We start from the raw sequence: 72089 nt of genomic DNA, 5'->3' as shown, positions 1-72089 counted from the left end.
AGTATTGAAGGAAAATTATATCCCCAATTTACAACGTGCCATAGTGCGTGTTTGCACACGTCACCTCAGGCCCGCCCCCCCCCTTCACCACTGTGTAAACGCGCTCTGTGGCTGTTCTAAGTTGGGAGATTAAGTCCCCTTGAATCCTAAGGGTCCCTAGGGTCAAACTAGACCACTAGGTACCTCCAGTAAGCGCCACAGAGCTGCGTTGCAGAGAGGTGTAAAAAGGGGCTTGGCCTCAGATCACCTGTCTGCAGCGCAGCTCCCTGGTGCATACTGGAGATGCCTGTTGGGCTAGTTGGCCCTCAGGGACCCTCAGTATTGAAGAGGAATTAATTCCCCAACTTACAACTCGCCATGGGGCGCGTTTGCAGAGTGCTGCAAGGAGGGGGCGTGGCCTCCGGCACGATGCCAGTCTTTTATTTATTTTAATTTTTTAAGAAGGGGGGCTGTGTGGTTCCCCTTCTTATTCTAATTTATTGGCCCTGATGACCCCATCCCCCAGGGCCTGTCTCCTAATTATATTTTTTTGTCCCCAATCCCCAGGGCCGGCCACTGTTTTTTATTATTTTAAAAAAATGTATATTTATAGACACACCTAGGACATGCTGGACAAACCGTACGTACCTATCACCATGACGATTTGCGTGATATTCATTAAAAGGCGACTATGCATACAATGAATCCACGTGGAATGTATTTACACCACTAGTGAAGCTCTGACATGTCTGATGCCCTACCGTGCCTAATCCCGGTAGACACCCTTGTCGTTTATTTATACAAACATGGGTAGCTATTGATGGGCACATTTAATACACATGCACACCAAGCCATTCAAAGGGGATTCGACAAAAATTCGACCAAAACTATGCAAGAAACCCCCCTCACGGTTAATAAAACACACATCCACTGCCGGATGTGTAATACTTTTTATTTTACTCTCTGGAAAGGGGACGAACATCACTTGAGAGTCACAGCGCGCTCCTGGCAGAGCCCAATGCTGTGTTACACCCACCATTGCCTGCTGAGTGCCACACATCTCTGTGTTGTATTCCATTAGCTAGTGCATATGCTATGACACTCTCTAGCCCATGTGCACTGTAACACCACCCTGTGAATATGTCATGCAACACTTGTCTTCGCACGGGTTATATTGCCCCATCTAACGTGCCTTCCTCGATGCCTATGTTATAACGCACAGTGCTATGCCATACATATTACAATCTGGCATCCATATCAATGTCACAGTGCATATGCAAAGTTACACTCCCCAGCACATATTTTATATTACAACTTTAGAGACTAGATAGGTTACACAACACTGCCCTGTGCATATTACACTCCAAGGCGCATATCGCATAGCACGCGCTAGTGCCTGTGCTATCTCGCGCTCTCCAATGAATCTGTCATTGCGCACAATGTATTGCATATTATATTTCACGCCCGGTTCATCTTATATCACACTTTTTGGTGCATAGTTTATACCATACACTATATCTAGTTTTCATTTTCAATCGTGCTCTCAGGACTATGTTCTATATAATACTGTGTTCACCTACCCTTTTCACAGGCATTACATTTTGCGATAGGGGGTGGAGGGTCAGGGGGTGTTTCTGCCAAGTGAGCCCGGAGTCACAGTCACAAACGTCCTCTTCTTCCTGAATAAAAGTGAGATTATGCTGCATACTTGTTCATATTTTAAGTATTTCGCACAGACGCACATTTTAAAAACAATAAAGTTCCTAATACCCGCCTTCTCTGAACAGTTAGCTTGCTGCCCCATCCCCCTCCTCCCTATCCTCTGTTGTGTGAATCCATGGACTAGCCTCCTCCCTCCTGCCCTGCATGGTCTGATGTGCTGCCACTGCCCTCAATTTAGTATGATGTACCAGTCCACTCCTCCTGCCCTCCATTGCCTAATGCTATGCCCCATCATTGACCTCCTGCTTAAACTCTGTGCTTAGCTTGCTGCCCCTATTCTCCTTCCCCCTGCCCTCCGATGTCTTTGTGCATGCCCCTGCTCCATCCTTTTTGCCCACCATGTTCCATGGACCTGCCACTCCTATCTACTCTGAGTGTTCTGTTGAGCTGCCACTCCCCTCCCACCTGCCTAGCATTGTCAGATGACTGTAACCTGTCCCTGCCACCTCCACCCTGCCTGTCCACATGCCATGCCCCTATCCTCTTCCTCCTGTCCTACATGGTCCATTGTACTGCCACACCCTTCTGCCCTCCCTGGTCTGTTGTGCTGCAACTGCTCCTCCTGCCTGCCCCGTGCGGTCTGTTGTGAGGCCCCTTCCCCTGAACTTTCTTGTCTGTGCACAGGTCCTGACCCTCCCTTCTATCTTCCATCGTCCTTTGTGCATGCCCCTGCACCCTCCTTCTTGCCCATCATAGCCATTGTGCTGCCACTGACCCTCCCACTTGCCATGCATGGTCTTCTGTGCTGCCATGGACCCTCCCACCGTCCCTGTGTGGTCAGTTAGCTGCCCCTGAACCCCTCCCACCTTCCCTCCATGGTCTGTGTGTATGCCATCACAGTCTCACTGTTGCTCTTCATGGTGTGTCTTGCTTCTAGTGCCCATCCTGCCTGACCTCCATGGCTATCTTGCTGCTCCTGCCCTGCTCCCAGCCCTCTGTTTACATGTGCAGACCCCTTCTCCCTTCCTCCTGGCTTGTCTGTTCCATTGTAATGCCCCTGATCCGTCCCTCCTGCCCTTTATGGTCTGTTATGCTGCAGCTTTCTCTCCTGTCTGTCCATTATGGTCAGCTAGCTACCATTGCCTCTTGCCCCTCTGTTCTCTGTTGTCCATGTGCATGGTCCTGTCCCCTCCCTCTTGCTTTCTATGGATTGTTGTGCTGCACTCCCGTCCCGCATGCACTGTTTGGTGTATTGTGCTGCTGCAAACCCTGATGCCTGCCCTGCAGGGTCAGTTTGGTGAACCTCTCCATGTCCCTCCTATCCTCTGTTATACAAGTCCATGTCCCTACCCCATTTCCTTCCATGATCCAATGTACCATACTTGCGAACATTTTGAACTTGGTAAGAGGGAGATTTTGAAAAAAAACTGGGGTATTGATTTTCCCCTTTGAGTTACATTGAAAAAGAGATGATTGTAGACAGGAAACATATCAAATAAAGCCCATTTGAGCTTAAAAACATTGGACATTTCCGCGCTGAATCGGGTCTGTTGGCATGTATGGTTGTACTACCATTGCCTCTTCCTTCTGCCCACAATGGTCTATTACATTGCCACAGCCTCTCTTGCAAGTCCTGTATTGTTGGTTTGTTGCCCCTGCCCCCTTTCCACTGCCCTCCATAGTCTGTTGTGCTGCCACGGCCCTTCCTGCCTGCTCAGTGTGGTTAAATTGTTGCCTTTGCACCCTCCTACCTGCCTTCAATTTTCAGAGTCCGTGCCCCTGGCCTCTGCCTCTCAACAGTATCCTAATGAACAACTAGATTGCTAACATTCTATATTTATTACAAAAGTGTGGAACGCCTGACGTCATCTTGATGTAATCAAAACTGTAATACCTAGAGCATTTCCTTTAGAAATTACATATATGAGAGGGTCTTATTGGCATCAAAATTATGGTTAGTGCTCTAAAAGACTAAAATAAGGACATATTTTCTGAGTTTTCAAATAGCGACAAAGCACTTTTAAATTATTTGTTACCTTTATGTTTTTTTATCCAGTTGACCACTTGATTAAATGTTGCACTTAGGGGAGAGGATGTGGTGTTACTTCCAGAACTGCAGACTTTGCAACTGGGGAACCAGGTTGGAGTTTCTGCTTCAGCTCAACATTCTGTGATTCTGGTCAAATCACTTAATCTCTCCATGTCTACAACCAAAATGAATTTGTTCTTGTGTGATGTAACCAATGTTCATGTAAAGCTCTCCAATACCTGACAAGTCTGCACTATATAACACTGCAAAAACACAAAATAATAAGAGGCAGATTTACAAGCCCCCTGCGCCACTTTTGCGTCACTTTTCCCATGTTAAAAGTGACGCAAAAGTGGCGCAAGGGCCTTGTAAATATGCTTTACTTTGATTCCATCAAGAAGGCATTCAGATGTGTCACACATTTGGCATAAATTCAGAATGTTAGCACTCGTTTTGCTCATTAGATCACAGTAGTAAAGCTACTGCTCACCAGGGAAAACTGCTGCTGGTATTGAAAGTGCATGTTTCAGTCTGCATGTCAGAATTTTTTAATGAAATAGAAGAGGATTTGAGAAGTCACTCAAAATGTGCCCAAATTTTTCTTTCTGCAGCACTAATCATACTTTTTATGGAAAAATGAACCCCCTCATTGTGTTCCTTTTTAAATTAAATGTTTTAAGAGTTACCACTTTAATCCAAGCAAGATGGCTTCAGGTGTGCCATACGTTTATCATAAGTAGGACTGTTAGCGCTCTAGTTGTTCTTTGGAACACTCTGGGAAGCTGCAGTAGAACACAAAGGAATCAACTGACAGTCTCTGCCCTTGTTGGATGTACATGTTTTACTGAGAATGTCAGACTTCATTCTCACATGACTGAGAAAGATAATGTGAATTTACAGAAAATAATCTCTCAGTTTAGCTTATAGATCACCTTCCAAACCTCTGTGGGAAAAGCATGAGAAAAGGCTTTTTCACATGGTGAAATCACCTTAGAACATACCACAATTCCTAAAATGAGTATGGTACCATCAACAAATGATTTATAATGTAACTAAAGTCTTAAAACCTTCTATTAACTGCAATGCTTTTTAATGAGGTGCTATCATGTATATTGGTCCCAAGATGGCTGCCAACACTTCTTGGATGAAGTGCTGACAGCCAATCAGATCTCAGGATGAGATGTGTGGTTAGGCTCCGCCCACATATATATATGATTTTACTTTTGATTTTCTCAGGAACTACTGAACAGATTGACACCAGACCTGCAAAAGGCACATCCCTGACCTGAGGACTACCTATCTGCCAAATTTCAAGTAATTCTGTTCAGCCGTTCGGGCTGTACCTTGGACTAAAGGTCCATATGGAAAATTGCATGGGGAAAACGCGTTTTGGGACCCCCCTTTTTTCTCAGCCCCCGCTTGACGAATCCCCCCAAGACTTACAGGGTAGGAGTGGAGCGGAGCGCCCCACCATTTTGAAAATTTCACGAGGATTCGTCAACCGGCGCCAAAGTTATTCCAAATAGAATGTTGCGGATTTCCTATGGAAACATGGTCCTAACTATAACTATCTACTGGCGACCGCCAGTAGATAATGCTGTTTCATAAGCGGTTTCCACCACCGCTTCCCAGTTGCACCCGCTGCGAGGTTCAGCTGTCCCCAGGTGGAATACTGTGTTTTGGAGGTGCATATATACGCCAGTAGATAGTTATAGTTAGGACCGAGTTCCCATAGGAAATCTGAAAATTCTATTTTGAATAACTTTGGCGCCGGTTGACTTATCTTCGTGAAATTTTCAAAACTAATGGGGCGCTCCGCTCAGCTCCTACCCTGAAGGTCTCGGGGTGATTCGTCAAGCGGGGGCTGAGAAAAAAGGGGGGTCCCAAAACGCGTTTTCCCCATGCATTTTCCCATAGGACCTTTAGTCGAAGGTACAGCCCGAACGGCTGAACAGAATAACTTGAAATTTGGCAAAGAGGTAGTCCTCAGGTCAGGCATGTGCCTTTTGCTTAAATGGTGTAAATCCGTTCAGTAGTTCCTGAGAAAATCAAAAGTAAAATCACATATATATCTGGGCGGAGCCTAACCACACATCTCATCGTGAGATCTGATTGGCTGTCAGCACTTCATCCAAGAAGTGTTGGCAGCCATCTTGGGACCAATATACATGATAGCACCTCATTAAAAAGCATTGAAGTTAATAGAAGGTTTTAAGACTTTAGTTACATTATAAATCATTTGTTGATGGTACCATACTCATTTTAGGAATTGTGGTGTGTTCTAAGGTAATTTTACCATGTGAAAAAGCCTTCTGCTGTGATATCATAAACTATTTTCTCATGCTTTTTCTACAGAGGTTTGGAAGGTGATCTATAAGCTAACTGAGAGCATATTTTCTGTAAATTCACATTATCTTTCTCAGTCATGTGAGAATGAAGTCTGACATTCTCAGTAAAACATGCACATCCAACAAGGGCAGAGAGAGCCTGTCAGTTGATTCCTTTCTGTTCTACTGCAGCTTCCCAGAGTGTTCTAAAGAACAACTAGAGCGCTAACAGTCCTACTTATGACAAACGTATGGCACACCTGAAGCCATCTTGCTTGGAATAAAGTGGTAATTCTTAAAACATTTAATTTAAAAAGGAACAAAATGAGGGGGTTCATTTTGCCATAGAAAGTATGATTAGTGCTGCAGAAAGAAAAATTAGGGCACATTTTGAGTGACTTCTCAAATCCTCTTCTATTTCATTAAAAAATTCTGACATGCAGACTGAAACATGCACTTTCAATACCAGCAGCAGACTTCCCTGGTGAGCAGTAGCTTTACTACAGTGATCTAATAAGCAACTAGAGTGCTAACATTCTGAATTCATGGCAAATTTGTGACACATCTGAATCCCTTCTTGATTGAATCAAAGAAAAAACTGAAAGTATTTCCTACTGAGGAGACTGTAGTAAATGAGGAAATTAGGAAACCTCATAACAAATAAGTCTCCCAAAATGGCCACCAGAGACAAAAGAGCCCAAATGTAGCCTAAAATATCACCCAGATGTAGCCCAAGTATAGCCCAATGACACAATGTCCCAGAGTGTTCTAACGAACAACTAGAGCGCTAACAGTCTTACTTATGACAAAAGTATGGCACACCTGAAGCCATCTTGAATGGAATAAAGTGGTTACACTTAAAACATTTAATTTACAAAGGAACACAATGAGGTGATTCATTTTGCCATAGAAATTATGATTAGTGCTGCAGAAAGAAAAATTAGGGCACATTTTGACTTCTCAAATCCTCTTCTATGTCATAAAAAAATTCTGACATGCAGACTGAAACATGCACTTTGAATACCAGCAGCAGACTTCCCTGGTGAGCAGTAGCTTTACTACAGTGATCTAATGAGCAACTAGAGTGCTAACATTCAGAATTTATGGCAAATGTGTGACACATCTGAATGCCTTCTTGATGGAACCAAGTAAAAAACTGAAAGTATTTCCTACTGAGGAGACTGCAGTAAATGAGGAAATTAGGAAACTTCATAACAAATAAATCTCCCAAGATGGCCACCAGAAACAAAAGAGCCTAAATGTAGCCCAAATATCACCCAGATGTAGCCCAAGTATAGCCCAATGACAGAATGTCCCAGAGTGTTCTAACGAACAACTAGAGCGCTAACAGTCTTACTTATGACAAAAGTATGGCACACCTGAAGCCATCTTGATTGGAATAAAGTGGTAACACTTAAAACATTTAATTTACAAAGGAACAAATTAGGGGGTTCATTTTGCCATAGAAATTATGATTAGTTCTGCAGAAAGAAAAATTAGGGCACATTTTGACTTCTCAAATCCTCTTCTATTTCATAAACAAATTCTGACATGCAGACTGAAACATGCACTTTGAATACCAGCAGCAGACTTCCCTGGTGAGCAGTAGTTTTACTACTGTGATCTAATGAGCAACTAGAGTGCTAACATTCAGAATTTATGGCAGATGTGTGACACATCTGAATGCCTTCTTGATGGAACCAAAATAAAAAACTGAAAGTATTCCCTCTGAGGAGACTGCAGTAAATGAGGAAATTAGGAAACTTCATAACAAATAAATCTCCCAAGATGGCCACCAGAGACAAAAGAGCCCAAATGTAGCCCAAATATCACCCAGATGTAGCCCAAGTATAGCCTAGTGACAGAATGTCCCAGATTGTTCTTAAGAACAACTAGAGCGCTAACAGTCTTACTTATGACAAAAGTATGGCACACCTGAAGCCATCTTGATTGGACTAAACTGGTAACACTTAAAACATTTAATTTAAAAAGGAACACAATGAGGGGGTTCATTTTGCCATAGAAATTATGATTAGTGCTGAAGAAAGAAAAATTAGGGCACATTTTGAGTGACTTCTCAAATCCTCTTCTATTTCATTAAAAAATTCTGATATGCAGACTGAAACATGCATTTTTAATACCAGTAGCAGACTTCCGTGGTGAGCGGTAGCTTTACTACAGTGATCTAATGAGCAACTAGAGTGCTAACATTCAGAATTTATGGCAAATGTGTGACATATCTGAATACCTTCTTGATGGAATCAAAGTAAAAAACTGAAAGCATTTCCTACTGAGGAGACTGCAGTAAATGAGGAAATTAGGAAACTTCATAACAACTAAATCTCCCAAGATTGCCACCAGACACAAAAGAGCCTAAATGCAGCACAAATATCACCCAGATGTAGCCCACATGTAGCCCAATGACAGAAGTGTGCAAAACACTTATTTTTTGTGTATTTGCAGTTTTATATAGTGCAGACTTGTCAGGTATTGGAATGCCTTACATGAGCATTGGGTACATCACACAAAATCAAATTCATTTTGGTTGTAGACATGGGGAGATTAAGTTATTTGACCACAATCACAGAATGTTGAGCTGAAGCAGAAACTCCAACCTGGTTCCCCAGTTGCAAAGTCTGCAGCTCTGGAAGTAACACCACATCCTCTCGCCAAGGTGCAACATTTAATCAAGTGGTCAACTGGATAAAAAAAAATAAAGATTACAAATAATTTAAAAGTTCTTTGTCGCTATTTGAAAACTCAGAAAATATGTCCCCATTTTAGTTTTTTAGAGCACTAACCATAATTTTTATGCAAATAAGACCCTCTCATATATGTAATTTCTAAAGGAAATACTCTAGGTATTACAGTTTTGAATACATCAAGATGACGTCAGGCGTTCCACACTTTTGTAATAAATATAGAATGTTAGCAATCTAGTTGTTCATTGGGATACTGTTGAGAGGCAGAGGCCAGGGGCACGGACTCTGAAAATTGAAGGCAGGTAGGAGAGTGCAGAGGCAACAATTTGACCACACTGGGCAGGCAGAAAGGGCAGTCGCGGCACAACAGACTATGGAGGGCAGTGGAAAGGGGGGCAGGGGCAACAAACCAACAATACAGGACTGGCAAGAGAGGCTGTGGCAATATAATAGACCATTGTGGGCAGAAGGAAGAGACAGTGGTAGTACAACCATACATGCCAACAGACCCGTTTCAGCCAGGAAACGTCCAATGTTTTTAAGCTCAAATGGGCTTTATTTGATCTGTCTCCTGTCTACAATCTCCTCTTTTTCAATGTAACTCAAAGGGGAAAATCAATACCCCAGTTTTTTTTCAAAATCTCCCTCTTACCAAGTTCAAAATGTTCGCAAGTATGGTACATTGAATCATGGTAGGCAGGAGGAATTGGGGTAGGGACATGGACTCGGATAACAGAGGACAGGAGGGACATGGAGAGGTGCACCAAACTGACCCTACAGGGCAGACGTCAGGGTTTGCAGCAGCACAATACACCACACAGCGCATGCGGGACGGCAGTGCAGCACAATAATCCATAGAAAGCAATAGGGAGGGGACAGGACCATGCACATGGACAAAAGAGAACAGATGGGAAAGAGGCAATGGTAGCTAGCTGACCATAATGGACAGACAGGAGAGAAAGCTGCAGCATAACAGACCATAAAGGGCAGGAGGGATGGATCAGGGGCATCACAATGGAACAGACAAGCCAGGAGGGAGGAAATAGGGGGTCTGCACATGGAAACAGAGGGCTGGGGGCAAGGTGGCAGGGCAGGAGCAGCAAGATGACCATGGAGGTCAGGCAGGATGGGCACTAGAAACAAGACACACCATGGAGAGTGTGAGACCGGCCTCGTGGCATGGGCCCTCCCGACCAGCCAGCCACCCTGCAACCGCACCGATCCTCGATGTCACAGACTTCCGGCCGCCATGGCCCAACAACCCGATGGCCGGCCAAGGCCCCAGCAACACCCTAGACCCTACGACGCATGCCCGGCCGAGAGAGCGAGAAGCCCCCAAGCCAGACCAGGAGACGCCGTCCCTGTCACACCTCTGGTCTCCTCCCCAAGGAGGGTTTCGATCGGCCACCAGGCCCCCGGTGAGCGGGCGCCTCGCCTGCTGGGCGTCTGGAGTCCCTCCCAGACCAACCTTAACAGATCAAAGGGCCGAGCGACAGAAAATCCCGACACCCTGGCCCCAGGCACCAAGACCTCTCTCAGCGAGGACTCCGGACTTCAAAGAGGAGGGGGAGTATAACAAGGGGTGCTGAGGGGATGGGAGGCAGAGAAGACCTGGACCTACGAGAGCCCTGCTGACCTGGTCGCGGCTCCATCGATCCCTGAACCGAAGAATGCTACCCGAACTCTGAACCACCTGAGCCCTGCTGACGCTGTCGCGGCTCTCCGAACTCTGAACCATCTAAGCCCTGCTGACGCTGTCGCGGCTCCCCGAACTCTGAACCATCTGAGCCCTGCTGACGCTGTCGCGGCTCCCCGAACTCTGAACCATCCGAGCTCTGCTGACACTGTCGCGGCTCCCCAAACTCTGAACCATCTGAGCCCTGCTAACGCTGTCGCGGCTCCCCGACTCCGAAACCACCTGTGCCTGCTGAGTGACTCGCGGCACTCTCCTCAAGAAGAATCGGCAGAGATTGCCGAGAGAAACAACATCCCCTCAGCTCGAGGATTGAGAGCTGTGCGAAGGATACTCCGCAGAGACACTGAACTCAAAGACTGTCCCGCTACCCCCTTACCCCCATCAAGAGTCCGCCGCCGCTTGTGGCACTGATCTAATACCTGCATTTCGGATCATAAAGATCCCTTGAAACTATCGATAAAGTACACTGTCTTACAAAGAACTACTGTGCAAGCTCAGCGTGTACGATCCTAGGAACGAGACCCTTCCAGGAAGGGCCTCCACGCCCTTGCTCGGCCTAACTCTGGGAGAGGTGGGTCAAAGGGTGGTCCGGAACGTATTCCGAAGCCCCCCGGAGAATGCCTTTCCAACAGAGAGCAAGAATGAGACTATGGTGGCATACACACAGACCAAGGAGGGAAGGTGGGAGGGGGTCAGGGGCAGCTATCTGACCACACAGGGAAGGTGGTAGGGGCCATGGCAGCACAGAAGACCATGCATGGCAAGCGGGAGGGTTAGTGGCAGCACAATGGCTATGATGGGCAAGAAGGAGGGTGCAGGGGCATGCACAAAGGACCATGGAGGATAGAAGGGAGGGTCAGGACCTGGGCGCAGACAAGAGAGTTCAGGGGAAGGGGCCTCACAACAGACCGTGCAGGGCAGGCAGGAGGAGCAGTTGCAGCACAACAGATCAGGGAGGGCAGAAGGGTGTGGCAGTAAAATGGACCATGGAGGACAGGAGGAAGGGGATAGGGGCATGGCATGTGGACAGGCAGGGTGGAGGTGGCAGGGACAGGTTACAGTCATCTGACAATGCTATGCAGGTGGGAGGGGAATGGCAGCTCAACAGAACACTCAGAGTAGATAGGAGTGGCAGGTCCATGGAACATAGTGGGCAAAAAGGATGGAGCAGGGGCATGCACAAAGACATCGGAGGGCAGGGGGAAGGAGAATAGGGGCAGCAAGCTAAGCACAGAGGCTAAGCAGGAGGTCAATGATGAGCCATAGAATTGGGCAATGGAGGGCAGGAGGAGTGGACTGGTACATCATGCTAAATGGAGGGCAGTGGCAGCTCATCAGACCATGCATGGCAGGAGGGAGGAGGCTAGTCCATGGATTCAGACAACAGAGGATAGGGAGGAGGTGGATGGGGCAGCAAGCTAACTGTTCAGAGAAGGTGGGTATTAGGAACTTTATTGTTTTTTAAAATGTGTCTGTGCGAACTACTTAAAATATGAACAAGTATGCAGCATAAACTCACTTTTATTCAGGAAGAAGAGGACGTTTGTGACTGTGACTCCGGGCTCACTTGGCAGAAACACCCCCTGACCCTCCACCCCCATCGCAAAATGTAATGCCCGTGAAAAGGGTAGGTGGACGCAGTGTTATATAGAACATAGTCCTGAGAGCACGATTGAAAATGAAAACTAGATGTAGTATATGGTATAAACTATGCAACAAAAAGTGTGATATAAGATGAACCGGGGCGTGAAATATAATATACAATACATCGTGCGCAATGACAGATTCATTGGAGAGCGCGAGATAGCGCAGGCACTAGCGCGTGCTATGCGATATGCGCCTTGGAGTGTAATATGCACAGGGCAGTGTTGTGTAACATAACTAGTCTCTAAAGTTGTAATATAAAATATGTGCTGGGGAGTGTAACATTGCATATGCACTGTGACAAAGATATGGATCCCAGATTGTAATATGTATGGCATAGCGCTGTGCGTTATAACATACACATCGAAGAAGGCACGTTAGATGGGGCAATATAACCCATACGAAGGCAAGTGTGGCATGACATATTCACGGGGTGGTGTTACAGTGCACATGGGCTAGAGAGTGTCATAGCATAGCGCACTAGCTGGTGGAATACAACACAGAGGTGTGAGGCAATCGGCGGGCACTGGTGGGTGTACCACAGCATTGGGCTCAGCCAGGAGCACACTGTGACTCTCAAGTGAGGTTCGTCTCCTTTCCAGAGAGTAAAATAAAAAGTATTACACATCCGGCGGTGGATGTGTTTTTTATTAACCGTGAGGGGGGTTTCTTGCATAGTTTGGTCGAATTTTTGTCGAATCCCCTTTGAATGGCTTGGTGTGCGTGTATATTAAATGTGCCGTCAATAGCTACCCATGTTTGTATAAATAAACGACAAGGGTGTCTACTTGGAGAGTACCCACCGGCAGGGGTTCCGGGATTAGGCACGGTAGGGCGTCAGACACGTCAGAGCTTCACTAGCGGTGTAAATACATTCCATGTGGATTCATTCTATGCATAGTCGCCTTTTAATGAATATCACGCAAATCGTCATGGTGATAGGTACATACGGTTTGTCCAGCATGTCCTAGGTGTTTCTATAAATATATATATATTTTTAAAATAATAAAAAACAAAGGCCAGCCCCGGGGGATGGGGTCCCTGGAGCCATAAGTGGCCTGAGGAGGGGGGCAACGCAGCCCCCTCCTAAAGAATTTAAATTAAAAAAAGGCCATGACCCGGGGGTTGGGGTCCCCGGGGCTGATTAAGGCCTTGGGATGGCCAAATTTAGTTTTCTCAACAAAAAAAATTAGGGTGCAGGCCCTGGGGGATGGGGTCCCCAGGGCCAGTAAATTAGAAAAAGAAGGGGGGCCACACAGCCCTCCTCCTTAAAAAATAAAATAAATAAAAGACCGGCATCGAGCTGGAGGCCTCGCCCCCTCCTTGCAGCACTCTGCAAATGCGCCCCCTGGCCAGTTGTAAGTTGGGGAATTAATTCCCCTTCAAAACTAAGGGTCCCTGAGGGCCAACTAGCCCAACAGGTATCTCCAGTGTGCGCCAGGGAGCTGCGTTGCAGACAGGTGTTCTGAGGCCACGCCCCTTTTTACACCTCTATGCAATGCAGCTCTGTGGCGCTTACTGGAGGTACCTAGTGGGCTAGTTTGACCCTAGGGACCCTTAGGATTCAAGGGGACTTAATCTCTCAACTTAGAACGGCCACAGGGCGCGTTTACACAGTGGTGAAGGGAGGTGACGGGGCCTGAGGTGACGTGTGCAAACACGCCCTGTGGCGCGTTTTAAGTTGGGGAAATAATTCCCTTTCAATCCTGAGGGACCCTGGGGGCCAACTAGCCCACCAGGTGCTTCCAGTAAGTGCCACTGCTCTGCGTTGCAGAGAGGTGGTGCAGGCCGTGCCCCTTTTTACACCTCTCTGCAATGGCGCTTACTGGACGTACCTAGTGGGCTATTTTGCCCCTAGGGATCCTCAGGATTCAAGGGGACTTAATCTCCCAACTTAAAAAACGGCCACAGGGGGGCGTGGCTTGGCGCCGACAGCAATGGCCGCCTAAGAGAAAAGCTCCGCCGGAGCTGGGGCTCCAAACCCCATAACATCCGTAAAAATCCGTCTGGGAGGGATCGGAGCGGCGAGCCGCACGTCGGAGGGTGCACTGAACCGAAGAATCCCCGAAACAGCCGTTAGCTCTGAGCTGGGAGCCAGCGGGAGCCAGGAGGGTGCGGCGCTGGCGGCGCCTCTGAGTGAACGCGACCGGGAAGACTCTGAGTGGGCGCGAGAGTCGCGCGCTACCTCCACTGACGAAGACGAGAGGAGGCAGGGAGGACCGGGGCTGCCGCGCACTGCCAGGCGCAAATTCCGAGATTGAAAGCAAGGTGAGGGCTGGCCGGTGCCGCGTCGGAGGACTCCAGTGGCTGCCGAGGCTGCGGAGGACGCGGGAGACTGGCGAGGCCCGACAGATACAGAAGACCTCGCACGCGGTAAATAGCGGTGCGAGAGTCCTGCGTGGGGGCGGCTGATGCGGTCCAAATGCCAGTTTGGAAGCACGTTGGAGGAGGTGCGGAGCGCAACCGGGGCAGCGCGTAGCACATGATACAGCAGGTGGACTGTGGCGGGGTCCTGGGAGGCACGCGCTCACCTTGTGCTGATGTGGAGGTGCTGGAGGTGACACACCCCGGGAGCAAGAGAGGTGCCTAAGCAAACTGTGGAGCGGCGGGACTGTGGCGCAGGTTTTCACGATCCCCTGTATATATAACCTAAGGCCTGGACAGCAAGCAGCAACACAAAGGGAGCGGAGCCCTGGTGTGGCGGATGCGGTTCGCTCCGTGGGACGCGCACGTGGCGCACTTCTCGAATCTGTGCTGCAGCTGCCGGGAGTGCCCCCGCGGCGTCTGTGACTGATCCCTCAGAAGGAAGCCTCTCAGCTTGTTGGGGGACCTGGACATGTGCACGCTGCGGGTGCGGCCGCCTGGTGTCTGTGCCGGCTGGAACACACGTGCATGGGAGAGGAAGGGTTGCACTGCATCTGGTGGTCTGGACTGAGCACAGCCGAAACTAGGGAGAAAGTCCAGCCTGCTAAAGCACAACGGACTACGTGAGAGCTAAAGGGCAACCTGGTGGTCGGACTGCGGTAAAACTACACCCACTCGGGCTTGCACACCGGGACGGGTGGGGTCGCATCATTGGAGGCACGCGGGCGGCCGACACACCACAACTATGAGACCCAAAAATGGCTCCGCAGTTCAATCCAACAAGCTGGACAAATACGCCATTCCCAGACCGACTTCGCAGTCCGACGATGCGCAGGAGGACTGACAGGGGGAGAAGGAGCCGTCTCTGCTGTCCATAATGGCAGCCATTAAGGGGCTAGGAACCACCCTTGAAATAAAAATGGACAAACTGTCAATTGAAATGAATCTTATGAGAGCAGATATGAATAAAACAACAGAGCGAGTCAAAGAAACTGAAACATATGTTGCGGACCTCCAAACAACCACGAAACGCTTGGAGGAGAGACTAAATGCTCTGACTCACCAACACCGCCAAATGGCCATAAAGCTCGAGGATCAAGAAGGGAGGGCCTGCCGCAGTAACATCAGAGTGGTGGGAGTTCCGGAGGGACTGGAGGGGCCGAGTGTTGATCTCTTGATTCTCTTCCTGGAGAACCTCATCTTAAACCACCTCAAACCAAAAAGACTCTCCTCGCTCTTCGCGGTGGAAAGGGCACATAGGGCAGCAGTCCCTAAACCAAAGCTAGGGGCGGCTCCCAGAACGATCATTGCCAAGATCCTGAATTATAGAGACCGGGACGCCATTCTACAGGCTGCAAGGATCCAGGGGGACGTGCAGTACGAGAACGCAAATATCCGTTTTTTCCCAGACTTTACGCTTAAGGTTCAACAAGAGCGGTGGTCATTTGAAGGGGTGAAAGCAACTCTGCGACAGCGTGGGTTCAAATATATGATGTTCTTCCCGGCGAAGCTTAAAATTCTTGCGGAGGGGAAATCACTTTTTTTCACCAGCCCCCAGGAGGTACAGGACTGGCTGGAGGGGAAGTCAGACCAGAGAAAGACCTTAAGGGCCACCACAAGACGGATGGAGCCCGACAATCGAGAGGAAGTGCCTCCAGGGGAACATGCCGACCCGGGACTGCGTGCTGCGCGTACTTGGAGGTCGCGGTCCAACAGCCTGGGTCGGGCCACAACATAACAAGACTGGGAAAAATAGAACTTCCATACTCACGTCAGGAGAGGACTTCATCAAACTGTAATGTACAAGTAGAGATGTGCTATCCTAGGGGGCGGTAGAAATTGGGTTCACAGTTTTAAGTAGTGATCGCATAATTTTGTATTGCCCTTTGGGAACGCTGGGGAGGTGCCTATATACGCTCCTGACCTATTGCACATGGCGGTGGGTGGGGTGCGCCACTGACTAAAATTACCAGTGCTGGCCGGATGTGGGGGCGCTGCTCTTGATCCCGTGTTCTGCAGATATTTCAGTGCCATAGGGGGGGAACCTCGAGCGGCCGGGGTCGGCTACTGCTCACTTCCCCAGAACACAGTTGTTCACTCATTGGGGTATAGGCACTCTGCTGGTTGGGGATGTGGGTAGTTTTGAACCTACGTGGCAGGGTAGCAGGGAGGGGGGGTGGAACACTGGGGTTAGTACGATTGTTGTTTATAATTTGTGTGCTGTTGGTTGTGGGGAGGACGGGAGGAGGGGGGGTTATCGTTGGTCATGCGAACTTAAATTGTTAGTAACAGGGTCGGTCGGCATCGTATACGAATGGTCCATGAAGAACTGTTTTTACATGAGACATGCACTGGGATAAAAGTCTTAAAATTATGAGTTGGAACGTCAACGGGTTGGGGGATAAAATTAAAAAAAGTATTCTGCTGCAACACCTCAAAATACACACCCCGGACGCTGCATTACTACAAGAAACACACTTAATCGGTAATACATGTAAAGCGCTCAACAGGTGGGGCTACAAAATGGTGACACATGCAGGGTTCACGACGGGGTCCAGAGGAGTGGGGATCCTTTTGCGACACACCTTCCCCTTCGATGCTCAGCGAACTTGGGTGGATCCGCTGGGGCGCTTCGTAGCGGTCGCAGGGCGGTGGGAGGGACGCACACTCACACTAGTGGCGGCATACATTCCCCCGGCTTTACAAGCCCAATCTTATAAGGACCTTGGCGCCTTTCTCCTCGGACTACCTGAGGGACACCTCGTGATTGGGGGTGATTTTAACTCCATTGTATCAGGGGCGCTGGATAGGCACCCGCCACGAGATATAGGACCTGGGCAGCAGTGGCTCCCTGCCTTCCTTGACGCCTTTGGCCTTGTCGACCTCTGGAGGAGGCGACATCCCACTCGCAGAGAGTACACGTTCTTGTTGGGATCCCACCGTACCCTCTCTAGAATCGACTACATCCTATCTCCCGTACAGGCAGACGTGACCACGTCAGACATTAAGCACTTGCCGAGAGGGATCTCTGATCACTCCCCAATATGGGTCCACCTGACAATTGGGGACAAAAGAGTCGGAGGTATAGCACCAATACATCCCTGGTATCTAAAAGATCAAGAAACCAGAACCGCAATGGTGAAGGTAATTGAACAATACTTCCTCGACAACGAGGGCACGGTGGACTCCCCTACGACTTTGTGGGAGGCATTTAAGACGGTGCTCAGGGGGCAGGCCATCTCAGCAATGGCAGGCAGACGTAAAGAAAATGAGAAGCAGTTGTCTGAGGTCGAACGCGACATCGCTCGGCTGGAGGAGGGAGCTGGGCATGACCCTGACAACGACATCTCACATCAATTGCAAATAAAAGCGGCGGAGTATAAAGCAATCGCTACAGACGCTGCAAAAACCCTGGCACGTGACAGGGATGGACGGATCTATTACCAGGGCGACAAGGCGGGCAAGCTGATAGCCTGGTTAGATAAAAAAGAGAGGGCGCACCGAGTGGTGGCTGAACTAAAAAGCGCTTTGGGTGCCGTGCTCACTGAACCTCATGACATAGCTAGAGAACTCGCTGCACACTTTGAGAGGGTGTACCGGAGAGACTCTGAGTTCACGGAGAGCGACTCTTCAGATTTTTTGGCAGACATTAAGCTGCACACCCTCACTGATCAAGACCGTGAAAAACTGGAGGAGGACCTAACAACTGATGAATTAGCCAAGGCCATAGGAGATCTTAAGGTGGGCAAAGCGCTAGGGCCCAACGGCCTCCCAATTGAGCTGTACAAGCTCAAGCCAGATAAGATAGTGCCCCATTTGAAGGCCATGTATTATGACAGTAAGAGCATAGGTAAACTGCCAAGAGATCAGCGCATAGCGACACTGGTCACCATTCCCAAGCCAGGGAAACCGAGAGATGAATGTACATCGTACAGACCAATATCCCTCCTCAACGCAGAACCTAAGATACTGGCTAAATTGTTAGCAAATAGACTCCGGTTTATCATAACTAAGCTAATACACCCTGACCAATCGGGATTCATACCCCATCGAAATACGGCCCTTAATCTGCGGCGGCTACACGGAGTGTTGGGGCGTTGCCCCGGAATCCAGGAGGATGCAATAGTGGTCTCGTTTGACGCAACCATGGCCTTCGACACCCTTGAATGGGCATACCTCTTTTCGGTGCTAAAAAAGATGGGCTTTGGCCCCAAATTTATAGGGTGGGTACACCTTCTGTATGCTGAACCGCTAGCACAAGTGACGGTCAACAATAAAATGTCATTAAGTATTCACATTGGGCAGAGGCACCAGGCAGGGCTGCCCTCTGTCGCCGCTATTGTTCGCCCTCTCCCTCGAACCACTCGCGGCATGGATACGAAGTGATGTCTCTATCCGGGGACTTCGATGGACCGAGGGTTGGGAAGATAGGATTTCGCTGTACGCGGACGATATCCTCCTTTATCTTTCATCCCCTGTGCGTTCATTGAGAGTGGTGCTGGATATTTTCGCCAGTTTCGGACGAAATTCGGGTTTCCAAATTAACTGGAGCAAGTCGACGCTCTATGTTCTCCACGGAAACGCTCCCTCCATTCCTAGAAACTGCACGATACAGGTAGCGGCAGAAGGATTTAAATATCTTGGCATATTTATCACCGCGGATGCCAGGACTCGATATGAGTGAAATCTCGCTCCTCCCTTGCAGAGGCTTTGAAGGGATGTGGATGGCTGGAAGAAGTTGCCCCTGTCCATTCTTGGGAGAGCAGCGCTGTTTAAAATGATGGCATTGCCTAGATTCTTATATGCCCTCCAGAACTACCCAGACATGGTGCCTCATGCATTCTATAAGGAGGTTGAGTCCTTGCAGAGACATCTAATGTGGGATGGCAGACCACGCATAGCACTCGGTAGGCTCACGCTCGGATGGAATGATGGAGGTATTGCCCTACCAGACATCAGAAAGTACTATTGGGCAGCGCAGCTGGCTGCAATTAATCAATGCTAATACGGAAGTGGGGATGACCCAGCATACGGAATGGATAGGTGGTTACTGATTGGTGGTGACTTCACAAGAGCACTTTACTCTAGACCAGCGAGGTTCAAGCTCACAGGCCCCACTAAACACGCGGTACAGGTATGGCACGTGGCCAATAGAGCTCTGGGGTGGGCCAATAAACTTACGATGGCCACCCCCCTATGGGATTCAGAACAGTTAGGAACTTTGGGGCGAACTAAAGGGTTCGATAAATGGGACCTCATAGGTATTTCACACATAACGGACCTTTGGGGGCGGAATGGAGTGGAGACGTTCATTGCACTACAACAGACATATGACATTGCTGAATCAGAGCACTTTCGATACGCACAGATTAAGCACTCTTTACAGGCCAACATCTCAACTGGTACGGAGCTGCCTGAGGCATCTCCACTTGAGTACAGGTTACTGGATGGGCACTTACCAGAAAAATGCATATCCCTAACATATAAAAAGCTCATCCACCATACCCCTGATCCCCTTACTGCACTTAGAGAGAAATGGGTAAGGGATGGTCTGGAAATTGACGATGAGGAGTGGCAGGAAGCACTCTCCTCACCAAAAGAAGTTGCTATATCGGCAAAACTGAAACTGGTACAACTGAAGATTCTACACAGGGTTTGCCTTTCAGGGAAGCAACTAGTGCTCATGGGCAGAAGCGGGGACGGGTTGTGCAGGAGGGGATTTGGGATGGAGGGTGCGTTCCTGCACGTTTTCTGGGAGTGCCCACTAATTCAAGAATATTGGCAGAGAATCCTGAAATGTATGAGTACGGTTTGGGGGGGGTGGCCTTTGCGGCCGGAAGCCAAGAGATGCCTGTTGAACATTTGGGAGCCCACAGACTTAAATGTGAAAGGGAGGATCTGGGCCACACTCGGGCAGATGATCGCCAAGCGCAATATAGCGCAGTTATGGGGAGCCGCTGCGCCACCGACAATGAAGAAATGGAAAAAGGACATGGACTGGTGTATGGTGAGAGAGAAAACAGTCTATGTAGCACGGGGATGTCCTAAGAAATGGATAGTAATTTGGACTAAATGGAATGTATATCGGGGGGGGGGCTGTGCGAACGCCCATCTATCCCATCCCTCGATAAACACTGTACGGTGTAGAACTCACTGCATGTACTGTAGATACAAACGCTATAACGAAAGTAATATGCCGATGCCTGTAAAGAAAATCTTGTATGGAAATGTACGACACACATATCTGTATCGCATGACCACTGTGTTAAGTTTAATAAACAGAATTATAAAAAAAAAAAAAAACGGCCACAGGGCATGTTTACACATTGGGGAAGGAAGGGGACGGGGCCTGAGGTGACGTGTGCAAACACGCCCTATGGCGCGTTTTAAGTTGGGGAAATAATTCCCCTTCAATCCTGAGGGCCATTTGAGATGTCATCAGTAATGTCATCAGTGATGTCACTGACCATTTCATGAGTGATGTAATATGTGACGTCATCAGCAGTGCATTGCGGGGGCGCGAGTTATAGTTAGCTGAACTAACTATAACAGAGGAATTTCTATGGTTTGAACGAGTGAAATGTCCAGCTAACTATAACACCCCTGAAACCTATGTTTTTTTCTGTGAATTTCTAAGGTTTTTTAAATGCTAATTCCTAACTATAACGTGCCTGAAACCTATGGTTTTTTAAGTGAATTTCAAAGGTTTTTTAAATGCTATTTTCTAACTTTAACGTAACTGAAACCCATGGTTTTTTAAGTGAATTTCAAAGCTTTTTAAAATGCTAGTTTCTAACTATGCCTACAGAGGTAGGATATGTGAAGAAAGAAGAAAAAACACAGAGAAAGAAGAAAAAGAAATGCAGAAAGAAGCTACAGAAGACCTCAAAGACGAAGAAAGGTGCAGGAAGAAGGAAGACGTGCAGAAAGAACAAACAGAGGCTCAGAAAGAGTCTTTGTTCAAAGTCATCCTGTACCCTCAACTTTTTCAGATGGGTACTGGTGGTAACTGACTGACTAACCAGTCCTAGAGCCAGTGCTATGCTAAACACACTTAGAATACAGTTAAAACACCTACATACACTAGGGAACACTATGCGTTGGGGTACCCCTGTTATTAGCATGGCCTCCTCTGTAAGAAAATGGGCACGGCCTGGACCACGTCTCTGCAATGCAGCACAGTGGTACTTACTGGAAGCACCTGGTGGACTAGCTGGCCCCCATGGGCCCTCGGGATTAAAGGGGAATTATTTCCCCAACTTAAAACGCGCCATAGGGAGTGTTTGCACACGTCACCTCAGGCCCCGTCCCCTCCCTTCCCCACTGTGTAAACACGCCCTGTGGCCGTTTTAAGTTGGGAGATTAACTCCCCTTGAATCCTGAGGGTCCCTAGGCGCAAATTAGCCCACTAGGTATGTCCAGTAAGCACCATTGCAGAGAGGTGTAAAAAGGGACACAGCCTGTACCAGCTCTCTGCAACGCAGTGCAATGGCGCTTACTGGATGCACCTGGTGGGCTAGTTGGCCCCCAGGGTCCCTTAGGATTGAAGGAGAATTATTTCCCCAACTTAAAACGTGCCACAGGGCGTCTTTGCACACGTCACCTCAGGCCCCGTCCCCTCCCTTCACCACTGTGTAAACCCACCCTGTGGCCGTTCTAAGTTGAGAGATTAAGTCCCCTTGAATCCTAAGGGTCCCTAAGGTCAAACTAGCCCACTAGGCACCTCCAGTAAGTGCCACAGAGCTGTGTTCCATTCAGGTGTAAAAAGGGGCGTGGCCTCTGAACACCTGTCTGCAACGCAGCTCCCTGGCGCATACTGGAGATACTTATTGGGCTAGTTGGCCCTCAGGGACTCTCTTTATTAAAAGAGAGTTAATCTCCCACCTTAAAACGCGCCACAGGGTGCGTTTGCACAGTGGTGAAGGAAGGAGGCATGGCCTGAAGTGACATGTCTGCAAACACACCCTGTTGGTGTGGTTAAAGTTGGGGAATTAATTCCTCCTCAATCCTAAAGTGTCCCTGGGGGTCAACTAGCCCACCAGGTACCTCCAGTATGCGCCAGAGAGCTGCCTTGCAGAGAGGTGTTGAGAGGCCACACCCCTTTTTACAACACTCTGCAATGCAGCTCCGTGGTGCTTACTGGAGGTACCTGGTGGGCTAGTTGGCCCCCAGGGGCCCTCCAGATTGAAGAGGAATTAATTCCTGACCTTAAAATATGCCACAGGGTGTGTTTGCACACATATCACCTCAGGCCCCGCCCCCGCCCTTCACCACTGTGCAAACACACCCGCATCGCGTTTTAAGTTGAGGGATTACCCCTCTTGAACCCTGAGGGTCCCTGGGGTGCAACTACCCCACCAGCTACCTCCATTGAGCGCCACAGAGCTGCGTTGCAGAGAGGTGTAAAAAGGGGCGTGGCCTCAGAACACCTCTCTGCAACGCAGCCCCCTGGCGCATACTGGAGGTTCCTGGTGGGCTAGTTGGCCCCCAGGGACCCCCAGTATTCAAGGGGAATTCGTTCCCCATCCGCAAACGTGCCAGGGGGCGTGTTTGCAGAGTGCTGAAACAAGGGGGCGTGGCCTCCGGCGCAATGCCGCTTCTTCTTTTTTTTTCTTTTAAGAAGGGAGGCTGCGTAGTCCCCCTACTTTAACTCATTTTTTGGCCCTGGGGACCCCATCCCCCAAGGCCTGCCCCCTAATTTTTTTTTTTTAATTAAAATTTGGGAAGGGGTCCGCGTGGCCCCCCTTCCAAGGCCTTAATCAGCCCCGGAGCCCCCATCCCCCGGAGCATGGGCTTTTTATTTTTTTTATATTTTTTGGAGGGGGGCTGCGTTGCCCCCCTCCTCTGGCCACTAAAGGCCCCAGGGACCCCATCCCCCGGGGCCGGCCTTTCATATTTATTTATTTATATAAATATATATATATTTTGGGGTGGGCCACGTGGCCCCCCTCCCAGGCCACTAATAGCCCTGGGGCCCCATCCCCCGGGGCTGGCCCTCTCCGTTGGGGGCCGTGGGGGGATTGGTCCCAACAGCTCCCCGCCTCCTGCGGGAGCCGGCATTGATTTTCCACATGGGGAGCTGCTAACATGCAGCTCCCCGTGTGGAAAAGCAATTTGGTTAGAATTTTGAAAGAGAGAGCATGTTTCCCTGCTCTCTCATTCAAAATTCAAACCAAGTTTGCTATGGCAGAGCAGTAGCCACGAGGCTCCCGCCCTCCCATAGCAAACAGCAGTGTCCCGGGGATGGGCACCCTGGGACACTGCAGAAGCCGGCCCTGGGGGGTAGCGGTCCCCAGGGCCATCATTGGCTCCAGGGGGGGCCGTGCTGCCCCCCCTCCCACCAATTTACAAAGCCCCAGGGGTGTGGTCCCTGGGGCTGGGGGGCACATCACGGACCCCCAATTTACATGTTTAGAGCCCCAGGGAGGTGGTGGTCTCTGGGGCATGTGGGGAGGCTTGAGCCCCCCACACAGGGTATTTTATTTTTTTTAAGTACACAAGCCCCGGGGGGTGGCAGTCTATTTTCACAAAGCCCCAGGGGTGGCGGTCCCCGGGGCTTGGGGGGGCCTTTGAGCCCCACCACCCATTCATTTTTGAAGTCCCGGGGTGTGGCGGTCCCCAGGGGTGGGGGGCCCCTTTGGGCCCCTCAACCCAATACTAGCATAGCCCCCGGGATTTGGCCCTCCCAGGGGCAAACTAGCAACGAAGCGCGGGAGCCCGTGCTTCGTTTTTATTTATTGGCAGGATCCGCGCACCCAGCTAAGCAGGCCTAGGGGGTCAGGCTGTGTCTACCCTGCCTCCTTTTTGCGTTCTTCGTGTTTTTTCTTCTGTTTTCTTGTGCCTCGGTACTACCGAGGCCCAATATGGCTCCCAACACTTCCTGGTTTGGAGTGTTGACAGCCAATTAGCATACAGCTCGTGCTCGGCAGGGTGCGCGGATCCACCACGCCCATAGATATATCTATGATTTTACTTTTGATTTTCTCAGGAACTACTGAACGGATTTACACCATTTAAGCAAAAGGCACGAGTGTGAACCAAGGGCTACCTTTTTGCCAAATTTGGTGTAATTCCGTTCAGCAGTTCGGGCTGTAGCTGCGATTAACAGTTCCCATGGAAAATTGCATGGGGAAAACATGTTTTGGGACCCCCCTTTTTTCTCAGCCCCCGCTTGACGAATCACCCCGAGACTTTCAGGATAGGAGCAGACCGGAGCGCCCCACAAGTTCTGAAAATTTAGCGAATATTCATCTACCGGCGCCAAAGTTATTCCAAATAGAATGTTGCGGATTTCCTATGGATAATAGGTCCTAACTATAACTACCTACTGGCGACCGCCAGTAGGTAATATATATATAGTGTGTGTGTGTTTTAAAAATTGAAAACAAATGAATTGATTTAACATTTCATTTTATTGGTGTTTTTGTAAGTCCTTACGTCCATCATTTTCCATGAGTGGGTGCTACAATACTTGTGAGTGAACATTTGTGGTGCTGGACTTACTTCAAGGCTGGGTTGTAGTACATTTCCAACTATTTTGCGACCTTTTTATCTGTAGTAACTTTTGAAGTGCAATTTGGGAATAGCAATGGGCTTACTCTTGTGTAGGTCCATGCTTTGTTGTTTTCATGTCCCTTGTTAACCCCGCCTTACTTCTCCCTAAGCCCCTCCTATTTAGGTTTAAGTATTCCCCATTTTCTAGCCACTCCACCCTGTCCCTCCCACAATTAGTACTAACAGCAGACTTACCTGTATGGAGATCTTCACACTTATGGCAAAGATCTCTGTAGAAAAAGGATAGCCAGGTGAAGGTGGAGGTTTTGCACATAGATTTGTGAATTGCTTTTTGTAATACGTGAATTGTATTACTGCAGCACTACTTAATGTACTGCAAAATGCAGTCTGTAAATAGGCCCCAAATGTGTGCTCACAGTGTTGTGTCTGCCCTAAAACAAACCCAATCCTAGACAATTTGTCAGTGCTTGTTGTGTTGAACAGATAAGTATCAATGGGGTTACCAGAAATGCTACCAGACCTGTGTCAAAATTGCAGTTCAATAAACAATCGGCCACAGTAGCAACAATTTTTCAAAACAAAAGAAATAGAAAACAGCATTCACAATACCAATGTATCATAGTCTGAAGTGAATGCAATTTATTTTCAAAGCAATATACACTTCAGCTGCAGGAATGCAGTTGCTCTTCCATCTACGGTTTAATACAGTTTTTTAGAAGAAAGGTGCTCTTTTGTTGGGGAAGGAAAGGTCAAGGTGTATGGGATCAAAGTGAGTGAGTGAGGGTGGCGGACAAGGCAAAGGTGATGTGACATGTATACATAAAGTTCACATGGTGAGACCTATCCGGCCTATCACTGGTCAATTGTTCCAATTACAGCACATAGCATTAAAAAGACATTGATAATGAATTTGAGACGTCGGGGCTTGTGCAGTGGTAGTAGTCAACTTTTCCACCCCTAAGATGTTCAAGGTGATTCAGGCTTTAGAGTGGGGTCTTCATCAGGACTGTATGAACAGGGAGCACCTAAATATTCCTCCAGCGCGTGCAATCAGGCTGGGCAGTCAGCGAGAGTGGGCTCAACAGAGCTCTAAAATTTGGGAGATGTTGTGTTGAACAGTCATTGAGACTGTAATATTTCCCTAGTCAGTTAGTGCAAAGGTTTGTGGTTCACTGCATGGCAACAGTTGCAAAATTGCTCAGACACCAGTATAATATTTCAAATATGGCATAATCAGTTAGCAGGAAGGAAGCAGCAGAACAATAAAAAATATGAAACGAAGCAAAAAAGAGAGCATTGATAACTTAGAATATATTTAATAGGGATTGACTATCCATCATAGGTTTTATCATTGAATAACATATAAGAATTCATATTGCATTGCATGTTTCTCTTAAAATAATATAATGCATCGAAAGAAACACAATAATGCAAAAACATATATATAGTGCATTAATATATTTTGTTAATAAAATACAATATCACACATTAAGGATGTAATTTATTTTTCATAGTTAATAATAATATTGGTTTAGTAGCATGCCTGGAGTATATCTTCATAGTGTGTTTCGTTGTCCTTAATCGGGTGCACATATAATTTACTGTATATATCTATTATACAAACAATATACCAAGTTTTGTATCATTTCCCTTTTTATCATTTGAGTAGAATGTGATTGCCCAAGTATGTTTCTAATGGATGTTTCTTAATGTAACATGATATTTTCTTAAGTACTCTCCACTTTGTTGCTCATTAAAGTGAAGAAATACGGAGCTAGGGTTGAACATAAAGAAAGTATGAAAGCAGCAAATCTTAGATTACACTTTAAAGTGACATTAAATCGAAGTCCGACGACAGTCGTCGCTGAGGGTAATGCATTCCCACGTAATAGTTAATATACTGCCAAGACCAAGGTGGTGTGCAACCTGACAAATGGAAATATGCCATTCCTCACACTTTGTGCATGAGTGTGTCTATGGGAGCATCACCACTCTTTGCAGTACCATTTGAGGGAAAAGGGTTGCTTTATTACTTTCTTTTCAAATTGTTATTCTAATATGTTAGGTAAGTGAATTATGGAGGACTTCCTCTCCTAGCAAAATTGCAAAGACAATACAGGGGCTGAATTGTGTACAATCCTTTCTACTATTCTTTCTCTGGTCAGTTCCCCATCTGCAATTTGCCTTATCCTTCCTTCAGCGTATGCACCTATTCAAGAATGACATTAACCAATATAAGACTGCCTTGAATGAATTATCAGAGGTAATGTATGAATGATAGATTGACAAATAAGTGTGTCAATCAATCAATCAGGAGTTTGTATAGCACGGCTACTCACCGAGAGGGTCTCAAGGCGCTGTCAAAACATATATTTTTAATTAATACTAATATTGAGACAGTTGAGCTTTTGATTATTCTTTGCAGTGCTTGTCATGAGATAAAACAAGATCTACTCTACCTTTGACATAGAAACTCATTTTTTTTATCTTAGACCATCTTTTAGCTTTTATGATAATGTAGTGCCAATCACTCAAATATTATGTTGGATCACCAGTGATTTGGCTTTGTTCTTAGCTTTTGTAGCTTTCCAAAAAAGAATCTGGGAGCATGAAGTCACAAAAGAAGGGACCCTCGTGAATTAATTGGATAATCCCAACCACAACTTGCAGTTTATTCAGACTACACAAGGTACCTCTATGACATTAGGTCAGGTCATACCAATGACTGCTTAGCCTCACTTTGAAAAAGATAAACATATTGATGTAAATGGTGAGCACACATGAAATAACAATAGCTAAATCCTGCTTATTATGTACATTTTATTTATCCAGATATCAATCCATCCATGTCAAGGCCATCGCCGACTGGATGAGGAGCAACCGTCTGAAACTGAACTCGGACAAGACGGAGGTCCTCCTCCTCGGACCCACCCCCTCAGCCTGGGACGACTCCTGGTGGCCGACCGCTCTGGGGACAGCACCGACACCAACCGACCACGCACGCAACCTAGGATTCATCCTCGACTCCTCCCTCTCCATGTCCAAGCAAGTTAACGCCGTCTCCTCCTCCTGCTACAACACCCTACGCATGCTCCGCCAGATCTACAAATGGATCCCAACCGAACAGTGACACAGAAGAATAGTGACACAGGCCTTCGTCAGCAGCAGACTGGACTATGGCAACGCACTCTACGCAGGAATCCCAGCCACACACCAACGGCGGCTACAACGCATCCAAAATGCCTCCGCCCGACTGATCATTAACGCCCCTCGCCGCAGCCACATCACCCCCATCCTGAGAGACCTGCACTGGCTCCCCATCGACAAGAGGATCACCTTCAAGCTCCTCACCCACGCACACAAAGCACTCCACAACGCCGGACCAGCCTACCTGAACAGCAGACTCAGCTTCTACGCCCCCACCCGCCAGCTCCACTCCGCCAACCTCGCCCTCGCAGATGTCCCCCGCATCCAACGTATGACCGGCGGCGGCAGATCCTTCTCTTACCTCGCCGCCAAAACCTGGAACACCCTCCCAACCCACCTACGACAGACCCAAGACCTACTCGCCTTCAGAAGACTCCTCAAGACCTGGCTCTTCGAGCAGTAGCGGCACCCCCCCCCCACCACCCCTCAGCACCTTGAGACCCTCACGGGTAAGTAGCGCGCTTTACAAGTACCCTGATTGATTGATTGATTGTCATACTATGCAGTAAACTGCTGTTCACAGCATGTGCAAGGTGCACACCCATGCAAAAACAGAAACACAGAAATAAACACATACTTACAGGTACTTGTGCACGCACACACGTTTGTGTGAACACATATGTACCTAAATGTTTCATGATGGATTTGCTACAACAAAGATTCATTGTCAAAAGTTTTGTCTCCGGGAGCCTCACTTTAGAAATACCAACTATGTGCAATTTAATTCTTAAGGGCTTTGATCCGGCCAACTGTAATCTGGAGAAGGAGTGTAAAAAAAATTCTTTAATTATTAAAAAGCAAGTTACCTTCCACAGAATGAAGTGATCATATGACAAAATTTGGTTTGCTCTTTGGAAGAGAAATGGTGTCCAAATTATGTTTGCAAATATAATAGTGAACTTTTTGGCTGGAAGGAAAGTAACGTGGGAGCTAGAGATGCAGTGTAGGAGTTACTTATCCCTCAAGGGTTCAACTCATATTGAAAGACGCATATCACACAAACTACTGAAATATTCCTCGTTGTCAGGATCCAGCTGCAGGGCTTTCTCATAACATTCAATCGCTTGCATCTTTTCTCCATCAAGTTGGTGGATATATCCAAAGATGCCATAAGCTTTGGCATCTCTTGGATTACTTTTAAGCATTTTTTCTGCTATACGTTTTAAACATATTTTGCATGAGTCTCTTTCATAGCTGTCATACTTAATCCCAAGCCCTTCTCTATAATGTTTAAGGGCTTCAGTTTCAGATTTCTTATGATATTCTTGAAAGCGTCCATAATTAAGGTTAAGTTGCTGCTTTTCTTGCAGGGTGAGATTCCCCATGCAAAACACTTTCTTGAATGTTTCCTCTGCTTTAGCGTGTTGATTAGCTTCTGCGTACATGTTTGCCAGGTCGGTATATGCATAAATAAACTTGGGTTTTTGTTCAATAACCAATTCGAAATGATAAATTGCTTTTTGAATAAGGTCATCTCTCTCACCCTCTTTCTCGCCCAAAGGGCTTGCAGATGGATATCTGGATTTTGCAAACTTAGCATTTTTTTTCATTTGAAAGAGCTTTTGTCGGTAGCAAAGACCTATTTGGTGGTGAAGAAATCCAGATGTTGGTGTAAACTTTATAGCTTGCTTCAATAATTTCAAAGATTCATCTGATAACCCCTTCCTCCTGTAGAATTTTGCAGCATAGCGAAGAAGATAGGGAAGATCTGGTGTTTTCTCCAATGCTTCCTTCATGTATTTCTCTGCCTCTTCCTCTTGTTTCATGTCCTGCAGTTTCAGGCTCAGAAGGGCCATGACAACTGTGTCCCTTGGGTTTAACTTCACTGCATGCCTTAACAGTTCAACGCATTTGGTGTCATCTGCAGAATCAGTTTTCTTGAAAAATCCTTGCAGACGATATACAGCAGTTGCGTAACCAGAATTCCATTCTGGTTCTTCAGGTTCCATTTTCAGAGCTTTCTCAAAACAATCCTTTGCATTTTGATAATACCTCCCAGCAAATTTTAGGCAGGACCAGCCCTGCTCTCCATACACATCAGAAATTTGAACCTTAAAATGGGAAGGGCTTGATAACTTTTTGCAAGCATCTTCCACCTTAGTAACATATGATTGGGCATCGTCCAACTGATTCATGTGATAGTACACCCAAGAGAAATTACCAAAGGTAACGATGCTTTTCCTGGCAAAGTCTTCAGAATGATTCTTCTGGATAAAATCAACTGCTCTCTCAAGGCTTTCTATAGCTTCTTCGTTTTTGCCTTTCAGGTGCTTCACAAAGGCAAGCAAATTGTAAATCATTGACTTGTGTTTTGTGACGACAAATTCAATTTGGTCATAAAGTCTGTCTTCTAAATCATCAAGATCAGTGTCATTCTTCAGCAGACCCCAGGTAAAGTGACAATCCATCTGCAACAGACTTGTCTTTAATTTATCCTTTGTAATCTCACTGTAAAAAAAAAGAAAGCACAATATCAACATGAAGAAAAGATGTAAGTTACAATGCATCCTTCATATAAACGTATCAGGTTTCATACTTGCAAAATAAAACATAAATGGAAGAAATGTGTAATAAATACAGCTATGTAACATAAATATAAAACAGTAACCACACAGTCAGTGTTTAAGAATGTAATATAAACTGCCTTAAAACAGTCAGCAAGAAGTGCTAACTCTTGAACAAGCAGCATGCTTTGATTCAAATCATCTGTTTATGATTGACTGGAATCACACACATTTGCTCAGAAATTACTTGTGAATTCATGGGTGGAGGGCTGTGATAATTTTCAACAATATTTGTAAGACTTATATAGGAGGATAAATCCCCACTAGAGAGAGCTGTATTAGTTTCTGGTTTTAAAGCTCTGTAGAGGAGGGCGGACCCCAAAAGGGCAGTGTATAATTTTATGCATTTCTAACCCTGACCTTCTTTGTGGGATTTGACTTGCAAGTCTTGTCTACACGCTACAGAGCATAACACATTCCAAATTGTAAAATTCAAAAGACTCAGTTATAATAGTATAATAATGAAATTTGGAAATGTTCATTCTTTATTATTTTAAATATAAGTGTGACACTGTTATGGATATTCGCATCTATGGCTACATAACGTGTAATTTAAATACATAATAAGGATTTAATAATGCAAGTAGAGAGAGTGCATGTTTTGTGACTGATTGATTCAAAGGGTTGGCAAGCATTCAGTGCTGAGGTTGCAGAAGGAAACTACTATCTAGTGCTGCATCTACATAAGAGATGCATATCTTTTAACACCCATGGCAACTAAAGTGAACCGATACATCTCTACTTGTTTATTTGTGTTTTTAGCTAAGATAATTGCTCCTTGATGTGTACCTGGGTGGTTAGTTTAAAATTGAACTAATACAGCACAGAGGAATTAAGAGTATAATACAGTAGTATTGCCAAATTGTAAAAGCTGTTTCCTATTAATTAAAGATGTCAAGTTAAATATAGAAATATTTTTTAGCTAGAAAATAAGTCTTTGAATAATGCAATATGTGGCTGATGTTTCTTATTAAACAATACACATAGGGGCCGATTACGATATCCGTTTGAAAGCCTCTGACCAACAATCTGATTCTCCTAGACCCTGTCGAAACCCATCCGCCCGACTCGGACGGAAACAATTTTGACCAACCGATTATGATGCTCACGATCGGAAGGGGAACTATTCAGTCATTTCAAATCGGTTCTGACCGGCACTCAGAGAATCTGAGTCGGTCGGAACCGATTCGTACAGCTCTACGGACATCGTTTCTGGTTTACCGATTACTATGTCGGATTCTGACTGCCTTTCTGACTCGGTCGGCCCGAAATGAAAAAGCTGTCGGAAACTGACTATGGGGGCCCCTAGCAGGCCCCCCTTCATTGTGAGGGCTCCGGTTGGGGGCCGTGGGGGTACCTAAGGGACCCTCCTCTAAAGTCATGCGTTGTTGGGCAGGCCCCGTGGGGTGCCTGTGACAGGGTGCAAGGATTTCTGCAGACACCCATTTTTCTCATAGGAGCGAGCCTGTGTTGTCGGTCGAAACACAGGCTTCCATTGAAGTCAATGGGAGTCCTTCCCGACGATGTTTGGAAGCATCTTAATTGGTTGGGAGGGACCACTGACCGCAATTCAGTTGGTCCTGATTCTGAGCGGGTGTCTGGGGGACGTAACATTGTGTGATACAAAAAGATTCAAAGTAATATAGTATGTTTTTTTAAATAATTAATTTGCCAATATTAGTGCACAGTTTAGATCTGTACTGCATTGTGAAAGTTGGCACAGTACAGACTAAAGTAAAGTGTGGGTGGATTAGGTCGCCTGCCCAGTGTAGGAGAGTAGGATCTGCTTCTTATGGTTACCCCCACTTTTTGCTGATGTTTCATTGTTTTTCGACTTTAGTCTGGCTGGGTCCTGCTATTCAAGACTCCAGCCTAGCTGCTTCCTCTCTAAATTGATTCCTAGTACCTCAGATACACCACAGATTGGATTTTGTTCCTAGTATATGTTATACTATGTACCCAGGGCATAGGTATCCCAAAGGCCTACCAGGGGCTGAAGCATGTATTATCCCACCCCTGGGAAGCCTTCCAAAATTACACCACATGTCTGCTACTGCAGCCTGGGTAAGGTGGTGCATGCACCCCTTATTGAGATATAGGTTCACTATATCTCACCCTATCACTGCACATATAAACCTATCAGTCACCCCTATAGCAGGCCTTATCAATCCTTAAGGCAGGGTGCTTAGTTTTGTGTGAGAGGGTGCCCATGCATGAGCAGAGCCCCTCTGCAGCCTTTGGAATCTCTTCTCCGGGGTTGTCTGTGATGCAGCCTGACCATATAAACTTAAGTGCATTATAATCAAACGGTAAATGCTAACTTTGGGATGGCTGCACGGAAACATGTCGTGTTTGGTGTCAAACACCTTGGAATCATACCCCCACACCAGTAACTGGTATGTGAGTATGATCCCACCCTCCTAGAGGGACAGACACGACAGCACCGGTATAACCGGTACCAGCTAACAGAGCCCTGGCATCACAAAATGGATGCTGTCAGCCACAGACACAAGTCTGGCCTCCTGCTGCTGATTGAAACTCCAGCAGGGGAGGCCTGGACAACCAGTTTCCTCTCACAGGGAGGTGTTACTACCTCCCAGACAGGCCTTAGTGGATTAGGGCTGGGTGGGAGCACCCCAGGAGTGCTTTGAAGTCTGCACTGGGGGCACATTTGATGCCCCTGTGCATAGTCCAGCTCAAACCGGTTGCAGGGGCTACCAGCCCCTGCTCTGGCGTGAAACTAGACAAAGGAAATGGGTGTAGCCACCTCTCTTTCCTGACCCTCCTATAGGTGGGCCCCCAGAGTATGTCCAACCCCTTCCTTGGGTATGAGAAAGGAACCCCTGGCTACAGGACTGGAGATTACACCTGCATGCAACTCTGATACAAAAATCCCGGAACTTCGACGATCTACACAACTAGATGATTGAAGAATCTCCCTTGGAGTAAAGGAGTTACTCCCCTGCTTGGCAGGAAACAAAGAAGCATCTGTCCAGTCTGCATCTCTGAAGCTCTTGCTGGATGCTGAAGAATTTGCAACACAGGAGGTGGGTTTCCAGACTTCTCAGAGGCTGACCAGAGTCCCCAGCAAAGCTGAGACCCGTAGCCCTCGTGGGTACCGTGGAACCTGTGCAGTGGGTTACTTGTAGCCCAGACCCCGAGCACCTTTTACACTGAAGATTGCTGGCCTACACTCCACGAGTGTTCCGTGAACCCGCTCTTTGTGTTATCGCTCGAGGCTCCTTCGCGATCCCTGGTCCATTGACTGGTGGGTCCCTGTGAAAGCAACTTTAACTTTAATTGGGCTTCCCTGGTTGCTCCAGATGTGCCCTGACTCTCCATCGCTTGGGGAGTCCCCAGGACCTTGCTGGTCCGCACCGAAGCATCTTTCCTCTTCCTGCGTGGGTTGCTGTTGTCAAGGCTTGTTGTGTCCAATCCGGGCACCGACACTGCAGCACTCGACATCCTTCGTGGGACAGCTCGAATCCACCTCCTGGTTGTCCTCGACACCTTCTGGTCCTCGTGGATGAAGAGTCAAGCTTCCCCTCCTCGCACCTGAAGCACCCGACATTGGTGGGCTTTCGTCTATCGTGCCCCTGGTCACTGGCAAATGAGCCAGACTCTGTCCCCTCTGCTTTCAGGTTCTTCACATCTTTGATCCAGGCTTGAATCTCTTCGGACACTTCTCATCTTCCCGGCAGCAGCACTGTTCAGCAACCTGCCATTGAAAATTACGACGTGACCCGACACCATTTGACACCTATGCACCCGGCGTCCCTGGATGAGGTAACACGAGTACTCCGGTGCTCCTGTGGGTGTTGGGGCTAGAACCATCTAAGTCCAAAAGGGTTTGTTCCTAGTCCACTCCTAAGTGTCCTTAAACTTTAAAATTCTAACCGCGACTTTCCCCATAAGCTAACAGGAGCTCGCGGCTGTGTTCTCACACTGCACACGTACCCCATGGATCCCCTGTGTCACTACCTTGGGTGGTTCCTTGGGATCCCAGCGATTCTACAGGCTCTAGGCATTGTGTCTAGTCAAGTTGTGGTTCTTATACCACTTTCTTAATGTATGGTTTGGTTCGCCCCTAGGGCCTATCGTATATTGTGCTAATTTACTGTGATATTTGAAGTGTAACATATGTGCTTTTACCTCTAGCCTCATGAAGAGACTAGTAGGGTGTGTTTAGAAATAAATACATATATTTTATATATATACCTGGTGTGGTCTCCTTTCATTTAGCCACTCAAGAGATTATAGACTGGTAAAACAAGCTGCTTTACATTCCTTCAAGACTTAGCCTGATGGCTACTCTCCATAGCTACCACTAGGATAGCTTTCAATAAAGATTGTCTTTAACCTATCATAAATAAGGGGTTGTTTGGACTGGTGCAAGGTGCCCACTATAACTAGTGGACAGCATATTAACCCTGGGTGGCCAACTACGCTACGCTCGTGTAGTTTGCGTAGTTTGTGCTACTTCACGCTACGCAAATTGCACGTAGCACAGTGCAAAAATGCATAGCGTAGCGTAGTTGGCATTTTTTGCTCGCTCACGGTCCTCAACGTCAAGTTGGCAACCGCGAGCGAGCAAAAATACATCCAGGCGAGACTTTTTCCTCGTTCGCGATCAGCAACATCAAGTTGGTGATCGTGAGCGTGGAAAATAAACCTCCCGGTGAGATTCTCAACGTGGGGAGGTCAGGTTTCTAATTGCGAGTGGTCGCGTATGCTCGCGACCGCTCACGATGAGAAACTACCAGTCCGCGGCAGAAAACAACAGCTCGCACTGTGCGAGATGCCGTTTTCAATGATTGCACAGTGCGAACAAGTATCCGGCACTGTGCAATCATCCCAAACTACGCCCAGGATTATATACCATGCCAACTTCTCACATTGGTGTGCAGCGGTTGGGATTCAAGATTGCCATTGTTTTACCAGATAATCTCAAGTGAGTGACTAACTGAAAACCACTAAAGGTACCTGAGGTACATATAATTCAAGCTTAAATTACAGTAAATTCTACTGAACTTAAGAGATGTGTGTCACGGGCTTAGCACACCCTTTCTACAACTCAAGAGAGTTTAGTAGACCACACTAGAGTAGGTAGTGCATATACCACACCTCACTAGTGATGTCTTCGAGACCAGGAACCAGTGGGTCCCTGCCAGAAGCTAGTGGGCTTCTAGCCTCCAAGTATGACAAACTCCCATTCTTGGAATTGAGAGCATTGTGTAGTACTAGGAAATTGAAGACAGGCAAAAGTACAAACACCCAATGCCTCATAGAGGTACTCCTCTTAGATGATCTCAGAAAGACCTCAGGATCTATTGGGGTAGGTAGAGTGGGTAGGGCAGCAGATGAGGAAGGGCCTAAGGGTGAAGATACCCACGACCTAACCTCAGAAGCTGGCCAGGAAGATGACAATGATCTTAACCTGGACAATGCACCTCCTCCAGAAGATGTGGAAGATGGCCACAATGGCCCTCTCTTTACTCCGCTTGGAAGAGTTGGGAGTGTGCCTAGAAGGACCAGATCTCCTTCTCATGAGTCTAACCATTCTGACACCTCCATAGGGACCTCTTTTTACTCTCATAGGAGGGAATCCTCTCATGAGAGGAAAGAGAGACTGCTCAAGTATGAGAAAGCTCAGCTTAGAATCAGAAGTGAGCAGATAGCCTTAGAAAGGGAGTCCCAAGAGCTTCAGAAAGCTAGAAGAAAATTGGGACTAGAGTCCCATGGTGGCAGCAACATCCCTATTGTTAGGGAGAGGTCTCATGACCATAAAAACCTAAACAAGATTGTCCCTCCCTACCAGAGTGGGGATGAAACCCACAAATTGATTACTGCACTGGAAAGGGCCTGTAAACTCAAAGGGTCCCCAAGGAGCAGTGGGCAGCAATCTTGTGGCTCTCCTTTGCAGACAAAGGCAGAGATAAGCTCCTCAATGTAAGAGAAGAGGATGCTGATGATTACCAAAGCTTGGAGAGTGCCCTGATTAAAAGGGTTGGCCTAACCACTGAACAATACAGGTTAAAGTTCAAAGATACCCAAAAAGCACAGAATCAAGATTGGGTGGACTTTGTAGATTGTGCAAATAAGGCTCTGGGGGGCTGGTTACTTGGCAGTAAGGTGTGTGATTTCAAAGAATTGTAACACTTAATTATGAGGGAGCAGATCCTTAATAATTGTCAAAATCAGTTGTTGCATCAGTACCTGGTGAACTCTGATCCGACCTCTCCCCAAGAATTGGGAAAGAAGGTAGACAAATAGGTCAGAACCAGGGTGAGGCAGAAGGTTCAGAACTCTGACAAGGGTGGGGAAAAGGGTAAAGACCAGAAGTCTTCTCAATGTCCCCAAAAATCTGCATCTGGGGGGAGTCCCAATCTAGCAAAGGTAAAGGCCAAAAGAAACCATGGTGTAAAATCTGTAAACAGAAAACTGATTGGACTAGTGACTGTACAAAGTCCAAAGACTCAACTCCAGCCACCATTGCCCCTAAGGCAACTGTTCCCCCTAGTGCAGCTACAATTGGTGGTACTCAGAATGAGGGTGTAGTAGGGTTAACCCTGGGTTCTGAGATGGACTCTGGCCTAGTCAGGGTTCTAACTCAGGCTGTGCTAGTCTGTGATGGGGGCATGGATATGTCCCCCTTTGTGAGTCCCAGTAACCTGGGCAAATACAGACAACAGCCTTTGATAAATGGAGTAGAGGCTTGGGCATTCAGGGACACAGGAGCAAGTGTCACAATGGTGACAAAAGATCTTGTGGATCCTGGGCAGATTATACTTTGTGAAATGTACCAAGTGACCAATGCTAGCAATGTCAGAACAGACCATTCTCTGGCAGTTGTTAACTTCTCCTGGGGAGGGGTAACTGGCCTTAAGAAAGTTGTGGTAAGTGCAGATCTACCAGTGCAGTGCTTGCTTGGCAATGATCTAGAGACTTCAGGTTTGGCTGAAGTGGAGCTCAGGACACATGCAGAAATGTTAGGGATCCCTGCTCATGTCTTTGCTGTGACTAGGTCACAGGCCAAAATGTCTAAAGCTGAACAGGCCCTGGATTCTGGAAAATGGACCAGGTGCCTCACAAGAGGAGGAGCAGTAGGGTTAAGGCAGAACTTTCCCACCTGACTCAGAATGCTGATCAGTCTCCTCAGGGAGATGATCTTGAGCCTGAAGAAGGAACTGTCCCAGAGGAGCTTGAACCTGACCAGGTTGAGTTCTTGGGGACAGGGGGCCCTTCCAGGTCTGATCTGAGCCAGGTTTTCCTGACTCCCTGATGGCCATTGTGAGTCCCCAGCAAAGCTGTGGCGAGTGGACCCCACGAGTGACGAGGAACAGCAATACCCGGGGACCGTGCACTATTGTTGAGTGCAACCCCTTCATGACGTTCTATGAACTTGTGCTTTGGACCATTTCTGACCCAAGCCTCTAGCAGGTTTTGCAGCGAAAATCAGAGGCCTACCCTGGTCCGAGTGACCGTGGGCTCCTGTGAAGCATTTCCTGAAGAGGCGTCTTCGTGATCCCTTGCCCGTTGGCTTGTGGGTCCCCCGAAGACTTTCTTATTGACTCAAAGGGCTCCTCAGGTTGCTAAAGGCTTGCCCTCACTTTCCTTCGCTGGGTGAGTCTCTCAGACCTTGCTGGTCTGCACCATCAACTTACTTCACTCTACATGAGACTTGCAGTTGCCAAGGCTTGTTGGCTCCAATCCGGTTGCCGACACCGCCATCAGCTGCAGACGTCGTGGGACACTCCAAATCCAGCTGCTGGTCATCGTCGAACTCTCCTGGACCTCGTGAGCGAAGAGTCAAAACACCATCGATGACCTGAAATCACCCGACACCTGTGGTCATCCATCTTCCTGGCCACCGGTCACTAGCAAGTGACTTTGAACACTGTCCCTCCAATTTTCAGGTCTTCAGCATCTTGAATCCACCTTTGGATTCCACCGGACACTTTTTCAGTCGACGCAAGCAGCATAGAAAACAGCGACGCGACCCGACACCAAAAGACACCTATGCACCCGGCTTCCCTGGGTGAGGTAACTCGTACACTCTGGTGCCCTAGTGTGTGTTGGCCCTCGAATTACTTACCTTGTAAGTGGCTTGCTTGAAGACTTCCTCGAAGTACCCTAAAACTTTAAAAATCAAACCGCGACTTGCTCCATTATAATCAATAGGGAACTCGCGGTTGTGTTCACACACTGCACGCGTCTCCCGTGGGCCTACTACTTACCTGCTTTCACTGCAGTGGTGAAGCCCCAGCAATTCTACAGGCCCTAGGCCTTGTCATTTTGCAAGTCGACCTTCTTATACCATTTTTTTTGTATATGGTCTGGTACGCCCCTTGGGCTCCAGCCATATTTGTGCTTAACTTATTGAAAAACGTTGAATTTTGAATGTGTATCTGGCTTCTAATCTCATAAAGAGATTAGTAGAGTGTGTCTAGAAATAAATACATATATATTTGATATATATACCTGTGTGGTGTCCTTTCATTTGGTAATTCAAGAGATTATAAGGTAAAACAAGCTGCTTTACATTCCTCTGAGACTTAGCCTGAAGGCTGTTCTCCACAGCTACCACTAGGATAGCTTTCTTTAAAAGGTTGTCTTAACCCTATCTACCATAAGAGTCGAATTGGACCAGCATAAGCCAGACAAACTTCTCACAAGTTGCTTTAGGCCCACGCCACACCAGTCCAGTCTGTGGCAGGAGAGGAGTCCAGCAACACTGCCTTTGACACAGTTGCAAGATGTGGTGGTGTCAGCCAGGTTAGCTGACCCCCACCACAGCCTTGAAAACATGATGAGGTGGAGTTACAGAAAGGGTCTCTAACTCCTAGATTTCAAATTGCCTTAAGCATTATTGGAACCAGCAAACCCTATTAATTCCACTGATCCTTTGAGGGAAGAGGTGAGAAGGGTGTGTTCCGAGTAACTTACAGAGTCATCATTATAATCTTCTTGCTTTGGAGAACAAGACCAATGACAACACTGTAATGCCATGCCTGGAAGGTGCTTCAAGATTTGGTACTGTGCATGTGCATGACATCACACACTGCACAAACTCCATTTGCCTCTTCATAGGCCTCTTCATTGCCTCTTCATACCCACCTGCAGCATCATGGCTCTGAGGCTGGTGGAGGCTGTGCTTACCCAAGATAGGAAAGCATGAAGCTATGCTTCCATGGATATGGGAAGCCCTGTGATGGGAACATCGCTACTTTGCAGGAATGCAGAGAAGTGGGTGCAATGGGCGCTGTGGAGTTGGGAAGGCTTAGATCATGGGTACTCACAAACATTTTCCCTGGGGCCACAAATTTGGTCTGTGATGTGACCGAGGGCCACATTGGTACCAGCAAGTTGGTGGTTGGGGTTTGGGGAGGGGTCTGTGGTAAGGTGGGTGTAAGGGAAGCTAGGCGTATACATCTAGTGTCTGAATTGCACAATGTAAAACCAAAAACTTTGGATTAATCCTGGCTTCTCCTCTTAACCAAACTGTGTGAGCCTAGGTAATTATTTTATTTCACTTTCCCTCCTTTTTCTTCATTAGCTCAGGAGGACCTCAAAATACATGCCTCCAGAATGTGTGCTGTAGAAAGCCTTCTCAAGTGTTTGATTTAATAATCTATATGTTGTTCACGCATAAGAGAAACACAATCCCCCAAAAGGTGCACATGATAACTGACTTGCCTCTTCGTACACTATTGGCATTGTTATCAGAGTTCAGGAAAGAAGGAATGTTTCTCAATTCAGGTTTGAAAACTATCACTTAAAAAAAACTTTTAAGTTGTTTAGGACATCCTAGCTAGTTATTTTCTTTAATTTTAATTAACCCCTTAAATAAATGCTTGCCGGTTTATTTACCATATTTTTTATGTTATTGCTGAGTCGAGTAAACATTAGCCCAGTACTTCTCTTGACCAGGGGGCCGCATGTGAAGGTCAGGAGGACGGCATGCGGCTCCCAGGCCGTACTTTGAGTAGCACTGGCTTAGATTAATTGTGAGTGCATGTGCAAATTTGTCCTTGAGTATGATAGAGCTTGTGCCTATATGCGATAGTTTAGATGTACTACACACAAACTCCTACATATATAAAATGCCGATTACCCTTCTGTAAAAACTGGTAAATTTGGGCATATTGCGCCAAGCCCATGAAAAATCAGTAAACTGTTGGGCGTGGCATAATAGTGGTAATTTGTTACATATTTTGTACAGTGGTGGCATGACCACTGAAACTGTCTACTCAGGTTAAAATGCTGACCCTGTAATAATAGGAGTAATAATTGACAATTGTTGGCATTCACAGCATGATGATGTCCAGCCTGATACGACGCTGAACCATGTATAACTGGGGTCATTTTTTGCGTATTCTTGGCATTTTCGGCATAAGATAATGATACACAGGCATGAAAGGCAGAATTATCCATGTGTGGCATTTGTGCATGTGAACACTTGAAACAAGAGGTCAATATTTTGTGTTATTTCATGAAAATTCGAGTTTTGTAGGGATGGAGTTATTGTTTGAAAATGAATCAGAAAATTCTTAATTTTTTCAAGATAATGCTTGGAAAAAAACTATTGTATTCCAGATATATTTAGAGGTACTGCTGTCTCAGATCAAAAACTGTAACAATGGTGCAACTTTTGCAGCCTTCTGCACGTGAGCGACCGCACTGATTTATGGGTTTGTAAAATCTGTAGCTCTGCTGTGTGCTGTCGGAGATTCACTGTTTGGGAGTTTTTTTTATCCTGCCTCTTCCCCTTAGCTTTTTTTTTAGAACACGAGTGAAAATAAACTTGAAGGTGTTGCATGAAAAAGTTCAAGAGAATTAAATATAAACGGGGTGGTAGGTGCTATAAAAACGATCGGTCATATGATAAAGCACATTGTAAATTGCCTGTATCGCCTTTGGGAATTAGATGCTTTAATTGAAACTGTAATGAAAACTTCGCAGTTATGTAAAATTGTCTAAAAATGGTCTGAGCGCTGCCTGAACTTCCAGCATTCATAAGGAGGGCCAAACCTGCTTGACACACAACGAAAGTAGTAACATATTTTATGAGTTCATTTTCTGAACATTTGGCTTTCTAGCAAATGCACGCGAACATGGTGCTGTAAAATGCACCAAGTGACCGATTTCTTCAAAAATGCATATGGCTATGTTACACAGCAAAGTAAGACATTCGTGCATTCTTTGAAGCAATGTTCAAGCAACGAGATGTATGAGGAAGGCTACGAACTACTTTGTGATGTAACCTCTCCAATACTAAACATACCATTTAAGATACAGGGAAAGTATTGTTTGTAATTTGAGAAAAGCTTAGTAACAAAATGATAGCACATTGTTACAGTTGGGCTCGAGTCGGGGTACACGCAGGTATACGGCGTCCCACCACTCTTTTCACAGGGTGGACGCCGTCCCCCCCTGCCAAGAAGTTGGGCCCCACAGAAATATGATTTTATAGCGCTATGTTGTTACATCATGAGGTCATTTGCATATTGCCCTACTTGGTCAGTCCCCCCACTTCTTTTTATAGGACTTGTCCCCTGCAGTTAGTGTTGGACGAGAGGAGGATCTTGCTGGATTCTGCATCCAACATGTATTGTTGAGATGAATCCAGGACAACTTCAGTTAAAAGTGCTGACTGTATTTTAGTGCATTTTACTAACGCCAAGACACGCACAGTAGAGGGGGCGCTTTGTGCCCTATGCATTCATATCAGCAAGGGGTGTCTTATTTTCAGTACCAGCTGGACTCAACGCAAATTTAAAGGGACTTTTTAATCCAGCCTCATCCTGCTTGGAGCTAGTTGGAGCCTAATCACTTGATGTCAAAGCCATCAAGGAAATAAGGTCTCTCAGCTTGTTATTTGATACTTGTATAAAGGGTGAAATATAATTTTGAGGAAGATTTTAGGCTATTCCATGTTCTTATGTAAGCACATGCATGCACTGGAAGAATGTCAAATGATCTCTCTATATGAATAATTATACTAATAACCATGTATGTAGTGGTTACTAACGATAAGTGTTTATTACTACTCAAAGGAAAATGACATTATAGAGAAGAAAGATTGAGAAAAGAGCAGTACGTTTCTAATCCTGGCTTGCAGTCTGCATGTAGCTCCTTGAGGCTGCTTCAGAACTCACTAAGTTATATGACAAGGGTTGTTACTACTGATCTGTACGGCAACACAGGCATCCATTGAACAAAACAGCAGTGACCTGCTACATAAAAATCTGTGACCTGTATTTTACACTTTGTGCTTTGCAGCAAACACATGGACTCACAATGCTATTTTATGAGTGCAGCAAACACATGGACTCACAATGCTAGCAAACACATGGACTCACAATGCTATTTTATGAGTGCAGCAAACACATGGACTCACAATGCTAGCAAACACATGGACTCACAATGCTATTTTATGAGTGCAGCAAATACATGGACTCACAATGCTATTTTATGAGTGCAGCAAACACATGGACTCACAAAGCTAGCAAACACATGGACTCACAATGCTATTTTATGAGTGCAGCAAATACATGGACTCACAATGCTATTTTATGAGTAAACCTGTTATTACACTCCTACAGAGATCTTCACCAGAGTTACCTAACCGCTATAATACCCTGGAACTTGATGAGTAAATAATTTTCCAGCAGGTCAAAACAGGGGAGTGACTTCAGTGGGGTGGTGGCATGTGACATCCCCCCCCCCCCACCAAAAAAAATACATTCAGGGCATGGTAGGTGGTTCTACGGCCTTTGCTACGGGTCTGCTATGTCTGTGTCAATTTTTCTTGTCATCCTAATTTCACTTACAGGTTTTAATCTTTCATTTTTTGGATCAGGAACTTTAATATTTATAGTGACAAGTTTACCAAAAAAGTAGCAAATCTGCACCCTTGATAGATGCAAATTTCCATTTTTTATTTATTCACAAAAGTTAGCAGTAGTAGACTTGGAGAGCTATGCCAGTCTCAGGTTTTCAGGCATAATACTGGCAAACACCAAAAAGGGGATAGGACAAATAGTCTAACCACGAGCAATCCCTCGGTATAGCATCCACACCCCTGTTTTTCGCACACTGAGTGCCTGATTTAAGATTTAGCAGACCATGGAAAGGCAGACAGGGTGGTGGAGTGCTTTAATGCTTTCACTCTGCCCGACAAATTTAGAGATGTGCGCCAGTCCCGCAGACATCTCTACACATTGACAGGAACCACCGTCATAATGGTTCCTGTCAATGTAAGAAAAGTTAGACGGCTAGCCATCTAACTTTTCCAAAGTTTTTATTTTCCTAAAAAAAACTCCCAAAGTAGGTGTGTTTTTGAGGGAAAAAAAACTATTACGCCTACGAAGAGTTTTCCTTTTTGTATTGTCCCTCACCGCCAAGGTATACCTGCCAGTGAGTGACAGTAAATTAACAAGCCATCTGAAGGCCCACTCTGCATATAGGGCAGACGGTCAGAGGCTTGTTTACTTCCAACTGCATGGAAATTTTACTCCATCGGCATAAAATCTGCTATCCATACAGTTCAAAATTAAGATGGGCGGACCTTGAGTTTGGCAGACAGTGTAGCCATCACCGTTACAATGTCTGTCAAACTCTAAATCAGCACCAGAGGCCCTCCTAGTGCAAATCAGTCATGACTCACTCTGCTCCTCATAGTCCATACAAAACCTTGGTGAACTTACCCATCCACACTCACTACTTTTTTAGATGGGAAATTTGACCCCCCACCCCTTCAGAAATCTCACAGACTAAGCCACATCCGGGAGTCTAAACCCCCTAAAGATATATATAAATCCGGTTTATTTGTGACCGATTATACAAGTCAAAACCAATTTTTTATCTAAAGTGTCCTTGTTTCCGATGCCCTTAGGTGAAGAATTAAAAAAATATGTATATGTTAACTTTCAGACTGCTCATGTAACTCCCCTTTTCTGCTGACCCTTGGCCCCACTTTACATCGTCCAGGAGTATTCTGTGCCCTTTTTGTAGCACTAGAGCAGGGGTCTTCAAACTGTGGGGCGCGACCCCCAGGGGGGCCGTGGAGTGATGCAAAGGGGGTCGCGCCTTCCCAGTCACACTTCTGCCCAGGCCCAAGGGCTTCAGCCCCCCCCCCACACTTCCCCCGTCCTGTGTCTCAGCCCGGGCTGCTGCAGTGAAACTTGAGCTGCTGGGGGCTCAGCTGGGCAGTGTCTGGATTCCTATCTCCGGCACCCCCGTGTTTTTTCACAGGTCTTTAAAGAACATTTAACATGCCTTTGTAAACTGCTTACAGAGGCTTAGGTTTTTTTGCTGGTTCCAGTACCCCCTGGGTCCCCACTGTGCCTATTCCTTACATTTGGATTTTACATTCACTGCCGTAGTGTGAAAATGCATTTCATGGAAAGGAATACAAAGTTGGCTTCCTGGGGGCCCCGTGAGTGAAAGTTTATTGTGCTTTTGAAGCACCTGCTGCAGCGTTTCTTTCCCCGGCAATTACCAGGCCTCACATAAATGTCAAGATAACTCGTGTGATTAATTATCTTCCTGGAGAGAGATCAGAATGTTGTATAGTTGAGGTTTTGACTTAGGTGATGTTAGTGCAGAGGGTTAATATGCCTGCTGCAAAGAACGTGTACCAAGTAGATTACAGAGTGCGTATGATGTGAAGAGATCAGCAGGTTACTGCTTTAAAAGAGGCATCCTTTTATTACTTGCAATTTATAACTTAAAGTCCTAATAGAGAATAGTGAGCGATTAACTTTCATCCTAGAACTGCATACACACTGCAAAGTATACATTATTAGACCATTGATTAATGTTGCAAAAAGGGTTAATTTGGCTAGAAATCAATTCTTATTATTAAAGGAAACTCCCAACTATGCTGTTTCTTTTTCGAATCTGAGTTTGTGCTTCTCCACACCAAGCACTCTTGAACTATACTGCCTACCAGTATGGATGACATGTGACTCCTATACTTTTAGTCCTTTGGCTTATGTAACATTTCCTATACACTGATTTACACACTTATGATTGATTGTCTCTGTGTAATGTGTGTGTGATGCAAAGTACTCAGACACCCTACACTGGTATGAGTGGCACTATATAACTAATTCAATGCATCTGAGAGTGTGGGGTTATGGAGACTTGGTCACTGTTAAAGGGTGCTAGTGAGAGAATCCGTGGTGGGGGTGGTCATTGTGGGGGGCACCAACAAACATTGTCGCACAGGGCACCACCAGCACTAAAGCCGGCCCTGGGAAGTATGCACAGATAAGCGCTGAAGATACCGCTTTAGGTGACTGCTTTTTTTTGTACCGACTGGGCCACCAAAATAATCTGCTGGCAACCCTAACCATAGGACTGGAAGTTTGTTGCAGGATCAGCACATTATTTATTTCCTTCACCCTCGATCCCCGATTAATGCTGCAATAGTTTAACTTAGATATTAAAGTCTACGCCCCCGTCAATAACATGCTGAGTTACTTCATGGGTCTGGGAATGCACTCTGCATTCAGACAACTCATTCCTCATTCTCGCCCTTCATTGTCACGCTCACCTTGCACTCACAGCGATCACAATGCACTCACACTGATCACCATGCACTTGCACCATTCACCTGCTCACCTTGCACTCACAGTGATCACAATGCACTCACACTGATCACCATGCACTTGCACCATTCACCCGCTCACCTTGCACTCACAGTGATCACAATGCACTCACACTGATCACCATGCACTTGCACCATTCACCCGCTCACCCTGCACTCACAGTGATCACAATGCACTCACACTGATCACCATGCACTTGCACCATTCACCCGCTCACCCTGCACTCACAGTGATCACAATGCACTCACACTGATCACCATGCACTTGCACCATTCACCCGCTCACCTTGCACTCACAGCGATCACAATGCACTCACACTGATCACCATGCACTTGCACCATTCACCCGCTCACCCTGCACTCACAGTGATCACAATGCACTCACACTGATCACCATGCACTTGCACCATTCACCCGCTCACCTTGCACTCACAGTGATCACTCTGCTCTCAAAATGCACTTGTCCTGCTCACACTATACCTCAACCTGCAGTCACACGAGTACACTACTCATCCTGCACTCATGTGACACTTCACTCACCTGTCCCCCTCACTACTCAATATGCAACTCACTCAAACAAGCCCATCAGTAATCATACATTCATTCATCCCATTCTGAACTTGCATCCACACCCAAAATGAGAGAGGACAGCAAGGGAGTGAGAGAATTTGATTGAAGAGGTCAGGGATGAGGAGAAATGTGAATTGCCGAAGAGAAGAGTGGACACGCAAGAAGTGAGTGTGATCCAAAGGTGAGGGATTCTGTTAGAACAAAGGGGAGATGTGAAAGAGGAATGGGGGGACTGGAGAGGTGTAAGATACAAATAGACAAAAATTTGAATGAAGAGACGAGGTGAATGAGAAGTGCTGAGGGGCACGGGAGGTGACAGGGCCAGAGAGGCCATGAGATACATGTGAGAGACTGTTAGAGATGAGGGCAGTGAAAGGACAGAATGGCAAGAGGTGATTAAAGGTGAAGTGAGAGGTTGAATGGGGAGAGTTCAGAAGTTGTAAAAAGGGGTGAAAGAAAATGACCTGCAAAGTGAGAGAGGGATCCAGGGTTAGGAGAGGAGAGAGGGATGGAAGGGAGGGTGTGAGAGGAAAGCTGCATGGGTAAAAGGCTTAACTCTACACAAAACCGCCAGGGTTTTAAGGGACCCCTGCTTCTTACGGTCAGGGCCAGGTGAGCTTCTAATGTGGCAGCACGTATTGCTGCAGAGTGGAAGGCCCTTCACAAAGGTTGACTTGAAATCTTTCTGATGATAATTGCTGTATTTTGGTTATAAATGGGTACTGATTGGGTGAAATCTTTCCTCAGCGTTACTGTGTGTAACAAATATCAAAATAATGAAGCAATGCTATCCCAAAATACGCGGCATCACATAACCTTATTTACATTTTCATCCCACGCAATTTAGTCAACAGGTTTAGACATTTTTGTCAAGAGGGGGTCCTTACGCCTCAAAATGTTGACAGGGGGGTCTCGGCATCCAAAAGTTTGAAGACCTCTGCACTAGAGCATTTACACTGGCCTGCCTTAAAGACCTGAGAAACCATACAATCAGCGAGTGAATTGTGGCTAGTTATCACTCTCGGGTCGAAGATATTTATTGTCGCCGTGGTGAATTATTTTTTGTTTCAAAGATTGTTCACTTTTGATTAAAATACCGAAACTGAAGCCTGCTTTATTTTCTTATTCCTTTTACCATTAACTGCTCCTTGAACTTTTCATACCTTTTTTCTTCAACAGAATACCGAGAATTACGCGAACAATACAAATATTGGAGCATTATAATAACGATTCTCTAATTAATAAGGTTTTTACGCTGGTCACATCGGTACAAATATTATGCTAGAAATAGCAGCATTCGCGGCACCTGACCGATTTAATCTACACGGCATCAAATATGTAAATACGTACCTCATGATGTCAGATTTGTTCGTAGCCGGAGCATCCGATTGGAAGGCGAGTCTTGGACTGGCTGCAGTCTGTGGCTGAGTGAGCGGCTGCCTTCGGGATTCCATTTTATAAACTCAAGTGCAGCGTCACGTGAGCTTCGAGCAGCGCTCTGGAGTGAATAGAAACTGGAAAGCGAAACTTGGGCATGGTTCCAAACCAGCAGCTGAAAGAAAAGCTGCAGAAGTAGCAGGCTTAGGGAAACGAAACTCGTGAGGTTGTTGTGCTCGCCGCGCCTTCTGTTGCACGGCAACTGACAGGATAGACACTGTAAGTGCGTTAAATATGCAATGACTAGGCTGCTTTACAGATGCAGGAAACTAAAGTAAAAGCGGAACGACATTGTTGTTCAAAAACACAACTTTCAGGTCAATTAGGTTTTAAGGGTGAGCTATATAAATAACAAAGAATTCACACGTTTTGGGGAAGTTGACTGCATTATTTTAGAAATCCTTTCCCGAATAGTAAACCTCAAAAACTTTAGTTGCTTTTATCTGCAAATAATTGAACAATAAGTTGTACACAATTGTCAGGATTCTTTGGAAAGATGCAAATGATCCTATCCTTTTGTTTATTATGAAACGATTTGCACAGCTCTCAAATACTTTGGAACCACTTTCTGTATGTGTTTGCTCTTTTAGATTTATGTTTCAGAACGGAAAAAGTTCGGCTTTCACTGCTTTTCCCAGTATTTTTACCACCCTGGATGTAAAAATACAATGCAGGCTGGTAAAAAAAAAGAACGAGGTAGCAACCCTAGGGCCATTAAGTGATTCAGGGCCAGATATACAAAGCCTTATTGTGGCCCCAAGGATCTGATTTGCAGAATCGGGCCGTTTGAGACCTCAAAAAGGCATTTTCAAATGCACAAAACTATATAGTGTTTCGAACATGTTACTGAATCAAAATGTAGGTTTGCACCTGAAACGGAGGTGGTAAGCCATTTACAAACAAGAATGGATCTCCAATTGACCCCTCTACTTTGTGACGGTCTACAAAACCATTTGTTTGAGTAGTTAGTGATGCCATGGACCACTCACAACCTACTCTAAACAAGCATTTGCAATGCAATAGGTCTCGCATTTATAAGAGTTTGAGCTATTGGCATTGTAAAATTACAATGCCTCTTATTTAGGTTTTGGTTTTAAAACAAATAAAAAAGGCATTGTCATTTACAATGTCAGTAGCATAAACTCGCATAAAAGCAGTGTGTGGAGTGCAGCAGTGTGCGGCGTGCAGCAGTGTGTGGCGTGCAGCAGTGTGCAGGGTGCAGCAGTGTGCGGCGTGCAGCAGTGTGTGGTGTGCAGCAGTGTGAGGCGTGCAGCAGTGTGCGGCGTGCAGCAGTGTGGCGTGCAGCAGTGTGGCGTGCAGCAGTGTGGCGTGCAGCAGTGTGAGGCATGCAGCACTGTGTGGCGTGCAGCGGCGTGCAGCAGTGTGCGGCGTGCAGCAGTGTGCGGCGTGCAGCAGTGTGCGGCATGCAGCAGTGTCGTGCAGCATGCAGCAGTGAGTAATGCAGCAGTGTGCAGCAGTGTGTGGCGTGCAGCAGTGTGCGGCATGCAGCAGTGTGTGCCATGCAGTAGTGTGTGGCGTGCAGCAGTGTTTCGTGCAGCAGTGTGTGGCATGCAGCAGTGTGTGGCGTGCAGCAGTGTGTGGCGTGCAGCAGTGTTTTCTGCAGCAGTGTGCGGCGTGCAGCAGTGTGCGGCGTGCAGTAGTGTGCGGCGTGCAGCAGTGTGCGGCGTGCAGCAGTGTGAGGCGTGCAGCAGTGTGTGGCGTGCAGCAGTGTGCTGCGTGCAGCAGTGTGTGGCGTGCAGCAGTGTGAGGCATGCAGCAGTGTGAGGCGTGCAGCAGTGTTTCGTGTAGCAGTGTGATGCGTGCAGCAGTGTGCGGCATGCAGCACTGTGCGGCGTGCATCAGTGTGTGGTGTGCAGCAGTGTGAGGCATGCAGCAGTCTGAGGCGTGCAGCAGTGTGCAGCGTGCAGCAGTGTGCGGTGTGCAGCAGTGTGTGGCATGCAGCAGTGTGCAGCGTGCAGCAGTGTAGGGCATGCAGCAGTGTTTCGTGTTGCAGTGTGAGGCATGCAGCACTGTGTGGCGTGCAGCGGCGTGCAGCAGTGTGCGGTGTGCAGCAGTGTCGTGCAGCATGCAGCAGTGAGTAATGCAGCAGTGTGCAGCAGTGTGTGGCGTGCAGCAGTGTGCGGTGTGCAGCAGTGTGTGCCATGCAGCAGTGTTTCGTGTAGCATTGTGCGGCGTGCAGCAGTGCGTGGCGTGCAGCAGTGTGTGGAGTGCAGCAGTGTGTGGCGTGCAGCAGTGTGCGGCGTGCAGCAGTGTGTGCCGTGCAGCAGTGTGTGGCATGCAGCAGTGTTTTGTGTAGCATTGTGCGGCGTGCAGCAGTGTGTGGTGTGCAGCAGTGTTTCGTGCAGCAGTGTGCGGTGTGCAGCAGTGTGCGGCGTGCAGCAGTGTGCGGCGTGCAGCAGTGTGTGGCGTGCAGCAGTGTGAGGCGTGCAGCAGTGTGCGGCGTGCAGCAGTGTGCGGCGTGCAGCAGTGTGCGGCGTGCAGCAGTGTGGCGTGCAGCAGTGTGGCGTGCAGCAGTGTGAGGCATGCAGCACTGTGTGGCGTGCAGCGGCGTGCAGCAGTGTGCGGCGTGCAGCAGTGTGTGGCGTGCAGCAGTGTGCGGCGTGCAGCAGTGTGCGGCGAGCAGCAGTGTGTGGCGTGCAGCAGTGTGAGGCGTGCAGCAGTGTGCGGCGTGCAGCAGTGTGCGGCGTGCAGCAGTGTGGCGTGCAGCAGTGTGGCGTGCAGCAGTGTGGCGTGCAGCAGTGTGAGGCATGCAGCACTGTGTGGCGTGCAGCGGCGTGCAGCAGTGTGCGGCGTGCAGCAGTGTGCGGCGTGCAGCAGTGTACGGCATGCAGCAGTGTCGTGCAGCATGCAGCAGTGAGTAATGCAGCAGTGTGCAGCAGTGTGTGGCGTGCAGCAGTGTGCGGCGTGCAGCAGTGTGTGCCATGCAGTAGTGTGTGGCGTGCAGGAGTGTTTCGTGCAGCAGTGTGTGGCATGCAGCAGTGTGTGGCGTGCAGCAGTGTGTGGCGTGCAGCAGTGTTTTGTGCAGCAGTGTGCGGCGTGCAACAGTGTGCGGCGTGCAGTAGTGTGCGGCGTGCAGCAGTGTGCGGCGTGCAGCAGTGTGAGGCGTGCAGCAGTGTGTGGCGTGCAGCAGTGTGCTGTGTGCAGCAGTGTGCTGCGTGCAGCAGTGTGTGGCGTGCAGCAGTGTGAGGCATGCAGCAGTGTGAGGCGTGCAGCAGTGTTTCGTGTAGCAGTGTGATGCGTGCAGCAGTGTGCGGCATGCAGCACTGTGCGGCGTGCATCAGTGTGTGGCGTGCAGCAGTGTGAGGCATGCAGCAGTCTGAGGCGTGCAGCAGTGTGCAGCGTGCAGCAGTGTGCGGTGTGCAGCAGTGTGTGGCATGCAGCAGTGTGCAGCGTGCAGCAGTGTGGGGCATGCAGCAGTGTTTCGTGTTGCAGTGTGAGGCATGCAGCACTGTGTGGCGTGCAGCGGCGTGCAGCAGTGTGCGGTGTGCAGCAGTGTCGTGCAGCATGCAGCAGTGAGTAATGCAGCAGTGTGCAGCAGTGTGTGGCGTGCAGCAGTGTGCGGTGTGCAGCAGTGTGTGCCATGCAGCAGTGTTTTGTGTAGCATTGTGCGGCGTGCAGCAGTGCATGGCGTGCAGCAGTGTGTGGAGTGCAGCAGTGTGTGGCGTGCAGCAGTGTGCGGCGTGCAGCAGTGTGTGCCGTGCAGCAGTGTGTGGCATGCAGCAGTGTTTTGTGTAGCATTGTGCGGCGTGCAGCAGTGTGTGGTGTGCAGCAGTGTTTCGTGCAGCAGTGTGCGGTGTGCAGCAGTGTGTGGCATGCAGCAGTGTGTGGCATGCAGCAGTGTGTGGCGTGCAGCAGTGTGTGGCATGCAGCGGCGTGCAGCAGTGTGTGGCGTGCATCAGTGTGTGGCGTGCAGCAGTGTGCGGCATGCAGCAGTGTGCGGCATGCAGCAGTGTGCGGCGTGCAGCAGTGTGCGGCATGCAGCAGTGTGAGGCGTGCAGCAGTGTGTGGCATGCAGCAGTGTGAGGCGTGCAGCAGTGTGCGACGTGCAGCAGTGTGCGATGTGCAGCAGTGTGCGGCGTGCAGCAGTGTGAGGCATGCAGCAGTGTGCGGCGTGCAGCAGTGTGCGGCATACAGCAGTGTGCGGCGTACAGCAGTGTGCGGCGTGCAGCAGTGTGCGGCGTGCAGCAGTGTGCGGCATGCAGCAGTGTTTCGTGTAGCAGTGTGAGGCATGCAGCAGTGTGTGGCGTGCAGCGGCGTGCAGCAGTGTGCGGCGTGCAGCAGTGTACGGTGTCCAGCAGTGTGCGGCGTGCAGCAGTGTGCTGCATGCAGCAGTGTCGTGCAGCATGCAGCAGTGAGTAATGCAGCAGTGTGCAGCAGTGTGTGGCGTGCAGCAGTGTGCGGCGTACAGCAGTGTGTGCCGTGTAGCAGTGTGTGGCGTGCAGCAGTGTTTCGTGTAGCATTGTGCGGCGTGCAGCAGTGTGTGGCATGCAGCAGTGTGTGGCGTGCAGCAGTGTGTGGTGTGCAGCAGTGTGTGGCGTGCAGCAGTGTTTCGTGTAGCAGTGTGCAGCATGCCGCAGTGTGCGGCGTGCAGCAGTGTGCGGCGAGCAGCAGTGTGTGGCGTGCAGCAGTGTGCGGCGTGCAGCGGTGTGTGGCGTGCAGTGGCATGCAGCAGTGTGTGGCGTGCAGCAGTGTGTGGCGTGCAGCAGTGTGTGGCGTGTAGCAGTGTGCAGCATGCAGCAGTGTGTGGCGTGCAGCAGTGTGTGGCGTGCAGCAGTGTGTGGCGTGCAGCAGTGTGAGGTGTGCAGCAGTGTGAGGCGTGCAGCAGTGTTTCGTGTAGCAGTGTGAGGTGTGCAGCAGTGTGCAGCATGCAGCAGTGTGTAATGCAGCAGTGTGTAATGCAGCAGTGTGCGCAGCAGTGTGTGGTGTGCGGTAGTGTGCGGCATGCAGCAGTGTGTGGCGTGCAGCAGTGTGTGGCGTGCAACAGTGTGTTGCATGGTTTGTAAACAACAAGAAAAGCGGACATCAAAGGAAGGGTGGGAGGGAACGAGCTCTTGTTGTATGAGGGGATGCAGGAAGTGAGGCCGAGCGCGCGCTGGCGAAAGCAGTCTGCTGCTTTCAAGTCCGATGCCAGATGCCAGCTTCGCACTTGAATGCCTCACATGCACTGGCCATAAACCGCATTCCTAAGGTCTTGTGCCCCTTACTAAATCTCTCTGAATGCGTGAGGCGGCGCACACGCAGGAAGTAGCTGGTGGCAAGTGGAATACGCGTGGTTGTGCGCGTAACCGCCACCCGATCCGCCTGGGAAGCCTTTGGGAGCATTTTCTGAAGCCCCTACATAAGTCTCGCTGTGCGATAGCTTACGCGATAGCCAGGCGAGACCTCAAAAGGAAACGTACGCTTTTCATTTTGTTTAAAATGCATTCTGTTTTCCTTTAAAGAAAACAGGCTGCATTAAAAAAAATTGCTTCATGTAAAAGCAATCACAGATATGGTGGTTGTTAGAAATTGGGTTGTTGTTTGACTGGAGTATGAACACAAGCCAGGCAGCAATCACAAGCCTAGTCAGGGTAAGTGTAAGCCAAACACTAAACTAACCTTTGCCCACCCTCTGGTAGCTTGGCACAGAGCAGTCAAGCTTAACTTTGAGGCAATGAATACCAATGTTAGAAACTGAGGTTTCTGGTTGACAGAGGTATACACCCTGTCCAAGTAGGAACCACAATCCTAATCAGGCTAAGTCAGATACACACCATAAATCAACCTGTACTAACCCTCTGATAGCTTGGCACAGAGCATGTAGACTTAACCTAAGAGGCAATGTGTAGAGTATTTGTACAACACTTCAAACAGTAAAACAGTGCAAACAACACACATAAAGATCCCACACCAGCTTAGAAACATAGAGCTTAGTTTAATAATTAGAACAAAATAAAAATACCAAAAATACAATAGGTAGAACTCGAGATATGATTTTTTAAAGGAATAAACTGAAAAACTGAGCTTAGAAACACTAACGTGGGATATCTAGTCCAGCTGTACCAATATGGAGCATGGGCTGGATACAGGGACTCAGTGAGGCAGGCTGAACAAAAGCACCTTGATCCTAGTTGGGTTGGTGTCGAAGGGGTGATGCGCTGAGCAGAGAGGCGATGCGTCAATGTCGATCTACACAGTCGGGGCGATGCACTGGTCCTACCGGTGCAACAGTGGCGATGCTTCAGCTCTAAAGCAATGTGGAGATGCTATTTCAATATCGATGTCGTCGATGAGGATGCGAGGACTTTGCCGGTGGATCATTGTGCATTGCTGGTTCTGGAGGTAGAGCGGAGTCTCCAAACCATGCAAAGGCGGTGATACATTGGTTCTGGTCCTCTCGACAAGGGCACTGCACCTGTTCTGATGCACGGAGTCTCTGTGATGTGCCGGTTTTGACCCATGCAATGTAGACAATACGCCTATTCTGTTCCCGCAACAATGGTGATGCGTTGGTTCAGCTGGAGCAAACACCTAAGGCCTCACTTTGAAGGGGCCAGGACTGGGATGGCACCACTTGGCAGGGCAGACTCACAGATGGAAGAGTCCAAGTGCAGCAGCAGAGGAGTAGGAAGTCATTTGTGTCCCTGAGACTTCAGTTCAGGAGGCAAGCCAGTAAGCCCTTTGAGTCACCCTAGGTTTAAGTGATGCAAGTCCAGTCCTTCTCACCTAGGCAGGTGAACAGCAGGCAGGAGGGCAGGGCAGCACAGCACAGCAGGAGTCCAGCAAAGCAGCATTTCAGCAGAGTGGCAGTTCAGCAGCACAGCAGTCCTTTTTCCTGGGAGAATCTACACAGCTCCAGAAGTGTTAGCGGTCCATCACTTATACCCACTTGTGCCTTTGAAGTGGGGGAAACTTCAGACAGGTCTTTGATGTGCAAAGATGTCCTCCCTTCCTGCGCTGGCTCCAGATGCACTACAGGGCGACATGCAGCCATTTGTGTGGGAACAGGACACAGCCTATTTAGGTGTAAGTGAAGCTGGGTCCAGCTCCTCCCTCCCATCCTCCCAGAAAGGCCCATTAAGTCACACCTAAGCTACCATTGTGTGTGGCTGTCTAAGTTAAATACACAAAGCCCAGCTGTAACCCACCCCAAACTAGTGATCAGAGACAGGCAGCAGGCACCAAATTGATAAAGTACGAAAATACCAGTTTTCTAAAAGTAGCATTTTTAGACGTACAATTTAAAATCGGACTTCACCAACAGTTTGGATTTTTAATTGTGATTCCAGAGACACCAAACTGGAAAATTCTCTCTCTTCACAATTTGGAATCACGCTTAAGACCATCCCAGTGTTTTCTAAGGGAGAGATAGGTCTTGCAGTAGTGAAAAACAACGTTGGTAGTTTTTCACTGCCAGGCCATGTAAAGTTTAAAAGTACTTGCCCTGCCTTTTAAATACACTGCACCCTGCCCTCTGGGTTGTCCAGTGCCTTCCTTAGGGGTGACTTATATTCATAACAAGGGAAGGTATGTACCTGGAAAAAGGAGTTATCTTGCCATGTCGACATGGCAGTTTAAACTGCACACACAGCCGCTGCAATGGCAGGCCTGAGCCATGATTAGAGGGTTACTAAAGTAGGTTGGACAATGAGTGCTGCAGGCCCACCAGTAGCATTTAATTTAAAGGCCCTGGGCTTATGTAGCTCACGTTACAATGGACTTATAAGTAAAATAAATATGCCAATTGGGGATGAACCAATATTACCATTTGTAGGAAAGTAGGATCTGCTTCTTATGGTTACCCCCACTTTTTGCTTGTTGTTACACTATTTTGACTAGTCAGACTGGGATCCTGCTAATCAGGACCCCCAGTCTATCTGCTTTCTCCTTAAAATGTTATGCATGTACTTTGGTACACTCCAGATTGGATACTGGGGTACCCTTGTCAGTCCCTAGTATATGGTGCACATGTACCCAGGACATAGGTACCCTAGAGGCCTCCCATGGGTTGAAACATGTGTTATGCCACCCATGAGAGGTAATGCAAAATGGAACTACAGATCTGCCATTGCAGCTTGTTTAAGACAGTGCATGCACCACTTGCAATAGATATAGGTTTACTATATCTATAGGCCACTACACTTAAAACCTATAAGTCACCCCAATAGCAGGGCTTAACAATCCTGAAGGCAGGGTGCTGGGTTTTATGTGAGAGGGTGCCCCTGCATGAGCAGAGCCCCTCTGCAGCCTTTGGAGATCATTCTCCCGGGTTGTCTGTGACTCAGCCAGACATATCGGTAGGGGTACATTATAACCTTGCTGTTGGACAGGCCTCACAGACGGCTTGCTCTCTCCCCGCTCGACAGGGCCCGAACCCCGGCCCACCTGGCATATCCCCACGACAAGCACCTGTACTCCGTCTCCCGACGGACCCTCTGCCCTCGGACCCCTACTCATCACGGGGTCCAGCCCCACCGGCTTCCCCGGCCGGGTCAAGCCGCCATCTGGGGCCCTGCACCACGCGGCCGCATGGCCTCCCCTCGACCCTAACCCCGGGCCTGGCCGGCCCCGACATCCCGGCACCACCATCCACCCAGGAGGTGAGCGGACCACTTGGCAAGTCAATGGGAGAACGAAGTGTCGAGGGCTCTCCCCCGCCAAGGTGCCGATCGCCCCCAGCTCCCCCAGGCACTGGCTCCACCCCCTGCTGGGTGTCTGGACACCTTCATCCCGGACCCTCCGACCTCCAAGTGCGAGGGTCCGGACATCAAAGGGCACCAGCCCTATAACTGAGGCAGCTCCGGAGCAGGAAGGCAGTTGTATCCTGGAGTCGAGAGACACCGAGTGAACTCAACCTTGACGGTCTACTGGCGCTGCCGTAGCCCGCTCTTGTGAACCATCGTCCTGCCTGCTGGCGCTGCCGCGGCCTTCTGCAACCTTCATCTTCCTGGGACCTGCTGGCGCTGCCGCGGCCCGTTGTAACGACCATCCTCACCGGGACCTGCTGGCGCTGCCACGGCCTTCTGCAACAGTCATCTTCCTGGGACCTGCTGGCGCTGCCGCGGCCCGTTGTAACGACCATCCTCACCGGGACCTGCTGGCGCTGCCGCGGACCGTATATCTTCCGGGGACCTGCTGGCGCTGCCGCGGCCCGTTGTATCGACCATCCACACCGGGACCTGCTGGCGCTGCCGCGGCCCGTACCCCCTAACCACCAAGCTCGAGGATTGTGAGCTCATCATCATCTCATCCGAACTACCTGATTGGTAAATAGACTGCCCCGCTACCCCCTTCCCTACCTTGCGAGACTCTAATCGAGGGGACCCCTGAGTCCAGACCTCCTTGTACCATTCAACCGTACCTTAAATAAGTGCTTATAAAGAACGCTGAACCTTATCCGTGTGTGATATCTGTCTGGGGGGGGGAAGTTACTAGTCTGTACGATCGCTGGAGACGGCTCTCCCCGGAGACCTCTCCTCCTGACCCCGGCCGACCCTCCCGGTCCGTCTACCTTTTCTCACATTGGTGGCCAGCGGCGCGATCCGAATCAACGCGTAATCGTACAGAGAGTAGCTCACCCCACGACAAAAACACGATGTCGACCAAAGATAGCAGCTCCACCGAGAAGTTCCAAATGGAGAAATTAGAAGAATACAACCACCGCGAACTGAGACAATTTTGCATAGAACTTGGCATTGCTACCACCGGCCTGAGTACCAAGGATGATCTAAAGCGCGCTCTTGAGTCATGGACAGAAACCGGGGTCGCAGGACCCTCCGACCAAAGCAGCGTCACACCAGACCAAAACAGCATCACACCAGAGGGGAACGCCACGGCTCCCGAGGAGCGGGGAACGGGCCTCTCGCAGGAGGAGATACGAGAAAGAGACAGAGTCAGATTACACGAATTAGAGATGGCACGACTCAAGATGGATGGGGAACTCAAGTTAGCTGAACAGAAACTCAACCTCGAGCATATGCGGCTTCGAGAGGAACGGGAAGAAAAGCAGAGACAGAGAGAGCTGGAAGAGAAAAAAATAACGCTCGAGCACGAGCGCCGACTGGCGGAAATAGAACTGCGCAAACAGAATAAGGAACTGGGGGTGCCTGAGCGACCACACACCCCGGGGCCAATTGAGAAAAAAGTTCACATCCCCAAGGATGTGGTCCGCGAGTATGTCCGAGAAGACGACATACAACAGTGGTTTAAAGCCTATGAGATCGCAATGACCTCCCACCGGATCGACCGGAGTGATTGGGGAGCCGGACTTTGGGGGAGATTTATCAACGAGGGTCGCGATGCCCTACTACAGCTCCCCGATCACCAAATGTCGTCCTACGACCACATGAAGGCTGCCCTCCTCACCCGCTATGGCCTCACGCCCGAGATGTACCGCCAGAGGTTCCGAGATTGCACCCGGATCCCAGGTACAACTTGGGTAGAATACGTGAACTATTTCAGCCGGGCCTTCGAGGGTTGGATCAAGGGAAGTCAGGTCACCACCTACGAACAACTCTTCAACCTTATGGTATGGGAGCACCTGTCAAACAACTGTTTCGTCGAGCTCAGGCAGCACCTACTCGACAGTAAGCTAACTGACCCCCGGCAGCTCGCCGCCGAAGCTGACCGATGGGAAAGCACCCGAGTGGGCCGGAGAGGGCCACACGAGCAGAATCGAAGCAACCAAAGCCAGCACCGTCCTCGGGGTGGAGGAGGAGGCCAGGGGCGAGGGAGAGACGCCTTGCCGGCAACCCCCGTGGCCAGCACCCCGCCTCCGGCCGGCCGGAGCAACCCCCCACTGCGTCCTGGGTTCCGGGCCAACGTCACGTGCCACCGATGCCAGCGAGTCGGCCACTACGCCAATGACCTGAGCTGCCCGCAGAACCAAACACCCAAGCCCCGCCAGGTAGCTGCCGCTGCCCTCGGGGAAGGGCAATCATCGGAGGGACCCGAGGAGTATGAGCCGGCCCAGCAAGAGTGGGAACCGGCCGCCATGGTCCTGGCATGCTTAGGGGGAAGAGACATGGTTCCGCGGGCTCCCCTACCCGCCAACACCAGAAAATACGGTCAGTGGGTGACCATTAATGGACAGAGAGCCGAAGCCTTGCGTGACACCGGCGCCAGCGTGACGGCCGTCCGCTGTCACCTGGTAAAGCCCGAGCAGATCCTGCCGAACATTCTCTGCCCCGTCCGCTCGGCGGATAACTCTGAGAGCATGTGTAAGATGGCCTGCGTCCCGTTTGAATGGGGAGGGGTCTCCGGCCTACTGAAGGTGACGGTCCGGGACGATGCCCCCGTGGACTGCCTCCTGGGGAATGACCTCGAGAGTTCCCCGTGGGCCACCGTCGAGAGAAGAGAGCACTTGGGGATGCTGGGCCTCCCGGACTGGGCCTGCGTAACCACCCGATCCATGGCCGCCCGTGCCGCCCCCCGATCAGAAGAAACCGAATGGCCAGCACCTCCGCCCCCGGTTGCCCCCGTAGAGGACACCGGCGAGTCCGACCTCCCGGACCCGACTACCGAAGAAGACGCGCACCAACAGGACCTTCCGGATCTGGCTCAGTGGCGGCAAGAAGGGGGGCCCACCCAAGAACAGTTCCGCCAGGAACAAAAGACCTGTCCCTCCCTCGAGGGACTCCGCCAACAAGCCAGCACCCAAAACGCCGGGGACACCACCGGAGCCCACTGGGTCTACTGGGATAACGACCTGCTCTACAGCGAGCAAAGAATCGCCGAGCTGGGGGCCGGTCGAGTTCTGGTGGTACCGCTCCGCTTCCGAGACTTTCTGCTCAACCTGGCCCACGATGTCCCCCTGGCTGGACACCTGGGTCAGGACAAAACGTACAGTCGCCTGGTGACCCACTTTTTCTGGCCGAAAATGAGGAATGACGTCCTGAACCACTGCCGATCTTGCCCCACATGCCAAGCCAGCGGGAAGAGTGGTCGGAAGCTGAAAGCCCCTCTGCAACCCTTCCCTGTGGTCACCACCCCGTTCGAGAGGGTGGGGATAGACATTGTGGGACCTCTGGACCCCCGCACGGCGCAAGGACACAGGTTCATCTTGGTACTAGTGGACCATGCCACCCGCTACCCCGAGACGGTGCCCCTACGGACAGTGACCGCTCCGGTGGTTGGCCGGGCCCTGATGGGGATCTTCTCCCGGGTAGGCTTCCCCCGAGAAGTCGTCAGCGACCGAGGTACGAATTTCATATCCAAATACATGAAGTCCCTCTGGCAACAATGCGGGGTCACCTACAGATTCACGACCCCCTATCACCCCCAAGGGAACGGACTAGTGGAGCGTTTTAACCGCACTCTCAAAGGGATGATTGGGGGATTGGAAGAGCCTCTCCGTCGCCAGTGGGATGTACTGCTCCCGTGCCTCCTCTTCGCCTACCGGGAAGTTCCCCAGAAGTCCCTCGGTTTTAGCCCCTTTGAACTCCTCTACGGGCACCCTGTGCGAGGGCCCCTCAGCCTAGTCAAGGAAGGTTGGGAGATGGCCCCCCTCACGACCCCTCCAGACGTCTTCAAATACATCCTGGCCTTACAAAACCAGACCCGGCGCTTCAGGGAGATGGCCAAGGCGAACCTCGAGGCCAGCCAGGAGGACATGAAGAGGTGGTATGATCACAATGCCTCCTCTGTTGAATTCGAGCCTGGGCAGCAAGTATGGGTGATGTCCCCCACCGAACCATGTGCCCTGCAGGATAAGTGGACGGGGCCCTTCAAAGTGGTCGAGCGCAAAAGCCCCGTCACTTACCTCATCGACATGGGGTCCTCCCGGAACCCCCTTCGGGTCCTCCACACCAACCGGCTCAAACCACACTTTGTGCGATCCGAACTAAGCCTCTTGATGGCTACAGACAATGGCACGGAAGAAGACTCCGAGCCCCTCCCGGACCTCCTGAAGACTCAGGAGAAGGACGGCTCCGTGGACGGGGTCCGGCTCTCTGACGCCCTCACTTCGGAGCAACGCCAGGACTGCCGGGACCTCCTGCTGCAGTTCGCTGCCCTGTTCTCCCTCACCCCCGGGGTCACCCCCTGGTGTCTGCACGACGTAGACACCGGGGACAGTCCCCCTGTCCGGCACCGGGCCTACCGCGTACCAGATCGGGTACGGGCCTGCATACAGGAGGAAGTGGCCAAGATGCTCACGATCGGGGTCATCGAGCCCTCGGACAGTCCCTGGGCCAGTCCGGTCGTATTAGTTCCCAAGGCCGCTGCCCCCGGCTCCGCCCCTGAACTAAGATTCTGCGTCGACTACCGGGGTTTGAACGCTGTCACCCGGACCGACGCTCATCCCATCCCCCGAGCAGACGAGCTGATCGACCGGCTGGGTGCCGCCCGCTACCTTAGTATCTTCGACCTAACGGCGGGCTACTGGCAGATCGGCCTCACACCCAGGGCTCAGGAACGGTCAGCCTTCTCTACCCCCGATGGCCACTATCAATTTAAGGTCATGCCCTTTGGCATGAAGAATGCCCCCGCCACGTTCCAACGCCTTGTGAACCAGGTCTTGGCGGGACTTGAAGAATTCAGCGCTGCCTACCTGGACGATATCACTGTATACAGCCGCCACTGGTCCGACCACCTCCGTCACCTCCAGGAGGTCCTACAAGCCCTCCAGCGGGCCGGCCTCACCATTAAGGCCGGCAAGTGCCAGATTGGCCAAGGGTCTGTGACCTACCTTGGGCACCAAGTGGGGAGCGGGCTGGTGGCCCCACTACAACTTAAGATTGCTGCCATCCAGTCCTGGCAGCCCCCCGTCACCCAGACCGAAGTCCGAGCCTTCCTGGGGCTCACCGGCTACTACCGGCGGTTCGTGAAGGACTACGGCAGCATCGTGGGGCCCCTCACGGGTCTCACATCCAAGAACCAACCGAAGCGGGTCAACTGGACGCCTGATTGTCAAGCGGCCTTCGAGGAGCTGAAGGCCGCCCTGTGCACCGCCCCGGTGCTCCAGGCCCCCGATTACAGTCGGGAATTTGTGGTGCAGACCGACGCCTCCGACCACGGCATCGGAGCCGTCCTCTCTCAGTTGAACCACGAAGGTCATGACCAGCCGGTGGCCTTCATCAGTCGACGTCTCCTGGCCCGAGAACAGCGTTGGAGCACCATCGAGAGGGAGGCATTTGCAGTAGTGTTGGCCCTCAAAAAGCTCCGACCCTATCTCTTCGGTACCCACTTCCGGGTACAAACCGACCATCGACCCCTGCAATGGCTGATGCAGATGCGGGGGGAAAACCCAAAACTCTTGCGCTGGTCCATTTCCCTGCAGGGAATGGACTTCACCGTGGAGCACCGACCAGGCCAAGACCACGCCAACGCGGATGGCCTGTCCCGCTTTTTCCGCCTCGACGAAGAGAGTCCCCAAGGAGATGGGTGACTCTCCCCGCCTTCAGCTGGGGGGGACGCGTGTTGGACAGGCCTCACAGACGGCTTGCTCTCTCCCCGCTCGACAGGGCCCGAACCCCGGCCCACCTGGCATATCCCCACGACAAGCACCTGTACTCCGTCTCCCGACGGACCCTCTGCCCTCGGACCCCTACTCATCACGGGGTCCAGCCCCACCGGCTTCCCCGGCCGGGTCAAGCCGCCATCTGGGGCCCTGCACCACGCGGCCGCATGGCCTCCCCTCGACCCTAACCCCGGGCCTGGCCGGCCCCGACATCCCGGCACCACCATCCACCCAGGAGGTGAGCGGACCACTTGGCAAGTCAATGGGAGAACGAAGTGTCGAGGGCTCTCCCCCGCCAAGGTGCCGATCGACCCCAGCTCCCCCAGGCACTGGCTCCACCCCCTGCTGGGTGTCTGGACACCTTCATCCCGGACCCTCTGACCTCCAAGTGCGAGGGTCCGGACATCAAAGGGCACCAGCCCTATAACTGAGGCAGCTCCGGAGCAGGAAGGCAGTTGTATCCTGGAGTCGAGAGACACCGAGTGAACTCAACCTTGACGGTCTACTGGCGCTGCCGTAGCCCGCTCTTGTGAACCATCGTCCTGCCTGCTGGCGCTGCCGCGGCCTTCTGCAACCTTCATCTTCCTGGGACCTGCTGGCGCTGCCGCGGCCCGTTGTAACGACCATCCTCACCGGGACCTGCTGGCGCTGCCACGGCCTTCTGCAACAGTCATCTTCCTGGGACCTGCTGGCGCTGCCGCGGCCCGTTGTAACGACCATCCTCACCGGGACCTGCTGGCGCTGCCGCGGACCGTATATCTTCCGGGGACCTGCTGGCGCTGCCGCGGCCCGTTGTATCGACCATCCACACCGGGACCTGCTGGCGCTGCCGCGGCCCGTACCCCCTAACCACCAAGCTCGAGGATTGTGAGCTCATCATCATCTCATCCGAACTACCTGATTGGTAAATAGACTGCCCCGCTACCCCCTTCCCTACCTTGCGAGACTCTAATCGAGGGGACCCCTGAGTCCAGACCTCCTTGTACCATTCAACCGTACCTTAAATAAGTGCTTATAAAGAACGCTGAACCTTATCCGTGTGTGATATCTGTCTGGGGGGGGGAAGTTACTTGTCTGTACGATCGCTGGAGACGGCTCTCCCCGGAGACCTCTCCTCCTGACCCCGGCCGACCCTCCCGGTCCGTCTACCTTTTCTAACACTTGCGGTAAATGCTATCTCGAAAACAGCTGAAACAAAACATGTTGTGTTTGGTATCAAACACCTTTGAATCATACCTCCACACCGGTAACTGGTGTTGGAGGTATGATTACACTTCTCAATAGCAAGCTTTGTGGGTCCCTGGTCTTCAAGGTACCAGCCTTCTCGACCCGGACAGCACAAAATGGAGGCTGCCGACTAGAGACACATTTCTGTCCTCCTGCTGCTGAGCCAAGCAAGAGCAAAGGAAGGCAGCACAATGGATATCCAGTCACAGGGAGGTGTGACCACCTCCCAGACAGGATTTAGTGTATTGGAGCTGGGTGGGTGCACTGCCAAAGTGCCTGAAAGTCTACATAATCGGCATATTTGGGCACATTTGGTGTCCCTGTGCATAGTCCAGATCAAACCAGTTCTGGGAGCAGTTGGCTCCTGCTCTGGCGCGAAAATGGACAAAGGACATGGATGTAACCACCCCTCTGTCCTAACCCTCCCCAGGGAGGTTCCCCTGAATCTGTCCAACCCTCTCCCATGGGTACAAAAAGACTTACCTGGATGTAGGATCCTAGATTTGACGTGAACAAGATTCTGAACAAGAAACCACTAACCTTCGACCGTCTAGACACTCTGGACTTCGCTGGACTTCGACTGGGCCCGACTTCGTCTCCTTCTCCGTCCAAAGCATTGTCTGTGCCCTTGCACCATACAGGCTCTGTGCAGGGCCTGTGGAGCATCAAGGACAATTGAAGTATCTCCCTTGGGGTGAAGGAGTCACTCCCATGCATTTCGCAGGCGCCATAATGCAACTGACTGGTCTGCTCCTGAGCTCCTGCGGATTCCGAAGGCTCCAGCAACACAGGAGGTGGGTTCCTATGTTCGTTGAGGTTGAGCTGCCCTCTCACCAAGTTTGAGGCTAGTATCCTTAATGGGGATTGTATAACCCGAACCCCTGTGCACCGCGTACATTTGCAAGTGCATATGCTTGTTGGTGTTCCCCAACTTCGCTCATTGGGCTGACAATAGCCCCAACCTCTGTGCACATTTTATACCAAGGACTTTGGCCTCCTCACACTCTGTGTCCTGCAAGCTGTCATTTGGTAAAACTGCTAGAGGTCCCCTCGCGACTCCTGTGCCTTCAGCCTGTGGGTCCATTTGAGGGTCAATCCAGATTTTCATGGGTTTCCCTGGTTGCTCCAGGCCTGCCTTGACTTCCCTTGCTGTGGTGAGTCCTCTGGTCCTTGCTCGGCCAGACCTTAACCTTTCTTGACCTTCTTCGTGGGTTGCCGTTGCGAAGGCTTGTTGGTGCTCCTGCCAGACACTGACTCCTCAGCACTCGACATCCTTCGTGGGACAGCTTGTATCCGGCTCCTGGTCATATGGACATCTCCTGGTCCCTGCAGCTGTAGAGTCAAGGTCTCCTTCTTCGCACCTGAAGCACCGGACATCGGTGGGAATTCGTCGACCGAGCACCTGGTTTCTCCTGAGTGACCCAGACTCTGTCCTCTCTGCTTTCAGGTTCCTTCCATCAAGAATCCACCTGTGGATTCCATCGGACACTTTTCTTCTTTCCAGCAGTGGCATTTCTTTGAAGACTCCCATTGAGAACGAAGGCGGTTTCCGACGCCAATTCAGCCCTATGCACCCGGCTCCTCTGGGATAGGTAACTCTGGTACTTTGGTATCCATGGGTGGCATGGCTCTTGAACCTTCTATGTTCCTAAGGGTTTTCTAGTAATCCACTGTGAAGGGTCCTTAAACTTTAAACTTGCAACCGGGACTCTCCCATTGAATTGTATGTAGCACGCAGTCGTGTTATCACACTGTACCTGTCCTCCGTGGGGTCCCTACTCACTCACCTTGGGTGGTTTCTTGGGGTCTCAGCGATTCTACACAGTCTAGACATTGTCTTGACTCGAGTCGTGGTTCTTATACCACTATTTTAGTATAGGGTTTGGTCTCCCCCGGAAGCCCACTGGGTATTAGTGCTTCTTACGATTGTTTTTGTGCTACAGTATTGGGTGCTTTGTGTTTATCTGCGTGTAGCAGATACTGTTAGGTATTTAAAGTGTTATATTAATAAATTTATATTCTTATAACTACTGTGTGATTCTCCTTTCATTTAACCAATACAATAAGATTGCATTCTGGTAAACCAAGCTGCTTAACATTCCTTCAAGACTAAGCCTGAAGGCTGCTTTCCACATCTACCACTTGGATAGCTTTCTAAGGTTATCTTTGACCTCTTAAATCATCATAAGGGTTGTTTGGGCTGGTGCAAGGATCCCACTTTAATTAGTGGACATCATATACCAGGCCAACTTCTCACACCATTGTTATACCTGGCTTTTCCAGCGGGTTTATCCCCAGACTTTTAGTTTTTTGGCCTGCTGTTTTGGACCCTGTTTTTGTTGGTTTTATGACCCTGGGCTCTTTACCACTGCTGATCAGTGCTAAAGTGCATATGCTCTCCCTGTAAATTGTGATTGTAAATTGGGGATTCCACGATTGGCATATTGGAGCCACTGGTAAGGCCCTAGTACAGTACACTGTGTGTGCCCAGGCCTGTAAATCAAATGCTGCTAGCGGACCTGCAACACTGATTTTGCCACCCACATGAGCAGCCTGTAAATGTAACTCAGACCTGCCACTGCAGTGTCTGTGCGCAATTTGGTGCTGCCATGTTGACCTGGCAAGTGCACCCAGTTCCCAGGCCCTAACCTTCCCTTTTCTTACATGTAAGACACCCCTAAGGTAGGCTCAAGGTAGCTCCATGGGCAGGATGCACTGTATGTGAAAGGTAGGATATGTACTGGGGTGTGGCATGTCCTGATAGTGAAATACAGTGTATTTCGTTTTTCACTATTGAGAGGCTATCTGTCCCATAGAATAGAATGGGAGTTTATTTATACCATTTTATAACTTCCCATTGGGACAAGACAGAAAATGGAGTTTAGTATGCCTGAACTCGGCATGTAAAAATGCATCTTTTTGTAAAGTAGATTTTTATATTGTGTTTGAAAATACCACTTTTAGAAAGTAGGTATTTTCTTGCTTAGCCATCCTGTGCGCCTCTGCTGTGCTGTGGATTGACTGTCTGGCTTTGTAGTGACAGGGGCTGGGGATCTGTATTCTCTCAGATATCGACTGGGTGTGGGGTTGATGTGTGTCCTGCCTTTCCTGAACGAGTCAGGGCTGGGCAGAAAAGGCCTGGGCTGCATTCAGGGTAGGATGAGGACATTTCTTTCCCACCTGAATTGGCCTGGTCTGCCTTGGACAATGCTGTCGCCACCTCCTGCCGGGTAACAGAACCAGAGAGGACAGAACTGGTTTTGGCCGGACCAAGAGCTTCTCTGCCACCAGAGAACAAAGGAGTTTGTGCTATAAAAAGTAGGGCCCAGACCCCTGCATTTTAGATTACTTCTGGAATTCAAGAGGAACCTTTTCCAAGAAGAAGAGCAGGAGAAACTGAAGGACAAATATTGCCCCTTTGCTGTTTGTGGTTGGACTGCAGTGGCTGTTTCTAGCAAGGATAGGACAAGGACTTTGCTGTGTGCTGTGTCCCCTGCTTGTGGAAGATCTCCAAGGGCTTGAAGTAAAGCTTGCCTCCTGTTTTGATGTCTCAGGGATACAAAGACTTCACCCCCAGCTCCCCTGATCTTCCTTGCTGGGATTTCTGACCTGCCAAGAGGTGCCATTTGCTGTTCTTGGCCTCTGGACGTTGTTCTTGCTGTTGGGAGCTGTAAAAGTAACGCAACGACGGGAAGTAAGACACATCCGCACCTGTTTCTAATGCATCGCCAAAGAAACTGACACAGCGCCTGCCCGTGGCGGACGAAATCACTGCAGCCGCATCGAGTGTACGATCTACGAAGTCCGAGATCACCTCACCGATTCTGACGCAAACCCTGCTGTGTGGCTGCCAGAACCAATGCATCGTGGGACCATGGCTGGAGAAACCAACGCCGTTGCTGCTGCAGCATCGTGAACAACGCTGGCTCTGCAGTAAGAAACCGATGCATCACCTCCCCGCACAGTAAGGAAACGACACATCTCCTCCTCTTCAGTAAGGAACTGATATATCACCTCCCCTGGGTGGCAGTAAGGAACCAACGCGTCACCTACCCTGGGGAAGGAACTGACTTATCACCTTCCATGCACTTAAGGAACCAATGCATCACCTTCCCTGTGGCTGTTTTTGCTTATGATTTTGATGCATCCAAGGAACTTTTTGTTGAAAGTGTCGCATCTATAATTGGCAATGGACAGAACTGTTTCTACCTTTTAAAAGTCATATTTTGATTATTGTATTGTGGATTTTTGTTGTCTTGGTCTTGTTTGGTTTAGATAAAGTTTTGCTTATTTTTCTAAACTGGTGTGGTGTCCATTTGTAGTGTTTTCACTGTATTACTGTATGTGTGCACAAAAATGCTTTACACACTGCCTCTGAGATAAGCCTGTCTGCTTGTGCCAAGCTACCAAGTGGGTGAGCAGGGGTTATTTTAGAAGTGTACCCTCCTTACCCTGACCAGGAAGATGGGTCCCTACATGGGCAAAGGTGCAAACCATTGCCACCTATAGACCCCCATTTCTAGAAATTGGGTCTCTACTTGGCACAGGTTTACACCCTGCCAAAGTAGGAACCACAATCCAAGGCAGGGTAAATCAGATACACACCCTAAATGAACCTGTGCTGACCCTCTGGTAGCTTGGCACAGAGCAGTCAGGCTTAACTTAAGAGACAATGTGTAAATCATTTGTGCACACTTTAATTACAGTAGCACAGTGAAGACATCACATAAAGGCACCACACCAGTTTAGAAAAATAGAGAATATTTATCTGAGTAAAACAAGACCAAAACATCAAAAACCCAATAAGTAGAACTTGAGATATGTTTTTTTAAAGAATTGCACTGCAATATAGTGTTTAAACGTCAATTGCGATTATAGGTTACTTGAGGTCATGCTGGACCGGGGTAAATCCAAAGTTTCAGGCTGACCGCCATGGAGGGCAGTCCAACTCCAGAAACCACACAGGGCCCACTGAAAAAGTACCTTGGATGGACCAAGTGTCGGCGTCAAAGACTCAATGCGTTGTTTCTGATTCACGCAGTTGATTCGATGTGTCGATGTCAAGCCTCACAGTCGGGTTCCATTTCGTCGACGAACCCCATACAATGCAGGCACTGCAACGTTGTCGAGCCTCACAGGGATTGTCTTCGGATCGGCACAGCATCGAACCTCACAGTCAGGACCCACATCATCGAGCCTCACAGGGATGTCTTCAGATCAGTGCTGCATCGGCATCCAACCTCACATTTGGTACCCTCCTCATCTTTGACCTGCGCAGGGCTGTCCTTGATTGGCACTGGGTCAGAGGGCACTGTGTTGATTCCAAATGACACACAGTCATCATTGAGTCACTTTTTGCAAGAAAGCAGTTACAGAACCAACTTTCAAGGCCCAGGACTGGATTCACACCCCTTGGCAGGGCAGGACTCAAAGTTGCCAGAGTCCAGCAACTGACGCAAAGTTGAAGGGAGTCTTTGATGGCCCTGAGACTTCAAGAACAGTGGTCAAGACAGCTAGCCCTTGGAGAAACTTCAGTTCCAGGATCTAGAGAGTAGATGCAGTCCTTCTCACTCCTAGACAAGAAGCAGCAGGCAGCAAGACAGCACAGCAAATCAGTTAGCAAAGTTGCAGTCCCTCCTCAGCACAGCAATCAGCAGGCCAGCAAAGCAGTTAACAGAGTAGCAGTCCCTCCTGCAGTACACCAGCTCTACATCCAGGCAGAATGTCCTTGGTTCAAGCAAAGTTCTGATTTGATGGTGTCAGGGATCCAGTACATATACACAGTCATGTCGTGGAAGTGAGGGAGACTTCAGGGAGGCCTTTGAAGATCATAAAGTCCCTGCCTTTCTTGCCCTGGCTCCAGATTCACTACGGGGGTATGCAGCTCTTTGTGTGGGGACAGGCACAGCCCTATTCATGTGAATGTGTCAGCTGTTCCCTCTCATTGTTCGTCAGCAAAGGCCCATCAGCCTGGTGTTGGACCATAAGGATGCAAATGTCACAACCCAGCTCCCATTGTGTGTGACTGTCTAGAAGGAATGCGCAAAGCCCACCTGTCACCCAACCCAGACGTGTAGTCAGAGACAGGAAGAGGCAAAGAATGGTTAAAGTATGAAAATGACAACTTTCTCAAAATGGAATTTTCAGACTTACATTTTAAAACCTGACTTTACCATAGGTTGTTATTTTAAACTGTGAGTCCAGAGACACCAAACTCCAAATCTCTATCTTTTCCCAATTGAAAATTACACTGAAAAGATTTTTTAGGGCAATCCCAATGTTAACCTTGGCGAGGGATAGGCCTTGCAGTAGTGAAAAAACGAATTTAACAGTTTTTCACTTTCAGAACATGTAAAACTCAAAAGTACATTCCCTACCTTGTAGGGACACTGCACCAGTGGCGGCTCCTCGAGGGTGTGCTGTGGGGTGGTGAGGCGGGCGGGGGAGGGGCAGGGTGGGGGATAGTAAACTTAGGAATTGGGCCGAACAAAGTTGAGTAAAGAAATAAATAAACAAAACAAATTACATTGCGCGCACTGCAAAGCCAAATCGGCGATGCAGCGCTCAATGTTATTAATTTTATTTCTTTATTTCTTTACTCAACTCTGTTTGGCCCAATTCTGGAGTTTACTACCCCCCACCCTGCCCCCTCCTCCGCCCCTCAGCACTCCCTCGAGGAGCCGCCATTGCACTGCACCCTGCCCATAGGGCTGGCTAAGGCCTACTTTAGAGGTGACATATGTAATAAAAGGTAATGTTTGAGTCTGGCAAGTAGGTTAGCTTGGCAGGTCAAAATAGCTATTTAAAACCACATACACAAGCTCTGTAGTGGCAGACCTGAGACATGTTTAAAGGCCTACTGAAGTGGGTGGTACAATCAGTGCTGCAAGCCCAGTAGTAGCATTTAATTTACAGGCCCTGGGCACATCTAGGGCACTTTACTAGGGACCTATACGTAGATTCAATATGAAAATTGTGGATAAGCCAATCTTACCATGGTTTGAGTACAGAGCATATGCACTTTAGCACTGGTTGGTAGCAGTAAAGTGACCAGAATCCAAAAGCTAGCAGAAATAAAGTCAGCAAAGCAGGAGGTCAAAAGGCGAAAAGTCTGGGGACACCATGCCAAGGATGCCAGGTCTAACAGCCATGATTAGGGGAGAGTGCAAGGCACTTTAGCACTTGTTAGAAGTAGTAAGGTACAGAGTCCTAAAGCCAGCAAAAACAAAGTCTAAAAACATGGAGGAGGTAGGCAAAAAGTTGGGGGGGAAGACCACCCTAAGCCTGTCAGGTCTAATTGTGTTCTTCTGACCTCATGGCAATACAGGACCATGATGTGCATGTTACATGTTATGTATTTTTTAAAGTATGTGTCACAACTGGCAATAGGCACTAATAGGATATAGAATGTTTAGGTTTTGTTTACTTTCCATTAATACATTATTGCTAAAACAAATGAACAGTGGTCAGGGACAGTAGATTAATGTGATTCTATGGCTGCAGTTTTTACCACAATAATGGATATAATGCAGGTGACACTATTTGCATACATCTCAGAAATGTTGCTTGTAACTGAAGTGGATACAAATATAACACAGTCAGAGAATGTCCTGCGTAATTTGCAGATTTGTAGCATAATTAAGACAACCTTGAAGAATAACTGGGTCCGCCATGCTGCTCAATCCTGTTCGCCTTGTCAATGGTAAAGCTCTGCAGAGTAGTTGAATTATGATGAAATCTTCTTTTCTTTCATAAGGAACGCTGAAATATTTCCCATCTATAATGGTTCCTTGGTAATTATGGGTTTTATGAGTTTTTTTACAACTGCATTTTGTGCAATAAAAGCTTATCTATCTATCTATCCTATCTATCTATCTATCTATCTAGCTATCTATCTATTTATCTCTCTATCTATTACTGAGGTAATTATAACTTGTGCCCCAACCCTAAACCGCTTTTGACCTCACATTTTACATAGATCTAAGTTTGTAAATCATTGTAATCAATTCAGGAATTTGTGTAGTGTACTTAGCAAACGACAGAGGGTTTTCCAAGGGGCCTGGAAGAAGTTTATTTATCAGTGGTAAATGCA

The 72089-nt window shown here is 48.8% G+C and overlaps 1 protein-coding gene across 1 annotated transcript; it reads right to left on the bottom strand.

Moving 5' to 3' along the window:
* Positions 1-26214: 26214 nt before the first annotated feature.
* On the bottom strand, positions 26215-48329 carry LOC146867430 (interferon-induced protein with tetratricopeptide repeats 5-like). Its single transcript, XM_085605745.1, has 2 exons — positions 48226-48329; positions 26215-30573 (listed from the first exon to the last, which is right to left on the bottom strand). Exons 1-2 carry the CDS (start codon positions 48327-48329, stop codon positions 29100-29102), a joined length of 1578 nt encoding a protein of 525 aa, XP_085461871.1. The 3' UTR covers positions 26215-29099.
* Positions 48330-72089: the final 23760 nt, after the last annotated feature.

The sequence above is a fragment of the Triturus cristatus genome, chromosome 1_2 (genome assembly GCF_964204655.1).
Source record: "Triturus cristatus chromosome 1_2, aTriCri1.1, whole genome shotgun sequence".
Taxonomy (NCBI): Eukaryota; Metazoa; Chordata; class Amphibia; order Caudata; family Salamandridae; genus Triturus; species Triturus cristatus.
This window is presented reverse-complemented; position numbering and strand designations above follow the sequence as displayed.

Coding starts and splice junctions, on each gene's coding strand:
- LOC146867430 (XM_085605745.1), bottom strand. CDS start 48,329: ATGGAATCCCGAAGGCAGCCGCTCACTCAGCCACAGACTGCAGCCAGT. Junction 30,574..48,225: donor AACAAATCTGACATCATGAG/GTACGTATTTAC, acceptor TTTTTTTTACAG/TGAGATTACAAAGGATAAAT.